At 37.6% G+C, this 72089-nt stretch overlaps 1 pseudogene; it reads right to left on the reverse strand.

Moving 5' to 3' along the window:
* Nucleotides 1-34018: 34018 nt before the first annotated feature.
* On the reverse strand, nucleotides 34019-57804 carry LOC149163351 (phenylcoumaran benzylic ether reductase IRL1-like; annotated as a pseudogene).
* Nucleotides 57805-72089: the final 14285 nt, after the last annotated feature.

Below are 72089 nucleotides of genomic sequence, written 5' to 3' on the forward strand. Positions count from 1 at the left end.
GGCTCTCTGTCTCCAAGTGTGGAAACTTCTCGCTGTCCACGAGGTCCCAATCTTCAAACTTCATTGTGGGTACCCGACCCAGGTGTGAGCCCTCAAACACAATTCCATCAGGGAGGAGAGGGGTCTGGAGTGCGCTTTTAGTGGCGTCCAAGTCCTTGGGTATCTTGGCTTTCGCTTTTCACGGAGGGACGTACTCGGGCAATTTTGTTGTAGGGCGCACAAGCTGGATGTCCTCTTCCATGTCTTCTGCTACCTCTATCTCATTGAAGAGAGCCTCTAGGTCCTCCTCCTCATCATTTGTCTCAATGGTGACAGCCTTGCCCTTTCCTTCGATTGAAAGTTTACCGAACCGTGGATTCCTCGGGGACATGTGAACTGGTCCTGCTACCTACTTATCCTTCTTGGGCCTCAGAGTCTGGGGAAATTTTAGGATTTTCAGCATGACCCTAGCATCTTTGGGAACATCATGTACCATGGGGTTCTGCACGGCCTCGTCGATGGTTCCTTCTGTCGAGCTCAAACCTCTCCTGTTAGATGTCATCCTGTTTGAGCTATCTGTGGTCATTCGCAAACTTCGGGGCTCAAATATTGTATGGCGCTCAACACTTTGTGCTCTAATCAACTGCTCAAATCTCAAATGAACAAGTGTTGTCTCGTGGTTAGCCCCTGGAGTTTTATAACACCTTTTGAATTTGAATTCGACCGATCCCCCCAATTCTGGGCCATCAATGATTTATTGGTGGCAGATTTCCCCAAATCTAGCCCTTAATTCGTGTCTTAAATGCTCGCCGCCCGCTCCCTTTTGCCTTTGTTGTCACGCAACGCAGTGATCTAGTCATCATTTTTCAATTCAGTGTTGTTACTTTGTGCAACTAATTCTTCCATCGCTCTATCAATTCATCTGAATCTAAAGTGCAAGAGCTTTCGTGCTCCCATGAAATCCTTCCATTTGCAGTCGGATTCACCCAATCTTCTTCTGGCACAATTATCTTTGTATATACAATCAAAATTGTCATCACTATCATCGTCACGCACTGGTTCAGTGTATCACACTCCTTTGGCTAGATCTAGCGGTACTATTACATGTAGTGACTTTTTCTCAAATATCATTTTGCACTTCTTCAGATTTATGACTCTGTTCATATCGGTAGCCTAGTGTATTCCCATTAGTGCAGGATAGGGATTGCTATCATCGACAATCTCTATCACTTCAAAATCCACCTACGCACTTGCACCTTCAATATTGACTGTCACCCCTTGCAATCTTCCCATGGGCAAAATCTTTTGTTGGTTCACCATTCGTAACTGAATAGGAGACCACTGTAGCATGGGTCTGCCCATGCATTCCCATGTTTTCCTTGGTTGTACATTCATGTTTAAACCCAGATCCAGGATTACCTGATCCATTTCATACTCACCTATTTGCTCAGTCAACCTCATTTCCCTTCCTGTGCGCAATGCATGCTTTCCAAGTTTCCGGACCGCGCACAGTTCTCCTGACCCCACGCACTTAGTAATCAGTTCCTATAGTCGTTTGACTGCCTTGCTATAGTGCAGCAGTTTCATGCATGTCTCCAGAAAGGTAGTGAACATTGAAGGATCCATCCCTAGTTCTAGTTGATCCTTACTACTTGAAATGGAGGCCTCCATGAAGCTCTTCTTAGCTTCCATGAATGTCTCCTTCACACGTTCTAAATCAAACTCGAGTTCCTTTGTAGGAGCCTTGTGAACCCATGCACTTTCTTTTGGTTTCTTCCCTTGATCATCTCCCATGGTTATACCACCCATGAGCATCATGTTTACATTCAGGTCTTCTTCGCGGGGTTCAGACCTCATCATCTGTAAATTCTGAGTTGGAGGGGGGGTGGAGTACCCCCTTTTCATGCATCCTCGCTATCAACGAAGGGCAGTCTTCTGCCTCACAACAAACTAAGTACAATACCGCCATGATATCCTTATCGGGTTTGTACAATCGCAGGCATAGTGCCCTGGCCTTATACAATTGTAACAAATTAGTTGTCTATGAACCCTTCCTGGTCCCATTTTGCCTGGCCCTCAACCACGCCCCTGAAACCGAGCATGCACCATCCCTGAATTTAGGTCGAGGGCTCACGTTTCGGTATGTACCCTGTAGGTAGGTGTCCGATCCATCATTAGTTCATAGCTTCGGCAGGTGCGTTCATCATAGCCTATCGACCTGCATAAATTACCAAACAATTGTTGGGATGTCTGCGTATACTTCTGCAACAGATGATAATTGTCCATGGTGTGTTTTCCTTCGATCTGGTAGATCACGCACCATAATGCAGATGCCGCACTCGGCCCTACCTGTGCCTCAGCTCTTAATGGCATCGGCCCTCCTGCTACCAAGTAGTTTGCGAACACTGGACAATGGTCCTTATTGTGCCCTTGGCCTTTGCATTTTATGCACCATACTTCCTCATGCACCCTTGGCTGAGGTGTCGTGTCCTGTTTGAATCTTTGCATTTCCAAACACATATTATGTAGTTGCACATGGATTTGTTGGACTCCCAACCTAGGGTCTTATATAGGGGTCTAATGTAATCTCATTGCCATTTCCAACGCTTTGGCCTAGGTGGAAAGTTTTTGTTGTGACAGCACTGTCCTTAAATGTGGCGTAAGTGATGCCACAAACCATGTGCGATGTTGTGCATCCGTTAACGTCATATTCGCTTCACAGATCGTACTCTTCAACCTTTGGTCTAGATCCTAAGGGGTCTCAACCGAGAGCATCGTGATCTCCTTAAACCCGATGATTGATTACGTTTTTGATTTTGGCCTGCTAAATTCCCTGTTCAGCGCGGCCTAGATATCTACTATTCCTACGTTTGTGTGGTCATTATAATACTTGATATACCATGTTAATGTGTGATCCTGCCACACACTCACTAGCGTAGCCTTTCTAGTATTGTCATCCACTATGCCCTGTGCTTCCATACTGCTCTTACCATGAACCAGAATTGGTCCGTATATTCATTCCCGACTCCTCTGAATACCGGCAGTTTGATCACACTCACCATACTGAACTGCAGTGCTGGCATAGGTGGGGTGAGTCGATATGGAGGTGAGGAGGGTGAGGCGGGTGGAAATGTGGGTGGAGGTGGTAAATGTGGAATACGCTGCCTTATCAGACTGACCGTGCTTCTTGGTGAAATTTTCGCGAGCTCTTCCTCGCTTTCCCATGAGGGTGAAATTTAGGGACTGCTCTCCAACTCTTCACTACTTCTGGTTATATACATCTTCCTACTTTGTGTAGTACCAAACATTAATTTATTCGCAGAACCCGCTTTTCACACAATAGCATCTTAATCCAAGTGTTCAAATATTTAATATACTTACCTAGCGGTCCCTTGAGAAAACGTAGCTCTGCCTCACTATAGTTGATAGTTGTGTCGACCGCGAACTCAGTGATAAATCCTCCTATTATTTGGTCAAGCCAATGGTCCACAGCTCGTGCGATCTTCTCTCCTGACACTTCTAGTCTGCGCAGTAATTCCGAAGTCCACACTATTGGTTTATCGAGCCGAAACCTTCCCTGGCTGTCTGCTAACTTCACAATCCACTCATACAGCTCAAAAGGAAATGATGCAAAGAAAATTTTGTGAATTTCTGTATACAAGTAGCACTCCAACCACTGTTCCTTAGATACTCGCAGATTTTTGTTTTCCTGCGTCGCGAACTCTTGAATCTTCTTGTCCAACCACTCTTCAATTTATTTCCTTGTTGGATTCTAATGGCATGACATCAAACATCCCTTATGCAGATCTCGGTCCTGGCAACAGAACCATTTTTTGGCTTGTATGGGCCTGATGCATGTTCAAAGGTGATTTAGCCAAGCAAATCTCAGTACTACTGGCCCTTTCGACAATAGTCCACGGAGCGGGGACTGAGGTCTCACCCAAAGTAGTATGGGAGGGTGCTAAAACTAGGTTTCTGCACCCTGGGGATGTCTAATGAGCTTCTAGAGGTCTGTGGTTTAACCCGTTGCTATGTGCACTTACTATCCGTTCGCAACCTGTGGTGCTGCTTCCATGCAGCCCTACTTGGGGTGCAACCCATATACTACCCAAGTTCCTTGCTATTTAATCTGTTATTATCCAATTACCTAACTTGTTTATGTAAGACTAATGATTATTACAACATTTTTAACAATCATATCAGTGTGCGTGATAAATAAAACAATATAAACGTAAAGAAGGCAATGCACAGTAGATACACAAAAATAGGAAGCAACTTCTCCTTATTAATCTTCAATCCAAGTTACAGACTCAACACTGCTCTGTGCACTTAGCTGCAGGGGTTTGCACACTCGGTTGCAGACTCTACTAGGCCTTTGTGCACTCAGCTGCAGAGCCTCTTCCTACTACGATGACCCAATACACTTAGACTTCTACTCTAAGCTTGAACCATTTGTATGCTTCTTTCTTATTCCTTCACTATCTTTACAACTTAGAGCCTCGCTTTATTTATATAATCCCATGGTCCACAGATCATGGGTAGGCTGACATGACTTTACATTACATTACATTACTTTAGGGCGGACAGCCCTATATCTTAACCTTTACATCGCGCTCCACTCCTGCAATTTGCGGAGTCTTACAAAACCTTTGACCAAAACCTGGTCTTTGACCCCCAAAACATGTTGTGGAGGGATTCCATGCCCAACACACCTTATGCTAGATTTTTTCAACAACAACATTATCAAGGTTACCATATGCAGATGCCCTATGTTGGTATGCAAGGACCTATTGCTCAGGCAATTCCATCATATCCTGGGTATGCTCAACCTGACCTGAATCGACAGTTGCCATTTGTAGCAACTTTAGAGTTACAAAATTTAAATCAACTCACTAATTATCCAATATTATATGCACCTTGGTGGCTGATGATTCCGCATAAGTTACCTTCTGACATCCCAAAATTCAATGGAAATCGCGTAGAAGAACCATCAAATCATGTCATGACCTTTCATTTGTGGTGTTCATCAAACTCCTTAAATGATGATTCGGTTAGACTCCGTCTTTTTCAAAGAACACTTATTGGTTCGGCTGCTAAATGGTACATTGAGTTACCAAGAGCTTCTTTTGACAACTTTATGACTTTATCCACCACATTTTTGACCCACTTCCAATTACCTATCAGATACGAGACTGGAATGGAACTCCTAACCAACTTTAAGTAGACTACTGCTACCCATATATCAAATCATATTCATGAGTGGTGGTGTCGTCGTCGAATGGTTAAGACATATGTTCTTGATCAAATTTCAGTTGGGTGGTTCATAAAATCCTTGTTGCCATCAATCACCGAGGATGTGGAAAAAGGTGAAGTTGTCACAGAATAGCAAGTAATTTCTTGTGCCCAATACTCGGATTTTATTTACACACAATTCAGCACGCTCTAAGACAAAATTCCTAATGCACCCCGACTAGCTTTCACTGTTCCTCCTCCTCCACAATCAAGTAAGGACTCTCATGTCAGTGATAGTATGATCGGCTCTTCGAGCACGCAAACGATAGGAAGACCATCTGTTCAAACTGTTGCCATTACCAAGAAAACTACCAATGCATCAGAAAAGACTCTTGCTTCTGAAGTTAATGTCGTGTCATATGAAAAAGGAAAAAATTAAAAGCAACCAGGAGGCAAGAAAAAGGGAAAAAACACTTGAAGAAACAAGATAATTACCCTCAAGAGGAATCATGTGATTCCTCTACTTCGGTAAGGAAACCTCTTTATCCATGTCTAATATGTAATGACAAGCATTTTACAAGAGATTGTCCACACCACTCAGAGGTATCTAAACTTTTAAAGACTTCTAACACATCTGCAGTGTTGACTGATCCGTTTCCAAACTTGGAGACACATTTGGTTGCGATAGACCATGCTTCCACATCCCAAGTACTCATGTTATCCATCACAAAGCCACAAAATGAAGTTTTGGTGTCAACAAGAAACAAATATTATGGAAATCCACTATCATCGTTGAATAATCAGGCCACTGATCAACCTAATCCTTCAACTTCAACTTCATCTGAAAATATTCCACCTATTGTACCAGAATTGACAATAAAACCACCAAAGGGATTTGTACACAAATCGAAATTTAACCCCAAGGCTTGAGCATCTAAGAACTATAACATAGTGTAAGATCTTGCTCAAGCACCTTCTTCTATGTCGACACTCAAGGTGTTACAAAACTGTCCCTCCCAGAAGTAGGCTTTACTGTCAGCAATTGGTGGAATACACCCTACGGATTCCAATCTTGTGGTTTTTAACCATGCAGATATACACCACAGTTACTGACACAATTAGCTTTCCTAATCCAATTTAAATCTCTCAATAAGAATGTTCACCGAACTATTATTGATGAGGGGGCATCTACTTGCATTATGTCAATGAGCTGCTAGAAAACACTTGGTTCACCGTCATTGTCACGATCACCAACCACATTAAAAGATTTTGACGGAAGAAATATACTCCTTGTGGGATTTTGAGTAACCTGGAAATTGAACTAGGGGGAAAAACAATTATTGTTGAAGTTGAGGTAGTTGTTGGACCCCTCGATTACAACATTTTACTGGGAAGGCCATGGGTATATGCTATGGTTTCATGGTTTCCACGTACTTTTGTACTATTGGATTCCCTCATAAGGGTGGAATCACAGTCATCGATCAACTTGCCTTCTTTTCCAATAGTTCACAGGCTACGGGAATCATTCCGTTGGTACACGGAACCCCGTTGTCACTTCAAAGTGTTGGAGTAGGTCTCTTTAAAGATCCTTCCCTAATGGGTACTTTTACACTACCGTCACCATTTGATTTGGTGGAAGTGGCAAGAGTAGAGGCTTGCAACATGATTTGCTCCCCCTCATATGATTTAGGGAGGATTACCAACAAGTTTGAAGTTGATAGTAATATTGAGGTAATGTCGCTAAGCCCCATTGAACTAGCATAGCAATTAATTTTTCAGGCTTGTATGGAAAACCAAATCTGCATTCACCAATTGTATGGGCAAACCATTTGTTAGAATATGGTACTTCTTTGGATCCTTTCTCATGTATACATTCTACGGATGAAGGAATCATCCAATCAATGATGATAGGAGAAGAACCTTGGGAAGATTATCATCATTGTTCCCATCTTCCAAATGACATCGAAGATTATTCAAATGAACTAACCACCATTCAGTTGTTGATTTCCTTTCCAATTCTGTTTTTATAGACACAGTAGAATCTGAGTGAAACCTATCAAACATTGAAGAAATGATTTCTATTAATATTTCGACCAAGCCTAATATTGTTGAGAACATTCATGTTAGCAAATCTTGTTCTCCATCAGAACTTGATAGTTACTGTACTCTCTTTCATGAGTTTATAGATATATTTGCATGGTCTTACAAGGAGATGCTATGCATTGAATCTAGTATTGTTGAACACGAAATGGTATGGAGATATACTAATCTATCTCCAAAACCAAACTTTTCGGCCTGATACCTCTCACTCGCAACAGTGACATATTCGATACCAAGCCGAAGATTATCTGATCATTGGCGACACTCTTTACCATCATGGCATCGATACGATTTTATAAAAGTGCCTCACACATGAGAAAGCCGAGAAAGCATTGAATGATTACCATTCAGGTGCCTATGGTGGAGACTTATCTGGATATGTAACCGCATGGAGAATTCTTCGTACTAGTTACTTATGGCCAACTATATTCAAAGATTGTATTATTGTTGTCAAAAGTTGTCACGCATGCCAGATATATGACTGAAAAACCAGATTACCACCTGCACCATTGCATCTAGTCATTGTTGTTGGTCCATTCACCAAATGGGGCATTGACTTTATGACATGTAACCCCACCATGGCCGGGGGGCATGGGTATATTATAGTCGTCGTTGACTATTTTACCAAATGGGTCGAGGCGATGCCAACATTCAACAACAGTTGCGAAACGACTGTTCTTTCCTTTTTTAACCATGTGGTTGCCCAATTTGGTGTACCAAAAGCCATAGTTACATATCATGGGTCACATTTTCACAATCACATGATGGCTGAGTTGACTACCAAGTTATGACTATCACATGATAGTTCTACCCTTTATTACCCACAAGCAAATGGAAAAGTTGAGGCTATTAACAAAGTCATGAAGTGGATGTTCTAGAGAATGATATGGTTTCATAAGTGAAACTGGCACTTAATCCTGTACTCTACCTTGTGGGCATATCGAACCTCGGTGAGAAATGCCACTAGATTCACACCCTTTTAGTTGGTGTATGGTTTGGAAGCAATCTTACCGATACAATGTGAAATTTCATCGCTCAAACTCGCGACTGACCTGTTACTCAACACTTCTGAAGAAGAAGAAGCATGTTTCTTGGAATTAATCCATCTATATGAAACCCATCGTGATTCTGCATTAGCTAACGAATTGCATAAGAAACGAATTAAGGTGCAATATGATAGAAATGTCAAGCCTCGTATCTTTCCAAAAGGAGACTGGTCTTGCTTTACAATCAGGAAGCTGATAAACTTGGAGCAAGGAAATTTGAACCAATGTGGATGGGTCCTTATATTGTCAAGCATGTTTTGGCAAAGGGTGCCTATGATTTAATAGATTATGATGGGATTCCATTGTCATAGCCCCGAAACGGGTTGTACCTTAAACATTACTATGCTTGATTAAGTGTAGTAAAACTCACTGTATATATGATTTCATTGCATGTGTGTGTGTATATCTTTTAAAGATTTTATCTAGTTCGTAATCCACTTTTCCTTTGTTGTAGATTTCAGAGTCTTCGGAACCTTTTGTTGGTTACGCCGATGGTGCTTTTCGTAATACGCAGAACTTGTCTTCTGCAGCATGGGCTATTTTCGCTCCAAGTGGGGAGTTAGTGAGTTTTCAAGGGATTTGTATCGGTTGATCGATAAACAACATCATTGAGTACAGTGCATTTATTGAACTTCTCTCTGATGCCATTTCACTTGGCATTTGCCAAATCATCATTAGGTTGGACTCACAACTCATTGTACTACAACTAGCAAACATTTATACTATATAAAATCCAACAATGTTTCGTATGTTTCTTAGAGTTTGTATTTTGGAAAGACATTTTGAACACATTCAATATCAACATATTTCCATAAATCTTAACACATTAACTGATTCTCTAGCGAATTATGTGTTGAATAGACATTTGCGACACACGTAAAAGTAATATTTTCAATTCACATCATCAGTTGAATAGGATTGTACATAACCATAGAAAACTCTGAAATTAAAATAGATAGGTGTTTTAAAAGTTTTTACAAAATTTGTGTCCAAGACACGTTTGGTCATCTGACCCCAAAAAGCTCAAAATGCATGCAAAACATCCTAAGTTGATCTATAGGTGCTCATGGTAACAGGTCACAGTCTATGCTATCATGCGCAAAAGCTTCGCCCAGCAGCTAGGAACACCAATAGTGTGGTGTTGCAGCCTCATAGGTAACTCCTCGATCTAGGCATATGAAATACCAAGGATTAATCCCTCTATGTGATTCTGCAACTCTGCTAAGGTCTCGGCCAAATCCAAGTCCTGGAGAACTTCTCTCCCAATGTTTCTCCATGTTGGCCCACGTGCAACCTATTGGTGTCCCACGGGTCAAACAGTACCCACATTTGCATGCATAAGAGTAATTTTAGTTTAGTCTTGGAAACATTAAAAAACAAAAAAGCCATGTAGAAGCTTGAAAGATCCAAAAACATTTTGGTCAAACAACTTACCCATAGCACCCCATTGTGCTCCAATTGCTAGAATAAAATCTGGATCTCCAAGGAAATCCATCCCTGAGTATGGATGCTCCTCCCGCATGTCGAGCCATCAATTCAACCCACCTCTGCATACGTGGATCTCTAAGACCAGCTACACCCAGTGATACATGTTGTGGCTGCATCAATGGGATTCTCTCTAAGGTAAAGTGATTAAGATCGAACCATAGCAGAAATTCTTCATCTTACCACTTTTTACCTTGGTCAGTTGTTCTTTCAGTGAGGAAAGCACAAGCTCACACCAGTTGAAAACTTTTGGCTCTAGAAACTCTAGTGCATACTGCGTATAAGATCTGTTTGCCAGATGTACTGTCACACTACTAGCCAATTTTGCGATTGTGAAAGGGATCATTCTCAAACGAAAATTACCTACATCTCTAATGTTTATTTTCCCATCCTTGCTAAGCTGTGTACCTGGCTGACAAAACTATCTAATGTAATCTCTCACTGATTAACCTCCACAGGAAAATCCAGAAATTGAGATGGGGGCACCTCGCCTCGATAGTCCGGTAAGAAAGTAAATATCATCAATGTTAATAGCGAACATCTTGTCCCTAATGTGAAACTTCTGATTTGTTGGATCCCATGCATGAACAAGGAACTGCAGTAGTTCTATTTTTTGCCTCATTCCAGACAACTTGAAGTATTTGAGTAAACTGCAATTTTTGAGGGCCTCAATTGTACCCGGATTTTTTAGGAACCATGTCGTTTTCTTCATGCTCTATTTCTCACCATGTAATCGACATTCTGATCTGATGAAAGCCTGAAACATAATCATAAGCTTAATTAGGATCCTTTCCATGCAAAAAATAGGACAAATTTTGGAGCAAACAACTAAATCAAACTTGGGAAACTTGCCCAATGCACTGCAAGCATAGAGATATTACACTGCAGAGCATGCAAGCTTCTATTTTGGTGCTCTTCAATGTAGTTTTTTATGTGAGAGCCTAAGCTGATCCTAGAGTGAAATAATGAAACCCCAGGGGCCCCAAAAAACCCTAAAACTTGCATGAAATGAAAAAAGAATGACATGAAAAGAAAGAAGAGAGGTTTAGCTCCTACCTGGTCCAGACAGCTCGACAAATGGTCTACAGAATCTCTCACAATCAGCCGGGGAAGGTCAAGGTAAAAAACTAACTCAGAGCACAAAACTAAATGGTAAGTTCCAAATGGTAAAAGTGTCATGGTAAAAACTTGTTTTATGTTTATTTCATGTTCATTAATCAAGTAAACATTAGTATTTGCCTATTTTTGCTTATGAAACAAGTATTTTTTATCCATTTGGTGGTGTTTTGAGCAAGTTTTGTAACTGGCTTACATAATTCGACATGCTCAATTGTAAATTGTACCCTTGACCACAAAGCACACTTTTATCTCTTTTTCGAGCTCTGTTAAAAACAAAAAAAGAACCCCCTTGGAGTCCTCTTTAAGCTCTTTTCAGACTCTCTACACATGAAAATATTGCTGAGCACTTGTCCTTTCCAGCTTGTTAACAGATTGGAAACGATATCTCTCTTGTATTGTTTTACGCTTTTTTGGGGTTGAGAGATTAATTTATGAAAAGGAGCTTGTGGAGTTTTCTTTTTTTACCTTTTCAAACTCTCTAAACATGAAAAGGATCAAGTTATCTTTGTCGTTAAACTCGTTAAAACATCAAATAGCGACAAACTTGTCCATCTAGACAAGTCTGAGTTTCACCTTCGCTGGACTCGTTAAAACATCATATAGCGATGGATTCACTCGAAGGTTGAAATTATACAACAAGCATATGTTATCCTCCTCAAGCTTGATAAAAATAAAGAGGTACTGGTCAGCAATGACTGGGGAAAATGGGAAAAAGTGAAAGACCACTTTATGGTAGCAGGTCGCTCTTGAACATGACACTTTCACTCCATCACCGTGACTATTTGGGCTGCATTATTAGCTTGATGGTTATCATATCGTTGGCCTATCATACCATCCATCACTTTGTTTTGGGTCAATGCTACTAATTCATTCCAGTGTTGCTGACATGTTCAAGAGAAGTCATTCAGTCAAAATTCATCCTTTGAATACCATAAACCTTCATTTTCATGACCGCCATTCCTAAACCTTGTGTCGCCAGTCAAATTCCATCTTTAAAATCACTATGCTCATTTCGTGTCTTTAATGTGGGATACATCAAGGCCCTCCTGCGACGAGTCGCTTCTTGTCAATATCAGCACATTATCCAAGAAGTTGACTTAGAAACACCCTTCTAGTACCTTGAGGCTTGCATGCTTCAATGGCAAGTTTCTCACTTCCGGCAATAAGCATACGTCAATGGCCTTCGACTGAAAGACTTTTTATGGTGTTCAACGTCAAATCATCCATTCACACCATGCAGAATGTACTGCAGTACCTTGAAGATCATTATCATTATTGGTGATTTCTCTCACATCTGTTAACAACTTAAATCATTGGTTGGTAATCAGATGGTGTCTTCCCATGTTCAACTTCATATCATCTATTCACATGGTTAGACTTGTACTTGATCAAACGATTGAACGATATAGAAGACCCTAGATCTAGTTTCATCCATCTGGGCTGCGATTTCAGGAGTTCTAAATCATATGTACAATGGATTTACATTGATGGTCATTCCGATCATGGGTCTATATTTGTAGACGACTGTTTATGTACATGTAATGAAAGTTTAAAATATGAGCATGGGTATGATTTCCCTCAGTAATTCATGTAAAATCAAATATCATGATATATGTATTGTAATTGATGCAGGTCACCTTCCACTTCGATACCTCCTCATCACATCGTAAAGCATTTCATTCAACATTGCTATTTTTCCGACTTCATGCATTATGGGGCAGTTGTTACAGATCCATTTGGGAACATCATTCACATCATCTAGATCAATGTTTTAGGGCTCATCAAACCATATTTTTAGTTTCTTCATGCCCTAAACAAGTCATCCCTTTGAATTCCTCCTTCCCAGACAATTTCATGACTTGAAGACATCCAGAAATAGCCTCTAGAGGGACCAGTGCAAGTAAGCCCTTGTAAAGGTGCACTGCAGAGTAATTAAGTCCACTGCCAGGGTGCTCTGTAGAGAACTTAGGCTTCCTTTCACCTGCGCTGGGTGAGATTGAGTGAAATTCACATAGGGTTTGGGGAATATTCTTATCTTCTAGAGTCATCTAGAAGGTTCCCTCACTTATCAACTCCTAAGAGCTCGAAAATGGATGACGAATGAGTTAAGGCGCATCCTATCCTCTCATCCCTTCCTCCATGGAACTAATTCTAAGTATGAAAGGCCATTCAATGCCACCATTTATGACAAAACCTCCTTCATCTTCCTATAAATTGACCACTCATCTAAGTGATCATGGGTTGGATTATGTTGAATTGTCAAGAGATAATGTTGCTATGAGATTTGGCTTTGAAGCAAGTACTGTAATGCTACAAGTTTGTCATGCTTTTGATGTGATGTGGATGGGATCCAAGCTGGAGGAATGGCTTTGAATCAGACACCAATGGTTGTAATTCCTTCTTCTATTTAATAAAGTGTTTGAACCTTTCTCCCATATGTTTGTATTGTTTCATAATGCTTATATGTGTGAATTGTATATGATTCCTTTCACTTATATTCAATAGATCGTGTGATTTCATCGATTCTTTGTTTTCTGTTGTGTTTACAAGTACTTCTCAAGCATATTAATTATGGGAAGGAGCACATGATCGATACAAGGGAGACGAGAGGAAAGAAAAACTACAAGTGGGTCTTCTCATCTTATCTATTGCTTATAGGAAAAGACTAAAACACTTTAAACTATTGTTCCAAATACAACTAATTATCTAGGGAATTAGTATTTATCTGTAGATACCAAATTCTCTAAAACACCAATGCAGCTATGTTATGTAGCTCCATGAGGACCATGGCAGCCTATTCAGTCTGATATGTTGCAAGAGCCTAATTTACATTTTCAAGGTTATGCATATCCACCTCAAAGCAATTGGAAGACACATTTTCCTTGGCGACATTCGCCATATCAACCCCAAAACTAATCTTGGCAACAAGGTTGGAAAGGAACTTATGGGAGCCATCCACAATATCCTCAATATTTTCCTCAATATCCTCCATGCCCAACTCCATGTTATCCCTACCATTCACCTCCACCAGAACCACAACCCCAACCACATCCATCTCAAATATACACTCCCACTCAACTACCTGTACCACCATTTCCAAACCCACACATTGAAGTAGCTCAACCCATTTACAATACTAAGGTACAACAGTTCCAAACATCTCCTCTTGTGGTCAATGGTATTCAACATAGCTTAGGAATATTATTACAAAAAAGTGATTCTTTTGATGCCATTGAGGGACAACATGTATAGAGAGAAGATTTGAAAGATAAGATCAAAGAATCATGGGCTACACTAGACGAAGAGCAGACAATAAAATCAGAGATTGAGAAAGCTCCCTCATGGTTATTATCAAGTCCTCCATGTGTTCAAGAGAACAATCAACAAAAAGAGGAAGATTTGAAGGTCATGGAAGAAGAAGACATCCAAGATGATCCAAATCAGCAAGTGGACCAGGGGCATCACAACTATATTGAAATATGGTTCCAAACAGTCATTAAGTTGCAACAATACCGTCTTCTTCAAATGTGTTTGATATCATCAAAGTCAAATCATTTGATCTTTCAAATCCAGGTACATGTCAAAGCATACATTTTAAGCCACCACATCATTTTGTCTGTCATCTTGATGTGCACATGGCTCCATTGGAAGTATTCTTTTAGTTGAAAGTGACATTCTTTTCAAGTAGGGTATGGTAGAAGAAAAAAAAATGATGGAAAAAAAAGAGAAAAAAAAAAAAAATCTCAAGTGAAAACCTCTTGGAGGCGCCTGAGATTGGCTCATTGATTGAAAACCTCCATGAGGTGGTTAATGGGTTGGGAAAAAAGAAAAATATCCTAGGTGAAAACCTCCTTTGAGGTGTCGATGTAGACCTACTCGTTGAAAACCTCCTTGAGGCGGCTAGTAGGCCTAAAAAAAATTAAAAAATTGCTTCATGTATCTCTTTGATGAATGCATGTACTCTCCAACATTTGCAAGCAATAAAAACAAGTTGGTACCAAAAGAAAAATTGGTCAAGGCTAGTCAAAAGAAGTCAAATTTTGACTTTCTCTTCCTTGCTCAAATGCTCCAACAAGGCCACGGCCATGCCAATCCATAACCCTCATCTATTTTCACCATCGACCTATCATTCTCAAGCTTCTACCATTCAGCTTGCTTGTTGTCCTAAAAAACTACAGGATGCTTTGTTTTCCTACAAAATACAAAAATACATAGAGCACAAATTTGTTTTTTCCATAACTTGAAAACCATGCATCCATTTGGCGAGTTGTTTCTGGGGGATATGCATATGAGTGATGGTAACATTCTCAAGCAATTTCAGCAAATTCCAGTGCACAGGTTTCGAGAAATCACCCTCCATCAGCTACAACCATTTTTGTATTTTCTCAGTATCCATGCATCCATTTAAAAAGTTGTTTAATGGGGACTTGCATATGGGTTATGGTAACATGCCCAAGCAATTTCAGAAAATTCCAGTGGACAGTTTCCAAGAAATTGGCCTCCATCACCTTCAGCCATTTTTATCTTCTCTCGAGATCCGTGCATCCATTGACAAAACATTTTTTATGGGGAGGTGCCTAATGATGATGGCAACATGATCAGAAAGTTTCAGGTCAATCCATTCTATCATTTGGGAGATATGGACAAAACAAGTCGCTGCGTGTAAACCTACAGGATTCCATGTAAACCTACAGGAGATCCTACAAGATACAAAACAACACCTATAGGGTTGGCAGGTAGTTTTAAAAGGGAAAAATAGAAGTTGGCTTCATCAAGTAGTGATGAGGTAGGCTCTATACTTTCCCACATTTTCGAAGTGAAAAGAATATAGAAAAGCCTTCCAGATTATTGAAAAATATTGCAGTCTAGGGGAATTGTATACACATAATTTTTAAATTTGGTATCAGACATATACAAACCTCCATCCATCAGAGAAAAATGATAGGGGGAACCCATCAACACAGTGAGGATTCATCAACACCATCCTATACTAGAGATATTCACAAGGCACAATTGGATGAGTTTCTTTGAAAAATTGAGGGGATATGATGATGAAGTAGCCAGAGATTTGAAGTCAGCTTCAACATGGAGATCTAGAGGTCAAATAAACTCTTCCAGAGATTAGCAGTAGCATCAGGATCATCAACATCACCATCCAACACCTGCACATCAACATCAACTCAACAGCAGCATACAGGTCTCTCCAACAACCATTAGGTATGTACATGTATGCAATATTCTTGACCTCTTCTCTTGAGCATATTATAGTTAGAAATTTTTTGTCAATGCATGAGAGATGAGGTTTTATAAGCTAAGGATGGGTTAGCAGTCTCAGCCACCTTCAACTAGTTAATTGCAACTCACTCCTTCACTCATGCAATATTAGGTCAAATTATGAAGGGTGATGATTTCAAGGAATGAGGACAACAGTTAAAAGAATAAATTTTTGCAAACGCAAAATTCACCACAAGACTCAAAGCCCTCCATCCACTTCATATTCACTATCTATTCATCATCATCCAATCTCTCTTCATCATTTCTCATCACTCCCATACAGTTAGAAGACCTTGAAAGAGGAGGAATGGCTACTATAGCAAGGCAGAATATTGCTACAAGAAGGAAGAAATGAACAAATTATGCTAAACCCCAAGATGGCAAAGCTTAAGAGAAACCTAATGAAAATAGAGAACTCCAAGGCCATTAGGCAGTCATCTAGGATACAAGAGAGAAGAAGAATGTAACAAAAGGAAATGAGGCATTCACTATCAAAACAAAACTCAAACTGCAGTGATGAAAAGATGTTTTCTAAGAGGTCTCCAATCTGTTTCTAGCTTTTCTCCAAGGCCTAAAAATGGGAAAGAGGCATGGGATTCAAGTTTAGGGCTTGTCCTAGGCTCAAAATATCATTTATGCTCAAAAAGGGTTTCCTATAGTTTTAATAGGGTTTCATATAGTTCTAATAGGGTTTCCTGTGGTTTTAACAAGGTTTCCTATAAGTTTGACTGGAATTACTACACAATGTCTAGTTCTCATCTAAAGGTAGTTTGAATGTTTTAGAGGTTTCCAAATGATGGAACAAGGTAGCAGAAGGTTGATAAGGATGTGGAAAACCTTGCTAAACTAAAAAATATTCGAGAATCCATATTGAATAAGGGGAAGAAGGCAAGCTAATGGTCTCAAGAAACAATGATTTTTCTTTGCACAAATATGTTTTTGGGTTTTTCCTTGCAGAACTTGCAAACGATATTCGTAATGCACAAGAGAGAGGCCACCAGGGCCATGGATGAGGCACAATGAGGTCACTAAGTTGCTCAGAGAATGAGCAACACTTTCAGCAAGGGGTATGATGGGCCTCTAAATTAGACATAAATTCAGGCTCATACCTCTAAATTAAACAATAATTTAATGCCTATGACAATCCTTCAGCACATTAAACCTATCTTTCTACATTAAATAAATTATTTTAAACTTTAATATATTCATTAGGAAGGTTTATGAATAATTGGATATTTGTGCCTAATATTATTTATTTTTGTGGAATATTATGACAATATTGGGCAAATTATGAAGATTTGGAGGAGGAGATAATTTAAGGACTTGTTCCCTACTATATGAGGATCAATAATAAATCAACAAGACATTATGGAATTATGGCACGGATTGTGGAACTCCAATGATTGAGAAAATCTAGGAATGTGTTCCACTAATCAAGGGACCAGATCCACTAACCAAGGGATTTTGGTGTGGAAAGCTTCCTCCATTCATGGGGAATGATGCCTAATCATTTTTTATAAGTACCAAGTTGAATTTGCCTCTAGGGAGAGATTTTCATTATTGTTCTTGTGGAGAGAACTCGTATTTTTCAGCTTCATTGTATTTTCTTGCAGGGATGTCATTGTATTGATGAAAATAATGAAGATTGGTTTCATATTCAGCTTCTAAATATTTTTCTCCTCCATAGGTCTTTGAGTTTTCTTCGGCTTGGCAATTTTAAGAACCTCAGAGCTCTTTTGTATCATTTTCTTTCCTTATTTTCACTGCTTATTCACATGCATTTGTAGTTTTTATTTCTTTCTACTTCTGCATTTAGTATTAATGATTTCTTGCTGTAGGATTGAGTTGAATGGTTGATGTAAGTTCTTTTGCAGGATCAAAAGCATTATTTCATCCTTGGAAAATCTTTGGAAGTTCATAGTAATCATTGAGATTCTTGGATTAGTCTTCTTATTCCCAAATCTAGATTGCTCGACCTCCTTTTTAGCAAAGAACAGTAAATTTATGATATTTTTTAGAGCATGCTAAGGAGCTTAAATCAAGTTGATTCCACTTGCATTAGATCACAAAAAAATTCTAGTTCATAACAAAAATTACCCCACTTCATTTGCACTTGATTTGGTTAGGCATTTTTTAGATTTACTAGCTGACTAGTTCTCAAATTTCTAGATTTTCAACTAGTAATGTTTTTCTATTTTTTTAGCATGGGTTAACAAAGGTATTTTTGAGTGATTCCACATGGAATGGGGACCTAAGACATCCTAGTTAATAACAAAATTTGTCCCATCCAATTTGGATTTGATTTGCTTGGTGATTCGATGAATTATAGTAAATCTGTACATCCTACAGGAAATCACTGTAGCATCCTATAGGAAATCCTGTTTTGAGCCCGAATTGAGAAAAATAATCATTGAAGCTAGAATTAGGCATCTACTTGACCTCCACACCATAAAAACCATTTTAACCCTCTTGTTCCATACTTAGGTCAACATTTTTCTAGTTTTCAAGGGTAGGATTTGATTTCTATTTCTTCTATCTTCAGTCTGACATTAGATCTCATCAATTTTTTATATCATTCTACAAAGTTTTCCTCATGCATGAAGTAGACATATAGCTCATGAAGTTTTGTTTCCTTTAGATAACTGAAATTCCTTTTGTTTGCATTATTGTTGGGTAAATGTCAATGTTTGATGCAGTGCAGGTGTTTCAGGAGTACAGAGAGATTTCATAGTCAAAAAATTCATCCCAACTTCATCCATCCATGGTCCTCACTTTCTTTCACTAAAGCCTCACGAATTTCTTCATTTCACAAGGAAACTTCTCCAAATTTTTTAAGAAAATCCATTCATCTCCCAACATTGGTTTTCAATTCTGAAGTGGTCCTAGCCACTCCCTTGCCTCATTTCATCCACCAACCACCTTCCCTAAGCTTTCCATCACCCTCAACATCCATCCTTTTGCTCTTGGCTATATCTTGTAGGTTTTCAGGAAATCTTGTAGGAAATCCTGTAGCATCCTGTACGAAACCCTGTTTTGAGGCCGAATTGAGGAAAATTCCTCTATGAAGCTAGCAAAGGGTCCATACTAGTCTCCCAAGCCTTTTGACCATTCACCATCATCTCCAAGCCACCTGCCACATCACCAAAAGAGATTAGCTTTCACACTCTGACATGAAGAAAGACAAAAAGAAAAGAAAATTTATTTTATTCATTTACATGCATAGTAGTAGAAGGTTTGATGGTTTAATCTGCATGCTTAGGATAGTAGGATTGCTTACATGCATTCTTTTGAAGCAAAGCCTCTTAGCAGTTAGTTAGAAAATGGTGTGTTTTAGCATTTGATTTTAGTCTCTTTCCTTGTACTTTATTTTTTGCAATAGGTTAAGGTTCCATTTCAAACATTTCACTTTCTATAATTATTTTAGGATTTGACTTCAGTGCATGCACTTCACTACATCATGATAGCAAAGGAAAGGCACATTGTATGTTGCACATATAGTGCCGCTACCTCTTAAGTTTGTACAAACCCCGGGTTGATAATTAAAGTCAGTAGCCTTGGGAGTTGCAGCATTCTTGTTGCAATACCGAGGCTCATCACCTCTATCATATTTCTGTAGAAGGTAAATTTCTTATCATTGTTTTATATGTTGATGATTTAATATTAACATTGCAAGGGAATTTGAAATGAATGACATGGGTCTCATCCATTACTTCCTCGAGCTAGAATTATGGATAGGTGATGGGGAATTACTTGTGTCTCAAGGAAAGTATGCCAACACGATACTACATAGATTTCTCATGGAGACTTGTAAACCCATGGAGACACCTTTAGTGACCAACTGGAGGAAGGAGATTTCCACTTTAGGTGAAGAAGTGGATGTTACCACTTATCGGTAGTTAGTGGGTTCATTGATGTATCTTGTGAACACATGACTAGATATGTGTTATGCATTCAACCAACTGAGCCAATCTATCGTTAGGAAAACCAAATTATTGGAAGACAACTAAACATGTTTTACGCTACCTGAGAGGCACTACCCGATATGGATTATGGTACAGACAGACAAAGGGAGTGAAGTTGTGTGGATTCATAGATGTAGATTGTGTAGGGAGTCCTTCCACCCAAAAGAGTACATCAGGTGGAATTTTCAACGTTCGGTCAAAGGTTGTTTCTTAGTACAATAAGAATAAAATATTTGTGGCGCTTAGCTTGGCAGAAGAAGAATACATGGATGCAAGTCAAGCAACATGTGAGGCAATCTGGATGAGAAAGATAGGTGTGGGATTGTTTGGTCAGATGATGGATTGAATGGTGCTATGTTGTGATAATAAAAGTTGCATTAAGCTCTTTGAGAATCTAGTATTTCACGGTCGATCCAAGCATATAGATATCTGATATCATCATTTACGAGACTGTGTGCAAAGGAGGATGTTGTTGTTACACTACATTTCAATAAAGGAACAAGATGTTGACATCTTGACAAAGGCTTTGTCAAGAGGGCAGCTTGAATTCCATAGGTGCAAGATAATGGTGGTTGATAATCCCTTTCTTGCTGAGAGGGGGTGTTGAGAAGTGCAACAATAAAGTGTCAATTTGACTTTGCCCTCGTCAAATTGAGAAAATTTGAATTTCCACATTAGTAGACAACTTGGATGCAATTAACTTGTGTGACATGGCTCTTGTCACTCAGTTAGCTCAGTAAATTTGAGTTAGAGGGCTTGGAGTTCAGTTAAGCATGTGTGATTGCTAAATTTTAGTAATCAAGTTCAGTTATGTCCAGTTGTGTTTAGTTAAACTGGTTCTAACAGTTGGAGGAGCTAGTGAAAGAGTAGTTGTGCAATGGGACAACAATATAAGTCAATGATCATCTAGTTAACTGATCAATCATCCTAAAATAACTAATGCATGCAGAGAATTTGAGTTCCCAGCTATGGTGGAGATTCCAAGGCAGTGTAACAAGCAGTTGTAAACTAGTTTGAGTGTACAGGTGTTGAATGCAGTCATATGATCAAACATTGGGAATTGTACAATCAATTGTAAGAAAATTCCGAAAAAATAGGGGCTAATTCTCTAGGAATTACGCAAGGAATTAGGGGCTCAAGAAGAAGAAAAAATTGAATAAGTATGGGCCATAGCGTCTCATTAAGCAGAGAGATAGGTTATTCACTTACAGGTTGAGCTCAAACTGGCCTAGCAATTGTAATATATCTCTATTCATCTTATTAATGCAAATAGGTTTGAGGGGTTTTTCCTAGTTGGGTTCCCCTAGAAAAAAATATTGTGCATGTTTGTTATTTCTTATCGCATGTCTGAGATTGTTTTTCTAAATTTTGAATTGAATTCCACATTTCAGTAGAGTAGAAGTGTGTCTCTTGATTTAAATTAAAATTTCTTGAGCAGTTGCAATTCTATCACCAAATTTCTACACATAGGACTCCTCCATGGTACCTCAACGACTCAATAGGTATACCATACTCCTCAATGGTGGCTCAAGGCTTCTTTCTCACACGTTGGTTGCATGCTCTCGAATGGTGGCTCAATATTTCTTTCTCACACATTTGTTTCATGCTCTCGGATGTTTTCACAATGTTCCAAAATTTTTGAGAAGATGCTCCTAGCTTTCACGAGCTTCACAACATTCCAAAAATTTTAAACTCACAAGTTTATCAAACTCTTTGGGAAATTTCTTTGATACCAAATGAAGGATACACAATAAAAAATCAATTAGAGAGAAAAAATCATTCAACAATAACAAACTAGTGTTCAATATATTCCATTATTAAAACCATGTATTTATATACGAGGAGACACCTTAGGAATCTGCAATCTCCACAAATCTCTCAACCATTTCCTATAATTTTTCAACAATCATTCCACAAATCACTCAACATATATTTACAAAACCAACCCCAATTTGGAGTCCATCACTAAAAAATTGTATTTTTGTTGGATAAAAAAACTTAGAATTTTTTTGAAGATATTGTTATGTACTACTCTAGTATTTGTTGAGATCTAAGCCTAAACTTATCAATAAATACAAAATTCTCATTCTCTACCTACTACAAGCAGTTCACGTCAAGTTTATCCTTTGAACTAAGCATCTCACCCATTCTCGTGTGGTGAGATAACCATATTATCAACTAAGCATATGCGAATAATACATTTTGCCATTGCCAGCAAATCTTGTTCAAAGATGCAGACTCTTGGCAGAGTCTTTCCAATCTTGGTCTCCCATATGGCTGCAAGTTCGTTGAGCGTTAGAAAATTCTTGGGAGGTCTGAAGTGGACAACTTTGTTTAAAGTGCAGTTATCATCCATGGTCTTGATGGTGTATTTGCCAATGTCAGCCTTAGTAACGAAGTAAGCTGTGTGAACATATTTATTATTTATTATAAAAGGATTAGAATTTTGATTAGTATAATTTATTTTCGAATATTTAGGAATCTGATTCAACAAAGTGTTAATTAAATTCAAAAATATTTTAAAAATCTAGAATCAAATTAAAAATAATTTCGTTGTAGCACCTATTTTCTCAATATTTATAAAATTAAATTGAGTAAAGAGAGTAATGAATGCGTTTCCCCATAGATCTCGAACTATTCTGAGGGAGGAGGAATCTCAAAAGGACGAGTGTGATAAAAATAAGGCCAACTGGCTATGGAGTTGAAGCAGTCGATGTAAGTGAAAGGGATGTTGGCAGCCTCCACAACATGCTTAATTTTTCTCTTTTCCTTGTACAACATCAGTCCAGGATCCATTAGCTCAGCTTTGTTGGGAATTTCTGATAATTCCAAACAAAAATGAATAGAGAATAATGCTCTGTTCTTAACACAGGAAACAGAGTTTTCTTTTTCTTTCACACAAAAAAAAACTTGTGTATATTAAGAAGATTGTTGTTACACACGATTCTAGACCAAGTAAAACAAGGTTTACATTATTCCCAATATAAACCTAACTGCAAAATGGGAATGTTCTGGGGCTAACGGAAAAAACCGGCACTACAATCTGTTGCACACCTAATGAAAGTTTCCCTCCACTATGATACTGTGGCACACGCAGGCCTGGACATAGCAATCAATTTTAACTAGTGATAAACAGCAGAAATATATGAATCGATGGTGAGGTCTTCTCCCATGAAAAATGTTGCAGCCGGAGTCAGGGGAAGTACTGTGGCTAATGGAAACAGTTCTAACAGCAGAGAACTTCCATTCACATTTCTTTGCAAAACGTGATTGTCCCTTTACCAATACGCAAGCCTAAAGAGAGTTCTAAGAAAAAAATACTCTATCTCTGGTCAGCTAACTTGGCTCAGAGACAAACATTCCGGCGGCAAAGTATGGAGAGGGCCGTTGCATTAATTCAACGGGCCATGACGCCTTTACTGGACACTACTAGCAGTATCTGGTCTTGTACTGCAGAGTGTGACTCCATGTCTTCTCGCAGAAGCAATCCATGTTGTTGTACTCCTCAAACGCAAGACTGCACACAACCCATTTATCATTCAACAACCGTAATGAATTTTACATTAATTACTTCACCAATATCGCACGGTCAAACCATACGAACTTTACGCACGGGGGAAGTTGTTTTTGCAAAACCACTAAGGGCACGTGTCAACAGGTGAATGTGTTCGCTGCCCCCGGAGAATTACCATTGTTCAACAAAAGGCAGTGCGGGGAATGCTCAGACGGTTTTCCGGGAAAAAAGCTGTTTGTAGTCGCTGTTTGATGGCGGATTCCAGCAAGCGCTGCAGTTGAAAGTAATATTTCAACACTCCCCTTTAATTTCAACTGCTGGGTTATCAGTCATACCCAGACATTTCCTCAAAAACTCAAAACTTTTTTGCCCCAATGGTTTGGTCAGAATGTTTGCAACCTACTCCTGAGTTCTGCAGTGTTCTAAACAATTTCTCCATTGTTTACCAATTCCTTGATATAATGAAACTTTGTGTCAATGTGTTTCATTCTCTTATGAAACACAGAATTCTTGGATAATGCAATAGCTGAGCTATTGTCACAAAAAATCATAGTTCCTGTGGATTCTGTGGATCCTCCGATCAATTCAAAAGATAAAAACCACAGATCTCTCAAATCCAAAATCATAGTTCCTTTTGCTTGCTCTTGGCATAAACTCCTTAACATCCTTCTCATCCAAATTGCTTGACACGCTGCTGCTATGGTTGCCACATATTCTGTCTCTGTTGTAGACAATGCTACAATAGGCTGTTTTTTAGAAGCCCATGAAATGGCTCCTGAACCCATGTGAAAAACATATCCGAATGTTATTTTCCGATCATCTACACTTCCAGCCCAATCACTATCAGTGTATCCAATTAAATTTGAACATTCTGAAACAGTATATAAAATGTCAAACCTTTTAGTACCTTTAACATAGCTCAGAATCCTTTTTGCTGCCTGCCAATGTGCTTCTTTTGGCCTCTCCATGAATCTGGAAATCAAACTAACAGCATGCATTATATCTGGCCTAGTTGCAGTCAAATACATGAGGCTACCAACTATGCTCTTGTACAAACTAGGATCAAAATCCTTGATGTTGTCCTCTTTGCTGAGTTTTAATCCAATCACTGTGGGAGTGATTGCTGCTTTGCTCTCCTGCATATTAAATCTTTCCAACACTTCATTATCATATTTTGCTTGTGAGATAAAAATCCAATTTCCATTTTGTTCTACTTCTATTTCTAAGAAGTATCTCAGCAAACCCATGTCAGTCATTTCAAATTCTTCTTTCATGACTGTTTTGAAATTTTCAATAAGGTAATCATCATTACCTGTGAAAATAACATCATCAACATATAACACAACAATTAGTATTTTACCATCCTTTTCTTTGATGTAGAGGGTTGGTTCTCCCTCACACTTTTCAAATCCATTTTCCAGTATATAGGAATCTATCCTACTGTACCACACTCTTGGTGCTTGCTTCAGCCCATAAAGAGCTTTCTTCAATCTGCACACTTTGTGCTCTTGGCCTTTTTTTCATAGCCTAGAGGTTGTTCAATGTAAACCTCTTCCATTAACACTCCGTTTAGGAATTCTGACTTCACGTCCATTTGGTAAACATTCTACTTGTTTTGTGCTGCTATGGACAGCACTGCTCTCACGGTTTCCATTCTAGAAACCGGTGCAAAAGTTTCCTCATAGTCTCTCCCATGCTGCTGCTTATATCCTTTGACAACCAGTCTTGCCTTGTGTCTTTCTATTTTGCCTTCAGCATTACTCTTGGTATTGTAGACCCATTTAGCTCCAATGACTTCCTTTCCTTTTGGTAGTTCAACTAAATCCCATGTCTTGTTTCTTTCTATGGCATTGATCTCCTCATCCATAGCTTCTATCCATTTCCTATCCTTAATTGCTTCTTTGAAATGAACAGGGTCATCAGCATGACAATATAAAGCAAACAAAGAGTTCATACCTTCATTTGTTGCCTCTTGTTCATAAATGTCACTTAAATTTCTGAACTTCTTACCTCTTTCATTTGGTGTACAAGTGCTTGAAGAAGCACTTGAATTTTCTCTTTGTGGTGTGCTTGGAGAAGCACTTTCATTTCTCCTCAAGGATGTCTCTTGCTGCCCTTGTATTTGTGCTGCTGTTTGGGGATGTATTTCACCCATCTCCTCATCATCTTCATCATGTGACAAAGAGTTTTTAACATTCGTTGTTTTCTCTATGCTTCTATCCCAAGCTTCCTCCTTAATGAACTGAACATCTCTACTCACAATAAGCTTCTTGGTGGATGGGTTATACAACCTATAAGCTTTGGATTCCTCAATGTATCCAATGAAAATACATTTCTCCCCTTTGTTGTCCAACTTCTTCCTTAGTTGATCTGGAATGTGTGCATAAGCCACACATCCAAAAACTTTCATGTGGGTAACTCCTTGCTTTGTCCCACTCCATGCTTCTTCCAGCACTCTGTTCATGACTGCTTTTGTAGGGTATGTATTCAAAATGTACGCTGCACAGTGTACAACTTTAGCCTAATAATCATTTGGCAAATGCTTTGCCTTTAACATACTCCTCACCATATCCATGATTGTCCTATTCTTCCTTTCGGCAACTCCATTTTGCTGCGGAGTGTACCTAGTGGTAAATTGCTTATGAATTCCATTTTCTCTACAAAAATGTAGAAATTCTTTGGAGATATACTCACCTCCTCTATCAGTTATGAGAACTTTGATATGCAGCCCGCTTTGGTTTTCTACAAGTGCCTTGAAATTGCAAAATCTTTCAAACACTTCACTTTTGTTCTTCAGGAAATAAACCCAAATTTTTCTAGTAAAATCATCAATAAATGTTAGCATACAGTGGCTGCTTGCAAGTGATGGATTTTGCATCGGTCCACATAAATTTGAGTGGACAATCTCTAATAGTGCTTTTGCCCTTATGCTTTTCCCAGATGGAAAACTTTCTCTGTGTTGTTTCCCCATGATACAACCTTCACAAAGGCTGTCTGGTTTCTCTATCAATGGTAATCCTCTTACCATTCCTTTTCTATTCAAAAAGTTAAGACCTCCAAAGTTGAGATGTCCAAATCTCAAGTGCCACAACCAATTTTCATCCTGTGGTTTGCTTTGGAAAGCCTCTTGTGTCACTGCTGCTATTTCTTCTCCATTTTTAAAATTTGCTTTCATTCTGAGAGGGAACATACTGTTCCTTGTCATCTTCACTTCAACAATACATTGTTTGCTGGGTGTTTTATCCATGATGGTGCATACATCATTCACAAAGAAAACATTGTACCCCTTTTGAATAAGTTGTCCAATACTTATGAGGTTACATTTCATTCCAGGAACATAATAAGCATCTGATATGGTTTTCTTTTCACCTTTCTTTGTTAAGACATTTACTTCTCCTTTGAGTGCTATGCTACATGTGCATGTCCTACCACTGCATTTGTAGGTAGAGGCATGGAACACAATAATATACTTGCAGAATGAGGGTCCTCATTAGATCGTTGGTATGATTACAATGGAGGAGTCTTTCTCAAACAGAAAGTAATATGCGTCTCACTTCAGGATTTTTAGAGCCTCTGTTTACTGCCATGTCTCCAAAGATTTGAGAAAGAAGCTTGAGCCAACAATAGAGTTGGGAGCCTTTGTGGGTTACACTAATACTCCACACAATTATCGTGTGTACTTACCTTCCCTCAGAATGATAGTTGTGCAAAGGAATGTAAATTTTGATGAAGAGAAAGTGATGCAGTGCTCTCTTGATAGGAAGCTTCAGAGCCCAACTGAAGAGGAGCTTTTATCTCCAAAGGAAGAGACTTGGGAAGTTGTGAAGCAACCAAAAATAAAGGAGAAGAGATTAGAGACATCCACTCAAGAAGAACCATCCAAAGAAGGAAGAAAAAGAACCAAGGAAGTTGATAGATTCGTGTAGGATGTGAGGGAGAATGTGGGAGCTCCTTCAAATTTGTGTAGGCAAAGGAGGTCAACCAAGAGGTACACTAGCTACATGGATCTAATGAATGAGATTGTAGAGACTGAGCTATGTTATTTTGTGGAAGAAATAGAGAAATGAATTTGGGTTGATGCAATGGTGTAAGAATATGAATTTATCATAAAGAACAATTTTCGGGAAGTGGTCCCAAGACTGACAGATAAATTAGTTGTGGGTTCGAGATGGGTATTCAAGGTTAAGTATGTATTAGATGGAAGCATAGAGAAGTATAAGGCCAAATATTTGGCCAAAGGATTCGCTCAAGTTGAGGGAATTGACTATGAGGAAACCTTTGCTCCTACAGTAAGGTATTCATCCATTAGATCAATTATTGCAATAGTTGCATAGATAGGGTGGAAGATTCACTAGATGGATCTAAAAACAACATTTCTTAATGGTGTTATTGAGGAGGAGGTGTACATCGAGCAACCAGAAGGTTTTGAAACATTTGATCAGGAGTTTCATGTGTGCAGACTCAAGCGAGTGTTGTATGGTCTCAAATAGGAACCCCGTGGTTGGTACACCATGATCAACAATTGTCTAACAAGTTTTGGCTTCACCAAAAGTGAAGCAGATGTGAACCTCTATCATATTTTGATAGAAGGAAAATTTCTTATCAATTTTTTATATGTTGATGATATAATATTAATAGGTGATGAGAAACTGATCAACTCTTGCGAGGAGGACATTGCAAGGGAATTTGAAATGAAGGGCATGGGTCTTATCCATTACTTACTCAAGCTAGAATTATGGAAAGGCAATGGGGAATTTCTTGTGTCTCAAGGAAGGTATGCCAATGCGATACTACAGAGATTTCTCATGGAGAGTTGTAAACCCATGGAGACATCTTTAGTGACCAACTAGAGGAAGGAGATTTCTACTTTAGGTGAACAAGTGGATGTTACCATTTACCGACAGTTAGTGGGTTTACTGATGTATATTATGAACACACGACTAGATATGTGTTATGCATTCAACCAGCTGAGCCAAGCTATTGTTAGGAAAACCAAATTATTGGAAGGCAACTAAACATGTTTTATAGTACCTTAGAGGCACTACCCGATATGGATTATGGTACAGAAAAACAAAGGGAGTGAAGTTGTGTGGATTCAAAGATGTAGATTGGGTAGGGAGTCCATCCACCTGAAAGAGTACATTAGGTGGAATTTTAAATGTTGGGTCGAAGGTTGTTTCTTCGTACAATAGGAATAAAATATCTATGGCACTTAGCTTGGTGGAAGAAGAATACATGGCTGCAAGTCAAGCAACATGTGAGGCAACCTTGATGAGTATGATACTTGTGGGATTATTTGGTCAGATGATGGATCGATTGGTGATATGTTGTGATAAACAAATTTGCATTAAGCTCTCTGAGAATCCAGTATTTCACCATCGATCCAAGCATATAGATATCCGATATCATCATTTACGAGACTATGTGCAAAGGAGGATAATGTTTCTACACTACATTTCAATAAAGGAATAAGATGTTGACATCTTGACAAATGCTTTGTCAAGAGGGTACCTTGAATTCCATATGTTCAAGATAGGGGTGGTTGATAATCCCTTTCTTGTTGAGAGGGGGTGTTGAGAAGTGCAGCAAGAAAGTCTCAATTTTACTTTTCCTTGGTTAAAATGAGAAAATTCGAATTTCCACATCAATAGACAACTTGGATGCAATTAACTTCTATGACATGGCTCTTGTCACTTAGTTAGCTCAATAAATTTGTGTTATAGGGCTTCGAGTTCAGTTAAGCATGTGTGATTACTAAATTTTAGTAATCCAGTTCAGTTATATCTAATTGTGTTTAGTTAAACTAGTTCTACAATTGGAGGAGCTAGTGGAAGATCAGTTGTGCAATGGAACAACAATATAACTCAATGATCATCCAGTTAACTGATCAATCGTCCTAAAATAACTAGTGCATGCAGAGAATTTGAGTTTCTAGCTGTGGTGGAGATTCCAAGGCAGTGTAACAAGCAGTTGTAAACTAGTTTGAGTGTACAGGTGTTGCATGCAGTCATATGATCAAACCATGGGAATTGCATAATCAATTGGAGTAAAATTCCTAAAAAATTAGGGGCTAATTCTATAGCAATTGTGCAAGGAAATAGGGGCTCAAGCAGATGCAGAAATTGACTAAGTCTGGGCCATAAATTCTCACAGAGTAGAGAGATAGGTTATTCACTTGTAGGTTGAGCTCAAACTGAGCTAGCAATTGTAATATATCTTTATTCATATGATTAATGAAAATAGGCTTGAGGGGTTTTTCCGAGTTGGGTTCCCCTAGAAAAAAATATTGTGCATGTTTGTTATTTCAGATTGTTGTTATAAATTTTAGTTGAATTTCATATATTAGTAGAGTAGAATTGTGTCTCTTGATTTAGATTAAAATTTCCTGAGCAGTTGCAATTCTCTCACCAAATTTCTATACACAGGACTCCTCCATGGTACCTCAACGACTCAATAGGTATACCATACTCCTCAATGGTGGCTCAAGACTTCTTTCTCACACATTGGTTGCATGCTCTTGGATTTCTTTAAAATGTTCCACAAATTTTGAGAAGATGCTCCTAGCTTTCACGAGCTTCACAACATTCAACAAATTTTAAACTCACAAGTTTATTAAACTCTTTGGGAAATTGCTTTGATACCAAATGAAACAAACACAATAAAAAATAAATCAGATAGAAAAAATTCATTCAACAATAACAAACTCGTGTTCAATATATTCCATTATTAAAACCATGTATATATACATGAGGAGAGGCCTTCAGAATCCGTAATCTCCACAATTCTATGAATCATTTCCTATAATTTCTCAAAAATCATTCCACAAATCACTCCAATCTCTAGAGAAATCTCTCTATAAATCTCTCTCACACAAAAGAACAACTTTAACATCTAATATTTAACAAATGATTCATTATTCTATCAGCATATATTTACGAAATCGTTAACCCCAGTTTGAAGTCCATCACTAAAAAAATTGTATTTTTGTTAGATAAAAGGGCTTAGAATTTTTTTAAGATATCATTATGTACTACTCTAGTATTTGTTGAAATCTAGACCTAAACTTATCAATAAATACAAAATTCTCATTCTAATTAAATAAATAAATAAATAATTTAAATTCTAACTAACTAACTAACTAACTAACTAACTATATATATAAAAATAAAAGTGTAGACTAACTAACTATATATATAAAAATAAAAGTGTAGATTTTTTTTCTTTTGTTTAAAATTAAAATAAATTTAGAAATTATATTTATTTTTTTTAATTATTATTTTCAAATAAGTGTATTAAAATTTTAAATGTATTAAGGCTATAAAATTAATTGCAAAATAATAATAATAATAATAAATTATAAATAGTTCAAGTGTTTTTGATAAGATAAATCAAAATAAATTTTATTGTTAAGAGAGGTTGAAATAAAGATGCCCAATCTTGGATGGATCATAAGGGGATGAAGGAGGAGATCATCTTGGAGAATATGGCTATAAAATTAATTGCAAAAAAAAAAAAAAAGAATAAATTATAAATAATTTAAGTGTTTTTGAAAAGATAAATCAAAATAAATTTTATCTGTTAAGAGAGGTTGAAATAAAGATGCCCAATCTTGGATGGATCATAATGGGATGAAGGAGGAGATCATCTCGGAGAATAAGGATAACATTAACAATATTATTACTTAAAATTTTATGCCCAATCTTGGATGGATCATTGGGAGATGAAGGAGGAGATCATCTTGGAGAATAAGGATAATATTGACAATATTATTACTTCCAAATTTAATGTCCAATCTTGGATGGATCATTGGGGGATGAAGGAGGAGATCATTTTGGAGAGTAAGGATAATATTAATAATATTATTACTTCCAAATTTAAAGATAAATTGTGGGATGAGAAGGAGTTAGAAGGAAAAATGACGCTAAAGTGTCATAAGGAAGTGATCAATCCCAATCTTTCTAACCAAAAGTACTTAAAATGGACATTGCAAAGATAAGAATTAATTCTCATGAACTTCCAAGTGAAATATGGTGTTGGTCAATTCCAAAAACACTTTGGAACGAAAGAGTCTATCACCGTTGAGACACTAGAGGGTTGAAGATGGAAAAAAATTATTTTGGATTGTCTAGCTCTCACTCACATTTGTTCTCATTTACAAAACCATCGCCACACAAACAATCTTCTTCTCTTCGCTTTTTTTATTATAAAAATAAAATATTAAAGAGTCTCTGAGATTTGTCTTTCGAATTCTTAATAATGTAATGAATCCCAAAAACATTTATTAATTTATAAATAATTTAAAATTTTGCAATAAAATAAATTTAAAATCAAAATAAATCTTTATAATAATTTAAAATTTCACAATAAAATAAATTTAAAATCAAAATAAATCTTTTTAATGTATATAAAAAATATGTAGAAAATTAAAATTTTTAATTTTTATTAGTTAAATTTAAAATAAATTTAATATGTTTTTTTTAATTATAAAACGACAGCTATCCAAAGTCCTATCACAATCAATGACCCAGAAGCCATCTGGAACGAAAGTAATTCATACTCAAGACGTTTCAGAAAAATCTGTGAGTCTAAATTCCAGAATGTTTAATCATTATCTAAAACCTTTTTTCACACGGATAGGGTTTATCAAACATGAAAGGACAAGCAAAGTATAACATACAATTCTGGTACGTGTTATATTGCTGATTATATTGGTTTTTTATACAAACAATACGATAATATTAATGATTGTTTGAGTTAGTGGAGCAAACAAAAATTTATAGGGAGGAAAATGATGTTCAGGTGATGGATCGTATTATTAGATGGTATTTTGTTGGAAATGTACTAGATAATGGCCCTAAGAAAATTATTAAATGGTATTCTGTTGGAAATGTACAAGACAATGACTCTAAGAAAATTATTAGATGGTATTCGGTTGGAAATATGATGTTTAGGTGATGGATCGTATATAATTATTATATGGTATTATGTTGGAAATGTACAAGGCAATAGCCTTAAGAAAATTATTAAAATTATTAATTGGTATTCTGTTGGAAATGTACAAGACAATTGCCCTAAGAAAATTATTAGCAGGAGGACTGGCCGTGGGATTGTGTATCCAGCTAATTTTTTTATGGTGCGGTCCAAAGGGGCATTTGTGGGTGTGGTTTTTGCATCATAATAACAAAGAAACAAGAATTCTGGGTTTGTTGTGGCACTGGCAGGGGCACTAATATGAAAGCTGAAGCTATGGCATTATGGGGTCTGTTTTGTTTTTCATCTTTTCTAAACATTCCTACCATCCACATTTTTAGAGATTCATTTGTGGGTGTGGTTTTTGTATCATAATAACAGAGGAACAAGAATTCTGGGTCCATTAGGGCAGGGGACACTAATGTGAAGGCGGAAGCGATGGCCCTATGGGGCCTACTTTGGTTTTCATCTTTTCTGAACATTCCCAGCATCCACATTTTTGGAGATTCTCAGATCATCATAGGAACAGCACCAAAATATATCAACCAATGAGACATGGATGGCTCAGTGAGATTGAATATCTTTGGGCATCTTTCACAAACTCAAGGATGCAGCATATTGGACAAGAATATAATCAAAATGCGGACCACATGTCCAAAGTGAGACTATACGATGCTGTGGACGAGATGCATATTAAAATAACAGAAATATAATCAAAATGTGGACCACATGTAAAAGATGAGACTATATGTCCAAGATGAGACTATAAGATGCTGGATGCATATTAAAATAAAAATAGAAAGCAACAGAGGAGAAGCGGGGATATTTCCACTTCCTGGATAACAACGACATTTTTATGAGCTCTAACACTACAAATATTTCGTTGTTTTTTGTTTTTTGATACACCCATATGGTGAACAAAATGAACATATTTTGGTACAAAATTTTCCTGTTTCCTGTTTTATCTACCTCTGGACAGTAGGGAAATAACTTAGAATGGTCATAAGTAATGTTGAAACACTGCAAATATTTTGTTTTTTGATACACCCAGATGGTGAACAAATGAACATATTTTGGTACAAAATTTTTCTGTTTTATCTACCTCTGGGCATAGGCAAATAACTTAAAATGGTCATAAGTAACGTTGAAAATATGGTCCTATATCGGTGACATCACAAGGAAGAACTTGGACGTTATTAAATATATTCAATATCTGTTATATGTACTGTTTTTACTTGACATCTAAAAACAAATGTTTTTTTCTTACTTAAAAAAATACAACATACAATGGATAACCATATATTGGGGATTTAGGATCTGAAATATGTCTTGTGGATTCAAGAGCACATTCTATTACTGACTATATGCCACTTTCTTAAACCGTGATGAACCGAGGCAACATATAGTGTTGAGAGATAGCTGTTGAAGAACTCATCTACAGTGGTGTACTCAACATGTGGATAAAGTTCGCAGACCTCCACATCCTGTGGTCCGTCGATTTCGAAATTGTATTGGCAGCCATTGATGAAGATGTCATGCGTCAGAGAAGCCACGATGCTCTCTGGAAAGTAATTCACTGAACCAACCCACAATAATTAAAAAGTAATTCTTTTTATACACACAATAAAATAAAACAAACACGACGGACCACACTCTGACGTGTTACCAGAAACAATTATTCAGCGCTCCTGTACCTACGATAAGCACGCAAGGTAAATTTATGATTCTAGACCAAGGCTTGCCAAGTACAACAAAAAATTAAACTTATCCACTTGTAACCCTAGTCCTCACCCCTACTAATATTAGAAAACATTCAACAAACATTACTCCTTAACCCTACCAATATTAGAAAATATTCAACGAACATTCCTCGCCGTACCAACTACCAGCAGGTCCATCGCATTCAACGCGGTTACTCTACCTACTACAAGCAGTTCAAGTCAAATTTATTCTTTCAACTAAGCATCTGACCCATTCGAGTCAGAAAGATTCTCATTTTATGTAATGCTCGTGTGGTGACATAACCATATTATCAACGTTAAGTGAATGAAATATATGTATATATATATATATATATGAGCGCTTGTATATGCGAATAATACCTTTTGCCATTGCCAGCAAATCTTGTTCAGAGATGCAGACTCTTGGCAGAGTCTTTCCAATCTTCGTCTCCCATATGGCTGCAAGTTCGTTGAGCGTCAGAAAATTCTTGGGAGGTCTGAAGTGGACGGTTTTGTTTAAAGTGCGTTTATCATCCACGCTCTTGATTGTGTATTTGCCAATGTCAGCCCCAGTAACGAGGTAAGCTTTATGAACATATTTATTATTTATTATAGAAGGATTAGAATTGTGATTAGTATAATTGATTTTCGAATATTTAGGAATCTGATTCAACAAAGTCCTAATTAAATTCAAAAATATTTTAAAAATCTAAAATCAAATTAAAAATAATTTATATGTAGCACCTATTTTCTCAATATTTATAAAATTAAATTGAGTAAAGAGAGTGATGAATGCGTTTTACCTTTGATGTTTCCATCCCCATAGATTTCGAACTGTTCTGAGGGAGGAGGAATCTCAGAAGGATGAGTGTGATAAAAATAAGGCCAACCGGCTATGGAGTTGCAGCAGATGTAAGTGAAAGGGATGTTGGCAGCCTAATTTTTCTCTTTTCCTTGTAAAACGTCAGTCCAGGCTCCACTGGCTCAGCTTTGTCGAGGTCATGCCCAAATTCCGAGGGAAGAAACCTCTGCATGAACCAATGTACGGATGAGCAAGCTATCTTTTCGGCCATTTTAAGGAAAGAAAAAGTAAAATATTTGAGATTCTGCAGCTGGCTAGTAGAACAACATTCAATATTCTAATAATAAATTGTATCCATACTCCAATCAACAACGAGAATGGCTAATATTGGTCTGAATGGTTTTTAACAAAGAGCCTTCATATATACATTACACTGTTTTCTTTCGTTTGCTTTTTTTTTAAATGCAGTAATTAAATCAATATCACATATTTTAAATAAAATTAAATAAAAAAAATCCAAACACTTAAATCAAACTAAATATTAGACCATCATAACAACATTATCTACCAATTTCATAACATATGACAAGATAACAGTCAATGACAAGTTTAAACATAATTATGTAAACATTGTCATGCTTATGTATACATAATCATTTTAAACTGTATTTTTTAATATATTAAAAAATAATTATCTAAACATTATTTAGAAAAAAAAATCTAATTTATTTATTAAGTCTTTTTATTTAACTAAATTTAAAGACAATTTTTGAAATACTATGACTACCCATATTATTATTATTAAGATTTTTTTTTTTGATGTATTAGGTATATTATTATTATTAAGATTTTTTTAATGTATTAGGTATATTATTATTATTATTATACAATTTTTGAAATACTATGACTACCCATATTATTATTACTAAGATTTTTTTTTGATGTATTAGGTATATTATTATTATTAAGATTTTTTTAATGTATTAGGTATATTATTATTATTATTATTTTTTAATGTATTAGATATATTATGATTTTAAAGAAATTGCTTATAATTTTATTAATAAAAAAATTATAATATTATAAATTGGATTATTATTTTTATTTTTATTTTTGGAGTATAGAATTTAAGAAAAAATTATACTTCTTTGCATGTAATAAATCTTAGATCTATATATTATTATTTTATATACTCGTAATAAATCATATATATGATGATGATGGTGGTGGTGGTGGTTAATGTCCACTAATACTAAATTTTGGTCTATGGGACCTAAAGAAACGAATTATTTAGTTTGATTTAAGATTTTATTCCTATCCTAAAGAAATGAATTATTTAGTTTGATTTAAGATTTTATTCCTATGCTCAAAAGGCTTGGAGAGAAGCCTCCTGAGCTCACTATAATTTTGACATCGTAAAAGGCTATGCAGGTTAGTATTGCAACAAAGAAAGATTATGAAACTGAGATCTAATGTGGTTGTACGTGGGGCACTCTAAGAGGAAGTGATTTTCATCATCGATGTTCATATTCTCACAGAGATGGCAGATCCTTTCCATCCATGGTGTTTTAGGAACTGCCCAATGAGAGTTCGTTCTAATCTTGGCTATATTAATTTTCTTCTTTGAACTAGTTAAAACAGAGAGAAACTTTTGATCTTTTAGGGTGGGGCTGATGACCTCCTTATAATATCTTAATTTTCCTTTAGCTTCTAGATCTTTCTCACACCACATTTTTTCTTGAACTTAGAAGTCACAATATTTTTAATGTTATTAATGTTTTGCAATGCAACATTCTTGTCGATCTCCCAATGGTTTAACCAGGCCTTGGTGTCTTTATACCAACCTCATTTGAGCCTTAGGTGGTTTTGGCTAGAATTTAAAGCTAGCTTTGGAAGTCTACGGTCTCCTATGTTATTGAGTTTGTGCTTGTGTCACACGGAATCAGTCAAGAGTGCAGACACAACCGACCTTCCTAGAAGTCTAAGACATTCTAATGACAAACAAAACAAACTGGAGCTATCCTTCTCTAAACATGCATTATGATATGAGAAATCAAGTGTTTCGTTCTTACCTTTGTCCAAACGCTGTTGTAGAAGTCCAAGCTTTGTTGATCTGGATGAGCTCCTCCTTTTCTCCAAAACCTGCAATCACCAACAGTCAAACAATTAAATAGCACCTGATTATAACATAAAACAAAGCATATTCAACATATAGACCAAGGAGTACATGAAATAACCCATAAACAACAAGTTATTGAGAAGAATGGACCAATTTGCATTAAAGGTAATCAAAAGGAACCATTACAACCTGAGCCTTGGTGTTGTGCAAGCTCCTTCCAGGGTCCACAAGAGTCTTCCTTTACCTTGACAAAGCTCACCCACTTCCAAATAGAATAAGCAAAGATGGCAATCTCTCCTCACAAGCTTCTAAATGGGAGTCCTAATTCCTGCAGCATTCACCCTTAGAAATGTATAGCTTTCAACCTCCCCTCCTTCTGGCCCAATGCTTGTATTTATAGTGCTCAAGAGGAGGTTAATCAGGTCCACCATCAATGGGATAATCCCCTCTTTGGGTGGGATAGCTCCCTTATTGATGGGATAAGTTCCTCTTTGATAGGAGTGCATGAACCATCTGGAGGCGCCCAATACACGTCGAACAACCTTCTAGAATGCTCTAGAAATGACCACAAGTAACTTTTTAAAGATGAAACTTGCGCATTCTAACCTTTACAGGGGGACGCACCTGTCCCTTTACATACAGAGCGTCCTTGGACGCAGACCTCATGAACAATAGGTGCGTACCCGCAGGCAAGGTTTGAGAGAACCTGCGTACCCAGAGATAAACACATTTATAAAGACTTTCTCTCTTTCTTGGAGTTTGACATGGATAGCAGAGGCATAAGACTTGCTTAAGAGGGTAGTATGACTGTTGATAGAGCCATACCAACTGTAAATAGCCATGGTGACATTTTTTAGTGTAACAGATTGCCCCCTAAAGTGCGAAGCCTGGAATAGATTAGGGTTTTGTATTATCTAGGAAGGGTGAAGCGCTTTATCATTTCAAGGATTATCCCGTGGAGAGCCCGGTCAGAACCTGCAATTTTCAACACAAAATACATGTATAAGATTATATCATCACTGAGGTAGGCATTCCCATACTCAGATTAAAACTTTAACTAACAGACTAACTACTCTGATACAGGAATGATTTTGCAGTACATCATATTCATAGACTTTTGTAGACACAGTATGGGCGCAGCCATCTGTTTATGGTTAGTCTACTTAGATAATGAATACAAAACTCCTCGCAGCCTGGATGGTAAAGATTTGATCCAGGGTCTTCATTCCTACTTCTCGAATTGGTACGATTCTAGCCATGCGAATAAATGAGTCGATGTCGAACATGGTAGAAACCACTTGATTACCAGTCGATGATGTGAACTATTAACAAGCGTGAGAGAGACCACCAGTAATGTCAATGGTTCTCAAAGTACCCAGTACAATCCATGAGATGTGAATGAATGAGTTGATGTCGAACATTTCACGGAATCCTTCGATCGAAAGTCAATGATGTAAACTGACGTCAAAGGAAAGAAATCTGCCATTGATGCATGCAGACTTCAAGGCACTGACGATTTCTAAGTCATCTCTCTAGATAATGTGCTGATGTCGATAGAAAGTGACCCGTTGCAGGCAAGCCCACAACACGAAATCATTGTTCAAGTTGAAGAAATGTTGCTGTAAGGACTGACTCAGGGATGGTCAAATGGATGACAAGTATTTTGCAGATGAAAGTTTTGTTTGCAGACCTCTTGAACACATAACGACACGACAGATGGTTTGGTGCTAAATAACTCAAAGTTAATCCCCGGAACCCGGCTGAAGACTTTCAAAGTGGTTTGATCAACTGTGAGGTAAAGAATTTCCCAACCCAGGTGAATGAAAAGTGTCGTGTTCAAGAGTGGTAGTAAAGCTTCTTCTGAGACAAAAGGTAACAAATAGGCTCATTCTTCTCTCTTTTCCCCCACCATTTCTGGTAAGTACCTCTTTATTTTTAACAAGCTTGAGGAGGATAACATATGCTTGATTATAAGCTCATCCTTCGGATGAGTCCAACCTAGTTTTGATTCGAACCCTAGGAAGGAGTGGTTCGTTCCCGTTTGTAATTGAACAGGTCCTTTACTGTGAAATGTTTAACGAGCCCAGTATAAGAGAAACTCGGCGTTTTTCAATTTTAGAGAGTCTGAAAAACTTAAGAAGACTCCAAGTTGAACTTTTTCGTAGATTTGTGTCCCTCAAGCCCGAAAAAGTATAAAATAATACCTGGGGGAACCGCTTGATCTTGCGACCAAGGAGTACTTTCATAATTAGTGCCACTGACCTGAAAAGTAAAAAGCGATCAAGGACACGTCGTTTTATTTCCGTATCGAGTTTGAAACGACAAAAACCCGACAATCTTTTCCTGATTTTACGGTCAGAAAAGAGCTATAAGGGGACCGTCTTTTAATTCCGTTTTAACGAGTGTAAAAGAAACGCTCGGCAATCTTTTCATGTTTTAGGAGTCAGAAAAGGGCTTAAAAGATGACTCTAAGGTGTCACTTTTTCGTAAGTTTTAACGAGTTCGAAAAAATGATAAAAATGTACTCATGGTTTTCACTTTTTCGTATGTTTTAATGAGTTCGAAAAAATGATAAAAATGTACTCATATGGCCGACTTTCAATTTAATTTACGAGCAGGAAAAGACGGAAAGAACTCGGCATTTTCATTTGTTTTACGAGAATGAAAGATAGCAAAATAATCTCGGTATTTTCATGAGTTTAACGAGTCTTGAAAATAACTGAAATTGACTCGAGATAGGTTTCATTTTTACAAAAGCTTGAAACAGACAAAAACTATGCTTCAAAGTAGTTTCATTTTTACACAAGCTTGAAACAGAGAGAAAACTGTGCTTGATGCCCCCTAAGCATAATTGCTAGAGCGCATGCCCCCCAGCTTCATTTCATTCAACCAGTTGGATGAAATGAAGGTTGAGTTACGAGATCATTTGAAAGACTCGACCTAAAACTGTAAGAAAATTATACAAAACACTGAAATAACTAACCTAAACATACAACCTAACATCTATGAGGTCTAGTCAAACTCTCGACTTAATTAGAGGAGGATTTGTTTCATTTTTTAATGAGCTTGACACAGGAAAAGAACTATGCTCGGATCCGGTTTCATGTTTATGCAAGCTTGAAACGAAAAACTATGCTTGTTATAAGTTCACATGCCCCCAGCATAATGACGCAAAATGAGGTACATGCCCCCCAAGCTTCATTGCATTCAATGAGGTGGATGGAATGAAGCTTTACTTTCCAGATCTTGGAAAGACTTGTGGGAGTTGTTTCATTTTTTAGTGAGGTTGACACAGGAAAAGAACTATCCTCAAAACGCTTGTTTCATTTTTTAAACGAGCTTGACACAAGATAAGGAACTATGCTCATAACTACTTTCTACAATCTACCTAACAAAAAACGTTACTTTAAAAACCTTGATTCATTTTTTAACGAGCTTGACACAAGACAAGGAACTGTGCTCTAAAATCCTTGATTCATTTTTTAATGAGCTTGACACAAGACAAGGAACTATGCTCATGACTACTCTCTACAATCTACCGACTTAACCTACCCTCGTTTCATTTTTTAATGAGCTTGACACAAGACAAGGAACTATGCTCAAAAAGTTCGCATGCCCCCAGTATAATGATGCAAAGCGAGGTGCATGCCCCCCAGGCTTCATTGCATTCAACCAGATGGATGGAATGAAGGTTTACTTTCAATATTTAACTTGAAAAAGGGAGTTGTTTCATTTTTAAGGAGGTTGACACAAGAAAAGAACTATCCTCATACCTGATTCATTTTTTAACGAGGTTGACTCAGTAACAGGAACTATCCTCATAACCCTACTTTCTACAATCTAACTACATATCCTAAAATCTAGCTGATTCATTTTTTAATGAGGTTGACTCAGTAAAAGAACTATCCTCATGCTAGCCTGTTTCATTTTTTAACGAGGTTGATACAGGAAAAAACTATCCTCATACACACTGATTCATTTTTTAACGAGGTTGACACAGTAAAAGGAACTTTCCTCGTTACAGCCTATTTCATTTTTTAACGAGGTTGATATAGGAAAAAACTATCCTCGTTACATTGATCATGGCTTCCAACTGGAAGAAAGACATGTCAATGGACACACCTTGATCATGGCTTCCAAAAGGTCTTCATCAGAAGGAAGAACACTTCTCTGGAAGGAACACATGTCAAGGGACTCAAAAGGGATAAGAACATCGTGTTCAAGTAATCCCATAGAGTTTTCCATGTCAATTACCGGATGTAAATCAACAGAAGATGAGCAAACAGTGAGAGGCTCACTTACATCGGTAACTGAAAACATGGGACCAGTTGCCACATAATTAACCCGTGGCAGGGTAGATACCACTTGAGAATCAGGAACATTTAGGGCTGTCATATTATTGGTAGTTGAAACAAGACTAGGGAACGAGAGCTGGTCTACAGTCACAATACTGCCATTGTGAGGGAAAGACATCACGTGAAAGAGTGTCGATACGACAGCTTTCATTGCATAAACATAGTCTCGCCCAAGGAGTAAATTGAAATCCAAGGGACCTCGAACTACCATAAGATCAATACAGACAGTTTTACCTTCCAAGGTAATAGAAAACTTAGGAAGGATCCCTAAAGGTTCACTAATGGTTCTGTTAAAAGCTTTCAGATTCTGCGTAATAGGCGCAAGCTGAGGGGAACCCAAAGCTTTCCAAACAGTTGAGGATAATATACTAACAGAAGCACCTTCATCTACCTGAGTACGATGTATGTCCCTACCACCAGCCTTGACAATGATTTGGAAAGGGATGGAGGAAGGAAGACGAGGTTCTGTCAGTCTATTCCAATCAAAGGAAAAGACCTCAGTGCTTGGAGGGGGTTCTATAGAAACAGGTGAAATGCCCCCCGGCGTAGAAGAATCTGATGTAACAAGAAGAACCTGAGCGGTATGAAGTTCACTCTCTAAATGGAAAGTGGGATCGACCGAATCTGAAATTGAATCGACCACTTGATCAACTAATGGATCATCAACCTGAGTGACATGAGTTTCACTCTCCAATGGAAGAGTGTGATCGACTGTACTTGAAATTAGATCAATCACTCCGTCAGTTGATGGTAGGTTTGGAGAAAGTTTACGGTAACCAGTTGGAAATTCTTGCTGTGGAATAGTAAGTTTTTCCAACAATTTTGAGGCTTCATCCATGTGAGGGCAAATGTGAGTTTGATGACTCCCTTTGCATAACTTACAAGGAAACCTAACTTTACCCTTTTTCCCAGGAACCTGACTATCACTGGTTGATGTTTCAATGGAAAGTTGATGAGATTTTTTTGACCATACTTCCAAGACCTTTGGAATACCAGGACAATTGACAAGGAAGTGGTCACCCTTACAAAGCCTGCAAGGGTATTTGGGTTTACGGTGCATGTCGGAATTTTCCTCAACACAACTAACACTTATAGCCATGGTTGGTTGGTTGACTTATTTCTTATCTTGCTTCTTCTTCTTCTTCTTCTTCTTCCCTTTCTTCTTCTTCTTAGCCTCCTGGTTACTAGCATCAAGGCTTTTACCAGGCGAAGAGGAAGAAATGGAGGAAGAAAAATTAGGCGAAGAAGGTAAAGGGTCAACAGAAGGTTGGTGATGTTGAGATGGTGAACTCTGTTGAGGTGAAGCATCTGGTTGAGATGGAACAATTGGAGTATTTTGGGCCAACGAAGTTGAAAATAACCATATCGGTAAACCTATTGTAAATCCAGGTAATGACAAAGTAGCCATATAAGGAGGACCAACATTTCCAAAGTAAGGAAAAGTACTAGGATTCTCATTAGGAGGGGTTCCTAGGTTGATAAATTCCGGAACATTTGCCATTATATTCAACTTCAGTGAATTTTATTAACAATTTATAACTAAAATTAACAATTCACAGTTCACACCTAAAAATTAAAATTCACAATTCACACCTATGGTCTCTAAAAGTAAAAACAAACAAATTAACACGCGCTATCAAATCTAGGAGTCAAACCACACACAAACAGTAAGCTCTCCGGACCGAAAACACTAGTTGGTGATGAAGCCCAACCTCGCAGAATCCAGTACAGAAATAGTGGGTGGAACAGTTACCCCGGCAACCTACTTAATGAATAGACTGGACCAAGTTCCTCCACTTTAACCGTCTCGAGTGAAGTGAACCCCCCAGAAAATCCAAGTGAGTATAACCGACGTCTGCTCCAGGTACAGTGGGATCTTCCCTCCACCGTCACCTTGGGTAGAGTCCTAAGATAATGGTCACTAAGGTTACCAACAGCAACAAATGCACCTGGGGGAATAGTCTACACTCCGACAGCACGCAAGGGCAGAGTATCAAGCTCAATCCCCTTGCCGGCTCCCTGACAATAATCCAAGGTTTACCGACAAGTGACCCCTGGCTCCTCGACAATGGTTAATCCGAGGTTTACTGTTTGTAATACGTGCGTGTCTGGCGTCGTTCCCAACGAGGGAGGATTGATCCCCTCACTGGTTCGCACACGAGCTCGTGCTTCTCCTTTAAGAGGAGCTTTCCCAGAGTACAAATGAAACAGTTGGATTTATCCTACCACAAGATAAGCTACTTGTTTGGTTTTGCTGTCTTGGAGAGTTAATTACTCTCCTACTCCAAGACACTAGCCTAAGCTATGTTGGTGTATCAGAGCCCTAGAAATGTAAAAATTACTAGATGAATTTTAATTAAGCGCTGTGTTATTAAGGCTGTTTTTACTCAAATGGGTAAATGGATACGAAACCAATGGTGTTATGACTCGACTCAATTGAATGCAATCGAATATGATAATGCAATCCTTTCAATTCGATGAATCCTAACTAAAGTAAGAAGAGAGTTTCCATTCACTTCCAACAATGCAAAAATTGATCACTAAGAGAAAATATAACAGATTCTCTAATGCACTAATTTTATCAAGAAAAACTAATGCAAATCAATTCCAAACCAATTTTTTTATTTTTATTTTTGTGTAAATTCAAATCAAAGAAAGCTGATCTAAATCTACGATTGATTTTTCAGAATGTAAACTATGCAATGGTAATCGAAGCACAATTCACTTGAAAAGTATGCAAATGTAATCTATGCACATTTTTCATTCATATTCTGAAAGTGAGAATTCTAATTATGCAAATGTGATCTATGCAAGAGAATCCTCAAACACAAGATGATTCTAATGTGATCTAAGAACCAATCAAGTGCAAGTCGAGAAAATTGGGTGAGAGTTCCAAAGATCAAAAATAAAAATACTCAAAGGTGATTAACACTTATACACAATTTAGCCCCCCCCGGCGAATGAGGGGGAGTTTTTTTTGCAAAAACAAAGGCAAAAAGATGCAAAATTGTGAAAAGACTGAGAGAAACCTCCAAGTAATGACCAAAGGAAAATAAATCAAGAATTTCTCAAGAAAGAGACTCAAAACACCCAATTGATGAAAGCTTAGAGCAAGAATGCTAATGAAACAAGTTCAGGTGAAGATTTTTGACAGGAGACTAATGGATCTGGGCAGTAAAAACTAAGAAAAAGCAAAATCTAAGAGGAAAAATGTAAAAAATGAAATTTTCTCAAATTTTGGCAGGGGACGCAGGCAACCCGTTAGCACAGGTGCGGGCCCGCTCTGTGCACACAGAAAAAGTGCGTCCAGGGACGCACTGTGCAGCACTCAGAGGGTGCGTCCTACTGAAAAACTCAAGAAAAACCAAAATAAAACTAATCCTAAGCTAACCCACCCAGGGACAGAATCACAGAGCCAAAACCAGAAAAATAAACCAATTTTCTCAAAGCAAAGTTCACACAAAGGAAAAGATTTTTCTCATCAATGGAATCCCCAGTGGAGTCGCAAATTTGTCACACGGAATCAGTCAAGAGTGCAGACACAACCGACCTTCCTAGAAGTCTAAGACATTCTAATGACAAACAAAACAAACTGGAGCTATCCTTCTCTAAACATGCATTATGATATGAGAAATCAAGTGTTTTGTTCTTACCTTTGTCCAAACGCTGTTGTAGAAGTCCAAGCTTTGTTGATCTGGATGAGCTCCTCCTTTTCTCCAAAACCTGCAATCACCAACAGTCAAACAATTAAATAGCACCTGATTATAACATAAAACAAAGCATATTCAACATATAGACCAAGGAGTACATGAAATAACCCATAAACAACAAGTTATTGAGAAGAATGGACCAATTTGCATTAAAGGTAATCAAAAGGAACCATTACAACCTGAGCCTTGGTGTTGTGCAAGCTCCTTCCAGGGTCCACAAGAGTCTTCCTTTACTTTGACAAAGCTCACCCACTTCCAAATAGAACAAGCAAAGATGGCAATCTCTCCTCACAAGCTTCTAAATGGGAGTCCTAATTCCTGCAGCATTTACCCTTAGAAATATATAGCTTTCAACCTCCCCTCCTTCTGGCCCAATGCCTGTATTTATAGTGCTCAAGAGGAGGTTAATCAGGTCCACCATCAATGGGATAATCCCCTCTTTGGGTGGGATAGCTCCCTTATTGATGGGATAAGTTCCTCTTTGATAGGAGTGCATGAACCATCTGGAGGCGCCCAATACACGTCGAACAACCTTCTAGAATGCTCTAGAAATGACCACAAGTAACTTTTTAAAGATGAAACTTGCGCATTCTATCCTTTACAGGGGGACGCACCTGTCCCTTTACATACAGAGCGTCCTTGGACGCAGACCTCATGAACAATAGGTGTGTACCCGCAGGCAAGGTTTGAGAGAACCTGCATACCCAGAGATAAACACATTTATAAAGACTTTCTCTCTTTCTTGGAGTTTGACATGGATAGCAGAGGCATAAGACTTGCTTAAGAGGGTAGTATGACTGTTGATAGAGCCATACCAACTGTAAATAGCCAACAATAAGAGTTAAATGCCATAAATAAAATTTGAATGACACTTGCAAAAAATATTTTTTAATTAAATTAAAAATAAAAAGGGACATAAGTACCTTATATATATATATAGATAAAACCATAGTAAAGTAACAATAAACAATAAGAGTTAAATGCCAGAAATAAAAATTGAATGACACTTGTAAACAAGATTTTTTTAATTAAATTAAGAATAAAAAGGGACATAAGTACCTTTGAGATAAATCTCAACCTTCTATCTTAACTTAATATTATGAGAATATTCACCTAACATTAAATCCCTATCATTCACTTAATAATTATTAATAATTAATTAAAAATTTTAGAAACCCTATAATTTATATTTAACATTAAATCCTTATCATTCACTTAATAATTATTAATAATTAATTAAAAATTTTGGAAACCCTATAATTTCTATTTAACATTAAATCCCTATCATTCACTTAATAATTATTAATAATTAATTCAAATTTTTAGAAACCCTATAATTTATATTTAAATGTGAGAATGGTTATGTCACATCTCCATATACTTTTAACATAACCATAGTAATTATTACATATTCACCTCAATCCTTATAACGAGGGTGAAGGCATTCAAATATCAACTTGCATGTTTATTCAACCATTAATGTTTATGGTTGGTTTACTACTATATGATACAAACCATATATTCATATTTAGATCTGGTACTAAGTCTTTACTGAGCATATTTTTCAATGTAAATGCAAACGTATTCAGAGTATTTTCATTCATTGTGGATTTAATAAAACATTTAGTTTCTCTACTATGAGGTGTGGCGGGAGTAGATCTCATCGCGATGCACACTCTAGCTGTCCCTCCTGCCTTGTTCCCTTTGATGTCTGGATGGTGATATGGCCATTACTCCAATCCGATGATCGACGATCCATCTGAAATCTTTGTTGGGGTTTTGCGGAGGTCTCATCTCATTTCTATTGTCTCAGTCTTTTTCTATTGGTTTTTTGTCTTCTAAGAAATATGGTTTCATCTCTGAGCGATTAGGACTATGGAGATTCCTCCATGGCTTCAATGGGGTTACGAAATAGATGGAGCTTCTACCTATTTGTTGCCCCTACAGGTATTCATCATTTCATTCATCATAACACTTGAACTTACTTGTTTGTAGCTGCAATGCTATTTCCTAATGGGTTTCTCTTTTTGGTGGTGTGTGCAGGTCTTCAGGTGAGGTCTCGGCATTTTCAAAGGCTTTCTGAGATGGGTTCCACCGGTTCCTCTGAGTTCTGCACACTCAACTCCTTTATGAGTCCTCAAGTATGTTCACCATTTTGCTTGCGGCATCTATTGTCTGGTTAGAGGCATACAGGCTTGTCCTGATGGTCTCCTCGTTTGGGTTTTTCTACTTTTCAACTGAGAGTTGAAGTGCGGTCAATACCTGCATGAAAGGGCTCTACTCGTGAATACTGGTTGTGGAAATTATATGTTCATACTTATATGTGTATTTTGGGTTTTAAGGATATCCTCGTTGTTACTTCGGGAAATGATTATGGCCTTGGGGTTCATCCAACATCTTTTTGGGAGTTCATCCAAAAGTCTATAATGTTATTGACAACATTCTTATTTTATATGTATTAATAGCTCTGGAATTTTCATCCAGTATTTGTTTTAATGAGCTCATTGACTCTGGAAATCTTTTGTATAAAATGAATATTTCAGAAAGTCCTTTAGGGTTATCCCATCTTGATATATATATATATATATATATATATATATATATATATATATAGTTAATGCTTTGTTCTAGTTATTGTTTATGTTGAATAGGAAACGCCTGTATCTCTCGCTTTATTTTTTTGTTTTCGCTAAATAAGGCACTATTCAGCTCTATTCATACTTATCCCCTTTGGAAGTTTTCAACTGTTAATTCTCTATTTTAGAGATCTTCAATATGAAATCTAGGTTGTTATTTGCAGGCAGAAGGCTTAGAGTTGGGTCCCTTCCTAGCCTACAATTGTTTCAAGTCCTACAGGTCTGGTTATTATCCCATTTTTTTTTCTTTATTGGCCTTTTCTTATTTTACGAAACTCCTAAGTTTCGTTGTTATTAAGATGAGCCGCAATGTTATACATTAGCAGATTTTCTAACAGTGACTCAACATGCATGCATACATAAATTATGAGATGATAGTGAATTAGGCCTCAGCCAGACTTTCTCTGTAAACAAATATATGGTTTGGTTTATAGCAGTAACATATTACATTCCTTACTTTGTTAGTCAATTATATATGTATCTACAGATTGTCTTCGTAATCCTGGTTTATTTAGAAAATCTTTTTCGTTCTAAGTAGTTCGTTTCTTTTCTAAGGTTGTTCTACAGTTTGCATTTATGCCTGAACTAGCAGCTTTTTCTACCATAATTTATGAAAGAAACTACTCCCTGTTTTCAGGGTAAGATTAATCGACATGCTAAATTTCAAGCTTTTCCTATAACCACAGTAATTTTTCCAGAATTTAAACATTTACTCTATTAATTTATAATTAATAGAGGTTCCTCAAAATTGTTTTACTTACCTGAGATTAGTAAAGAAAGAAAAAGAGTCCAACTGTAGAAATCACCTCTGTATATAACAGATTTTAATCCTCCCAACCTTGAGACTTACTTTCAAGTACAAGTCTCCCCCCGAGCTTGCCTGCAAGATTAATATCTTCTTGCAAGCTTTCTCTATAGTGCATTCGCTATCTGGTCACTGCCAGACTTAGCTTCTTTTTCGCCTGAGTTTTCAACATGGATTCTCTCCCTTTTCTCATTCATTCTCTCAAGTATCCTCTCTCCCCTCATGAGTCATTTTCCTTGGAGAATTCATAATCAGGGAGGTAGTTAGGGTTAGGCAACTTCCTACCTTAACTTTCTTGATATGAAAAGTTACAAGATTTGTTAACACCAAAAAAAGAATAGTTTCCTTTATAATTTTCAAATTTAATACTAAATTCAAAACTGTATCCATAAAATTCAGTTTGTTTTTACTGCAGTAAATAAAAATAATTACAGTTTTTTGGGGACATCACATCTTCCCCCTAAAATCAAACATCGTCTCAATGTTTTTCTGCTGAAAACAGACCTGGAAAAGCTTCTTTCATGAGCTTCTCATCCTCCTAGGTGGCCACATCTAGCCCATAGTGTTGCCATTTCAATTTAACCTGGGTGACAACTCGTTTCTGCAACGTTACTTCTCTCTGATCGAGTATAACCAGAGGTTCGACTTGCATAGACAAAGAAATTTTGTTAGTTGTTATCTTTATAACTTTCTTATTTGGCTTGCTTAGAGAAAATTTTGTTACCTGAATATCCTGCCAACTGATTATATGTTTAGGATCGTAAACATATCTTTTTAGTATGGATACATGGAAAACATTGTGTATTAGAATATGGTTGGGCAAGGCTAGTTGGTAAGCCACTGGCCCCACCTGTGCCAAAATTTGGAATGGACCACAAAAGCGGGGTGCTAATTTAGCACAACCACTCCATTGTAAGGTACTCCTCTTGGCGCGTACCCTCACATACACATGATCCCCTACTTGGAATTCTCGAAAACTCCTTTTTCGATCGGCGAAGTTCTTTTGTCGATCTTGAGTGGCCCTTAAATTGGAACGAACCTTCTTAACCATTTCTTCCATTTCCTGCAACATTTCGGGTCCCAACATTAACTTGTCCTCGGGTCCTCCCCAACTGGATGGTGTGCGGCATTTATGCCCATACAAAACTTCAAATGGGCTCATTTGTAAGGAAGTATGATAGCGTAAGCAAATTTGACCAGATGTAAGTAATCTTCCCATTTTGAGGGTTGCTGCATCACATAAGTTCGTAGCATGTCCTCTACCACTTGATTCACCCGCTCTGTCTTCCCGTCCATCTGAGGGTGATAGGTGGTGCTGAAGTTTAACTGTGTACCTAAACCTTCAAACAAAGCTTTCTAGAAGGCTGATGTAAATTTCACATCCCGATCAGAAATTATAGTCTTTGGTAGCCCATGTAATCTGAAAATATTCTGCATGAATATGTTGGCAATCTGTACTGCCCTGTATGTGGACTACACTAGTATGAAATGAGTTGATTTGCTTAGTTTGTCCACTACTACCATTATGGAATCATTTTTCTTTTTAGATCTAGGTAACCCCATGATGAAGTCGAGGGAGATAGTCTCCCATTTCCATTCTGGAATTGGTAATGGATGCAGTAATCCAGCAAGATGTTGGTGTTCTATTTTTACTTGTTGACATTCCAAGCAGCGAGTTAAATATTCTGCTACATTCTTTTTCATACTTGGCCAGTAGTATTCCTTGCGGAGTGCAGTAATTAATTTTTGGTAACCCGGGTACCCTGCATAGGGGCTCTTATGATATTCATCTAAAATCAAATCCTTAATGTTGTTTTGGTTAGGCACATATAATCTCTTTTTATAAATCAACATACCTACAGGATTTATTTCATATCCTAGCTGATATTCATGGTTGTTCGTAATTTGAGCTTGCTGTCCTAAAAACTAGTATTCTGGATCTTGTTCGGTTGCTTCTTTGATTAGTTCATTGAACGTGGTTCACACCTCACTGTAAGAAATTTCATAAAGACAATGTACCTTTCGACTTAAGGCATCAACTACCCGATTCTCCTTTCCTTTCAAGTGTTTGATTTCGAAATCAAAACCACTTAGAAAGTCTACCCACCTAGCTTGCCTGGCATTCAGAGTGGGTTGCTTAAAATAATTAGTCAGGTTATGATGGTCATTCATTAGAAGGAATTTCTTACCCATCAAGTAATGCCGCCACATTTTTAGTGCATGAATAACAACTGTTAATTCTAAGTCATAAGCTGAGTATTTATGTTCATGCTCCTTCAATTTCCTAGATTCATAGGTAATTACCCTACCTTCTTGAATTAAAACACCACCTACCCCTTCCTTGCTAGTGTCTGTACACACCACATAGTCCTTTCCTGGATCTTCTATGCTTAGAATTGGTGCAGTGGTTAGTAAATTCTTGAGTTGTTCAAAGCTCTATTGGCATTTGGCTGTCCATTTAAAGATTTTTCCCTTCTTTTGTAGGGAGGTAATAGGATAGGCCACTCTGGAAAATCCTTCAACAAATCATCTGTAATACCCTGCCAATCCCATGAAATACCTTATATCCACCACGTCTCTTGGTACTAGCCATTCCATTATGGTCTTTATCTTTTCTGGGTCTACAACAATTCCATCTTTGGTAATGATGTGGCCTAAATATTGAATCTTCTCTTTAAAGAAATCACACTTGCTTGGTGTTCCCTGAGAGTCTGCAGCACTATCCTTAAGTTCTCTTTATGTTCCTCAATATTTCGGGAATAAATCAGTATGTCATCAATAAATATTAATACAAATTTATCCAAGTATTGATGAAATATATTGTTCATTAGACACATAAAAGTTGCAGGGGCATTGGTTAGCCCGAAGGGTAACACCATGAACTCGTAATGTCCATAGCGGGTCCTAAAGGCCATCTTAGCTATGTCTTCCTCCTTGATTCAGATCTGATGGTATCCTGACCGTAGATCAATCTTTGAAAACATTGTTGCTCCCTTCACTTGATCAAATAGTTCGTCGATGCGAGGTAAAGGGTACTTGTTCTTAATGGTCATCTTGTTTAGCTGACGATAATCCATACACATCCGTAGGGTCCCGTCCTTCTTTTTGACAAATAGTATGGGGGCTCCCCAAGGTGAGACACTTGGATGAATATAATTTTTATCCAATAACTCCTGTAATTGCATTTTCAATTCTGTCAGTTCTGGTATACTCATATGATAAGGAGCTCGAGACACCGGGGCTGCTCTTGGTATTAGTTCAATGGTGAAATCTATGTCTCTTTTTGGAGGTAACCCTGGAATTTCTTCAGGAAATACATCTGGAAAATTTTGTATTACAGGGATACTTTCCAAGGACACAGATTTATCCTTTGAGTTGGCGTACCCCACCTGAATCACGTAAATCTGGCACCCTTTTCTGATGCATTTTTCTAGTTGAGAGGCGGTTATTGGTTGTAATTTTAATGGTCTCAAAATGCTTTGAATCTCTTGTTTGTTTCCTTGCTCATCCATATAACAGATAGCTTTTTTTTTATAGTTTATAAGGGACCAGTACATTTCTAGCTAGTCCATGCCTATTAGAACATCATATAACCTTATAAGTAATATGTTTAGATTTGCCACCAAAGGTTGTCCTGCTATTTCTAAAGGACAGTTGTTGACTTTAGTGAAAACACGTCTCCTTGCCCTTATTGGTAGCTGTACTAACCAGGGGTTTTTAAACTTGACAGCTTGTAAACCACACTGCTCAACTATTTTAGGACTAACATAACTCAATGTAGCTCCAAGGTCAATTAAAACAGATATAACATGATCAAAGATTTTACCTTCGAATTCCACCATAGTTGGCTGGTATTCTGCCTGATGATCGTCAAGGGCAGCATTGATCTTTGGAATACTCCTGGCTACATCTCCTACTATGGATGCCTCCTGAATCTATGAAATCTATTCAGCACCCCTGCGGTTAGGACAGTTCTTAATGTAATGAGGCCCTCCACACCCCCAACATTGTACTGGGGGTCTTGTTGCTACTTCAACTTTAGTTCTTCCTGATTTCTCATTAGATTTGGGTTCACTGGGAGGTCAAAATCTAGACTAATTTTTCTGTGGATTCCTGTTTATCTGACCTCTAGGAGGTCCTCTGTTGTTACTGTTCTTGTTCCCTTTATTACCAACAGAAAACTTATTGCCCTTTTTATCAATCCATTTCTTTCCCAACACTTCTCCTTTCTGTTTACTTTGTTGATACCAAATTGAGGCCTTTTGGATGACCTCGTCCATTGTTTTCGAATTGTCGAACTCAATACATTCTTTCATGTATAGCAGTAAACTACTGATAAATCACTACACTTTTTCCTTTTCTTCCCATATATAAGGAACATATCGGAGTAAGGAGGTAAATTTGGTGATGAACTCATCCATTGTTAGCTGTCCTAAACGTAGCTCATGAAATTCTTTTTCTTTCTCGTCGTAGAAACGTTCAGTTAGATATCTCTCTTTAAAATATCTTTGAAACTTTTCCCATGTTATACTTTGTTCATCCACCCCTCGCACAATCTTTACCTCCTCCCACCATAGGGTGGCTTTCCCTTGCAGCTAGAAAATGGCCAGGCGAGCCTTTAGATTGTGATCATATTCATATAGCTGGAAGTATTTATTCATATTAATGAGCCAAGCCTCTGCTGCCTCTTCTTGTTCTCCGTCAAAGAGGGGTGGCTTTATCTTCCTGAATTCTCCTTGTAGCTTTGTCCTTTGTCTTTTTTCGTTTTATACTCTGAGGCATTATCTGACTTTTCCTCTTGATTTTCTTCCCCTCCTTTTGTTTCCTCATACTCTTCCTTATATTCTTGCTCTCCAATCATGTGCCCGTGTTCTGGGTTGGGCATCGGCTGGCGCTAGTTTTGCTTATCTGAAATTTTTTTCATAATCTTCTCCTATTCTAACATTAACCTTTCATTGTCAGCTCGTAATCGGGCCATCTCACTTTTTAATTCTTGCACAGTCTCCAATATTGTAGGATTGGCACTACGGGTTCTTCTCCCAACTGCACCCATACTTCTGGGTCAGTTTCTAGGAAAGTTGTAGGTCCTAAGCATGTCATGTTTCCGTGTGGAGTGTTATATGTCCCTCTCATGGTAGTTGCTCCTGCTTCTTTTACTGAGATACAAAAACACTATCAGTCATTAGTTTTTCTTATATATATATATATATTGAGAGGCCTCAGTTTGGTAACCTTGGCTCTGATACCACTTGTCACATCTCCATATACTTTTAACATAACCATAGTAAAAATAAATAAATTATTACATATTCACCTCAATCCTTATAATGAGGGTGAAGGCATTCAAATATTGACTTGCATGTTTATTCAATCGTTAATGTTTATGGCTAGTTTACTACTATGCAGTACAAAGCATATATTCGTATTTAGATCTCGTACTAAGTCTTTACTGAGCATATTTTTCAATGCAAATGCAAATGTATTTAGAGTATTTTCATTCATTGTGGATTTAATAAAACATTTAATTGCTCTGCTACGAGGTGTGGCAGGAGCAGGTCTCGTCGCCATGCATGCTCCAGCTGTCCCTCCTGCCTCGTTCCCTTCATTGTTTGGATGGTGATCCAGCCATTACTCCAATCCAATGATCGATGATCCATCTGAAATCTTTGTTGGGGTTTTACGGAGGTCTCGTCTCATTTCTACTGTCTCAGTCTTTTGCTCTTGGTTTTCTGGGTTCTAAGAAACAAGGTTTCGTCCCTGAGAGATTAGGACTATGGAGATTCCTCCATGGCTTCAGCAGGGTTACGAAATAGATGGAGCTTCCGCCTATTCGCTTCCCCTACAGGTATTCATCATTTCATTCATCATAATGCTTGAACTTACTTGTTTGTAGCTGAAATATTATTACTTGATGGATTTCTCTTTTTGGTGTTATGTATAGGTCTTCAAGTGAGGTCCCAGCATTCTCAGAGGCTTTCCGAGATGGGTTCCACTAGTTCCTCTGAGTTCTACACACTCAACTCCTTTATGAGTCCTTGGGTATGTTCACCATTTTGCTTACGACATCTATTTTCTGGTTAGAGGCATACAGGCTTGTCCTGATGGTCTCCTCGTTTGGGGTTTTCTGCTTTGCAACAGAGAGTTGGTCTGTTACTTTGGTGTGCGGTCAATACCTGCACGAAAGGGCTCTACTCCTGAATACTGGTTGTTGAAATTATATGTTCATACTGTATATGTGTATTTTGGGTTTTAAGGATAGCCTCATTGTTCCTTCGGGCAATGATTATGGCCTTGGGGTTTATCCAACATCTTTTTGGGAGTTCATCCGAAAGTCTATAATGTTATTGACATCATTCTTATTTTATATGTATTAATAGCTCTAGAATTTTCATCTAGTATTTGTTTTAATGAGCTCATTGACTCTGGAAATCTTTTGTATAACAATGAATATTTCAGAAAGTCCTTCAGGGTTATCCTATATATATATATATATATATATATATATATATATATAAGCTATGAGTTAATGATTTGTTCTGGTTATTGTTTATGTTGAATAGGCAATGCCTGTATCTCTTGCTTTATTTTTTGTTTTCGCTAAATAAGGCACTATTCGGCTCTGTTCATATTTATCCCCTTCGGAAGTTTTCAACTGTTTATTCTTTGTTTTAGAGATCTTCAATATGAAATCTAGGTTGTTATTTGCAGGCAGAAAGCTTAGAGCTAGGTCCCTTCCTAGCCTACATTCATTTCAAGTCCTACGGGTATCGTTATTATCCAGTTTTTTTTTCTTTGTTGGCCTTTACTTATTTTACGAGTTTCATTGTTATTAAGATGAGTCGCAATGTTATACATTTAGAGGTTTTCTAGCAGTGACTCAACATGCATGCATACATAAATTATGAGATGATAGTGAATTAGGCCTCGGCTTGACTTTCTCTATAAACAAATATATGGTTTGGTTTATAGCAGTAACATATTACATTCCTTACATTGTCAGTCAATTATATATGTATATTTTCTTTGTAATTGTGGTTTATTTAGAAAATCTTTTTCGTTCTAAGTTGTTCGTTTCTTTTTTAAGGTTGTTCTAAAGTTTTCATTTATGCCTAAACTAGCAGCTTTTTCTATCGTAATTTATGAAAGAAACTACTCCATGTTTTGAGGGTAAGATTAATCGACATGCTAAATTTCAAGCTTTTCCTATAACCACAGTAATTTTTCCAGAATTTAAACATTTACTCTATTAATTTGTAATTAACAGAGGTTCCTCAAAATTGTAACCACGGTAATTTTTCCAGAATTCAAACATTTACTCTATTAATTTGTAATTAACAGAGGTTCCTCAAAATTGTTCTACTTGCCTGAGATTAGTAAGGAAAGAAAAAGAGTCCAACTGTAGAAATCACCTCTGTATATAACAGATTTTAATCCTCCCAACCTTGAGACTTACTTTCAGGTACAAGTCTCCCCCGAGCTTGCCTGCAAGATTAATAACTTCTTGCAAGCTTTCTCAACAGTGCATCCACTATTTGGTCACCACCAGACTTAGCTGCTTTTCCGCCTAACTTCTCAACACAGATCCTCTCCCTTTTCTCCTATGTTCTCTCAAGTATCCTCTCTCCCCTCTTGAGTCCTTTTCCTTGGAGAATTCATAATCAGGGAGGTAGATAGGGTTAGGCAACTGCCTACCTTAACTTTCTTGATATGAAAGGTTACAAGATTTGTTAATCATGATGATGATGATGATGATGATGATTATGATGGTTAACGTCCATTGGGACCAAACTTCAAACTTTGGTCTATCAGAGACAAATTATTTAGTTTGATTTAAGATTTTATTCCTATGCTCAAAGAGCTTGGAGAGAAGCCTCCCGAGCTCACTATAATTTTGATACCCTAAAAGGCTATGAAAGTCAGTGTTGCGACAAATATTATCAAACTGAGATATTAAAATAATTATAACTTAAAAACTTTAAAAATTAAATTAATTTTACTATTATTAAATATAGTAAAATAAAAAAAATATATTTAAAATAACTAAATACCATGTTTAATATAATCGTTATATAATTTTATTTAAAATATCACTCAAAATAAAAATATAATTTATATTTATTTAATCTATTTTAAAATTATATATATATATATATACATGTCAACGCAAAAGACCACTCATTCCACATACTTCTTATATATATATATATATATATATATATATATATATATAAAAAAACGCAACCACTCATTCCAGATACTTACCTAATTGAAAGGAATGAATGTATATATATATATATATATATAAACAAAGAAATAATTCAATTTCACCCGATTCTTTCTTTTTTGTCATAAATTAGACGATCACTACACTGACCTTAACTGTTCCCACTTTCTTAATGGCCTCCACAAGCTTCAGCTGCTCTGTGATTTTTGAACCGCCCAGGGTGGATATCACGATGTGGACGTCCTTAATCGAATTTACTAAAAAGTCGTGGTCACTTAAAGATCCCTGCAGGCAGGCGCATGAATTAAACCATAACCCAGCTACATATTTTTTATATAGTACCCTATGATTGACGATACAAAAAAACTTAATAGGGTAACAATGTAAGAAAAAGAAAAAAAACACTGTAGCGAAATCGAGAAAACATCATATACATAAAGAATGTGGACGCCGGAGTCCTTTAATTCTCGGACGCGCTGCGCTTCGGCGGGGTCAGAAGCAGTGGATGGACGCATAAGGCAATAAGTTGGATGACCGTGGTCACAGCTGCTTGAGCAACGAAGGGGCCAATGTAACCTGTGGCTCCAATCACCAGTATTCTAGAGGAGGCAGTGGAAGAATTTAAAAGAGGCTTCGCCATCTTACAGTTGGTAGCCATGGAGGTAGTGACAATAGACGTGGAGTTTTCCACTGTGTCTGCAGCTTTGTTATAAAGCAGAGGATGAGCCAACCCATAACCACATGTCGCCATTGTCGTGTCTCAATTATTCCTGATCTTATACACCTCTATTCAACTTCCAAGTTTTTTTTTTCAGAGAGAAAATCATCATATATTATATTAAGAAAATATAATGAGCTGATACATAAAAAGCCAAAACATTTTGATCCTGAGAATGCTGAAGATAATAGCTGTAGACTTGCAGATGCTAGAAAATCTGGGCATATAACAAGATTGTGCTGTAACAAAATCCATATGTGAAGACCCTATATATCAAAACATATCCTTGATAATCATCCAAAAAGGAGAGAAGATTTCTGTGGAATAAGATCCGCATAGAGCACAAAATAAAAATTGTGTGAGAAGAAAAGAAAACCCTGTGAAAAAGAAATCATGAGAAGAAGAGCCAACATTGTCAAGCCGGACCGAGCATAGCAGATATATAAACCAGCGCAGAGGCAATAGGAGCCTTGGAATCCTGGAAGATGCAGGCATTCCTCCATTTCCAGAGACACCAACACATGATGATGAATAAAGATCTCCATTCTGGACGTTGGGCACTCCACCACTTGAATCCCTCCTGAACAGAAGAGAAAACCTGGTGAGGAAAACCAGGAGATAAGGAGAGATCATACCAGATTTGGGTCGATGCTGGACACTGAAAAAGCATGTGGACATTAGTTTCGGACGCCTGACGACACATGACACATCTACCTGGACCCGACCATCCCTTTCTTTGAAGGACCTCCCATGTGAGGTTCCGATTGGAAAAAATGAGCCATGAAAATAAAATTGCCTTGAGCGGGCAGGATGTTTTCCAGAATTTGGAAGGAAAGATGGGTGAGGGCCGCAGCTGAAGATTTGTCGAGGTAGCTTCATATAAATCGTTTACACGAACTAGCTAAGAGGAGTTCGGCATTGACCATACCAATTCATCTTTGTTACCTGTCTGTTTAATACCTTTATCAGCGAAATTCTTTACCGCCGACTCCCAAATCTGTCGCAGAGAGAGAGGCAGACCGAGATCCTCTGCATCCTTCCAGATTGGCGAGGATGAGGACCAAGACAGAATCAATTTATTCCAAGTGAAGAGACCCCTTGTGTGCAGAAATGAAATCAGATCGGGAGTGAGCATTGCTTCCAGACCAAATACAGTTGAATCCAAGCCGATAAGGATGCTCGAGCCGGAAGAGATGCGCCATCTTAGAAAGTCGAAGAAGAGGTCCTGAACCTTTCTGAAGCCGAGCCAGATAGCAGATCCCCTTTTCGAGCCTAGAGACTTCTTCCTGTACCAATATACCATGGACCTACCTTTCAAATATTTTTGATTGATAATGGAGCTCCATTTGCCTTCACCAAAGATGCCTCTATGAAGAGAATTGCAGAGGAGGGCCTTGCCGAAAGACCGCAAATGTAAGAGACCCCATCCGCCGGACCTCTTCGGTCTAGAGATGGATTCCATCTTTACTAAGTGGATCTTAGAAAGATGAGAACGTCCACCCCATAGAAAATTTGCAGATAAAGAGACCATTTTTCTAACAATAGAAGCAGGCAAAAAATAGAGGTGAGCCCAGTAAACCGCAAGTTGAGAAAGAATAGATTGAACCAGGATAAGTCTGCCTCCCAGGGATAGGAATCGAATCTCCCATCTTGAAACTTTTTTGTAGAAACAGTCAATCAGCCAAGACCAGTCCTGTTTGCGGTTCCCTTTTGGCTTGAGGAGAAAGCCCAAATATTTAAAGCCGTCTTTAATTGATGCCAAATTAATACCAAATAATGCTGCAATCCATTGCGCTAACTCCATATTTGAGTCGTTGTGATACAAGATAGATTTGGCCCTGTTGATGACCAAGCCCGATGCGGATTGGAACTTTTGAAAGATACCATAGAGGCATAACCAGCTTGATTTGCAGAGCATAGCAAAGATAAGAATGTCATCAACAAACAGGTTATGAGAAAGAAAAATATTCTTGCAAATCTTGATCGGAGCACATCGATGATCAGCAACTGCTTTGTTGATCTGAGTACTGAGAGAATTCATGACTAGGATAAAGAGAAGAGGGGAGAGAGGACAGCCTTGGCGCAGTCCTCTCTCCGCCTGAAAGAAAGATGAAGGGGATCCATTAATGATGACTGAGTATTGAACGTTCTCAACGCAGGCCATCACCCAGTTAATTCCTTGAGACCTCAGACCAATTTTTGCAAGGAGGATACGAAGGAACCCCCAATCCACACAGTCATATGCCTTTTCCAGATCAACCTTTAGAATAGCAGCATCAATGTTTTTTGTTAAGACAGAGAATAAACACTCCTGAGTCGAGGCGACTGCATCAAGAATATTCCTGTGTTTTAAAAACGCATGTTGATCCCTAGAAATGAAGGAGTTGAGGACCGGTTTCATTCTCTCTGCAATAATCTTTGAGATGATTTTGAAGAGGATATTACATAATGCAATTGGCCTGTAATCCGCAAACGATTTAGACTGCTCCTTTTTGGGGATAAGCGCTATAAATGTAGCAGTGAGAGCGTTGTTTATATTCCCCGACATACGGGTAGCATCCACCATCCCCAGCAGATCGTCTTTAAACAAATCATAGAAGTGTGAGAAGAATTCGATCGGCCAACCATCCGGCCCAGGACTTTTGTCCTTTTGAAACTTTTTTATGACTCCATGAAGTTCCTCTTCCGATATGGGCTTGAAAAATTCTGCATTGGCGGCTTCATCGAACATAACAGGTACCTGTTCAATCATCCAAAAGACATCATTTATCTCATTTGGCCGCCGCTTGTATTGTTTCAGGAAAAACCTTGTAGCCTCCATCGAAATATCCTGTTGTGAATATAAGAAGCCTCCATTTTCATCTTCGATCTTCCAGATCGAATTTATACGCCTCCTTGCATTTGCAAAATTATGGAAGAACTTTGTATTACGGTCGCCCTCCTTGAGCCAAATCGCTCTACTTTTAAGCCTCCAGGATGATTCTTCCTTTAGCAGCATCGCTTGTTTCATTTTCTCCAAGGTTCTGAAATGATTTTTTTGATCAAAAGACATAGAATCAAAGTTGACTGTAGCTGTTAAAACCCTTAACTCCTTTTTTATATCATCAAGCGCCTGTTTGTCCTTCTTCCTCTTTTTAATTAGCCAATCCTTTGCCGCCTCCCTCAACGATTGGATCTTTTCACGAAAGGTAGAGAAGGAGGTCCTCTCCGACTGCTTTAATTCCTCCCATTTTTTTGTTATGAGTTCATTGAAAGACTCATCAGTGAGATAGATTCTGTTAAATTTGAAGGAATAACCCAGCTTACATTCCAAGTCCCTCCAGTCAGATGTATAATCATTTCCTGTGCTAGCGACTGGCATTCCTCATTGCTCGATAATACTGGCATTGATGATGAAACGATCAAGTCTTTTAGCAATGAAAGCCAGGCCAGTTCTGCTGTTATCCCACGTTGGAGCCATCTTATGAGGAATTACATCAACCAGATTCCTATTTAGATATTCCAGACGAAGTCTATCAGCAAAAGGGTCAGACTTCCTGCAGTTGCCCCAACATTCATTAGAATTCAGAGTGACATTAAGGTCCCCTGCAATCAATAAAGATTCAATATCTAGGGTTTCCGATGCAAACAGCAAATCCCAAAAGGAGGATTTGTTCCTATAAGGCGCATAGATGTTCAGAATATTTAAGATCTTGGGCCGACCCCTGACCGAAGCTGAGATTAGGATGCTTGCACAACATTTATAGGCTTTAGCTTTGACCCATGTCGGGTCCCACAAGACTGCCAGTCCACCCGAAAAGCCGTCAGCATCTGAAGAAACCATATACCAGGTCAGAAACATTCTTCTGAAGAAGGCTATTGAAGCCTTACTTGAGTGCATTGTTTCCTGGACGAAGATGATATGAGAGTGGGCAGATACGAATATCTCTTCGAGCGCCAGAAATTTTGGGGCGGCACCCAAACCCCTGATATTCAGGGAAGTCAGGAAAGTCATTTAGATGGCTGTCCAGCCATACATGCTCTAAGAGGCTGGGGGGCAGTAGAATCAGTGATTGGAACTTCAACAAGGGAGAGGTTTGTGATGCCATAATCTGAAACAATTGTTCTACCTCTAAAATGGCGAGAATCCCCTCTCTTCTTTTTCCGGACGGTGATATTCTTTGCAGAATTGGGGCTGATGGAGGGAAAAGAGGGCTTATGGATGGTTAAAGGCTCGAGGATTGGTGGATTCCTATGGAGGAGAAAGTCAATGTCGCTATCAGATTTATTCACCGGAGATTCTGTCGGGGAATTAAAAGGCGTAGGAGAAGGCATAGGCTCCTTACCTTTAGAGAGACCAGCGGGGGGCGTAACCGATGAAGGAGTCGATGAGCTAAGTAGAATGGGGTGAGATCCCACCACAAAGTTGCCTTTTTTCATGGGGGATGGAGAGGGCACTTGATTATCTTCAATTGGGTCGGGGATAAGAGGGCATTCCAAAACCGGTGAGAGCGGATCATCAGATTGATCGTGGGAAAAGAACTGTGAATGGGAAGAGGCCTTTACCTGAGAAGGCGCATGATTGAGAGGGGCATCTGTGTCTTCGGACTGAGAATCCACAACAGAGATTCTTCCCCTATGGAGAGGGCGACGCTTTGTTTTCCGGTTAAAGTGGAGCCTGCAATTATTGATGAGATGACCTGTGCGATGACAGAGAGAGCACCGAAAAGGTATACCCCAAAAGTCTAGTCTTTGACATATCGTGGAACCTTCCCATGTAATCTCAATATGCTCCGGATAACCTCCTTTGTAGGGTTTTTCAATCAGAATCCATGCAATCCTTTTATCTTTCTCCCCTCTGACCCAAGGGTCAACATAAATAAATTTACCAACTGAATTACCAATCTCCATGAGAGTTTCAACAGACCATAATTCCAGCGGAAGATTGGGAAGCTTGACCCAAATCATGCAATTTGATGGTGTGTTTTTGAGAGGGTCGAAACCCATATACCATCGAGATAAAGACAAGAAGCTCCTGCCAAAAACCCAAGGTTTATTGAGAATCATTTCTAGATCGGATGTTTTCAAGAAGTGAAAGGAAAACCAGTCTTTCATCAATCGAGAAATGACTGGAGTATATCCAATCAGAGGAAGCCATTTAGATGATAGCCATGTTCTCATTTCATCCTCTGACATCTCCAGAAAATGCCATTTCCCAATGAGAGCGAGCTTTTGAAGGCTATCAATACGTTCAGATAAAGTCGCGCTGGAGACAGAAACCGCCTTTGGAGGAGGAATAGTTTTGACCGGGTTCCATGATTTCTTAGAGCGGTCCCCCTTTCCATGATCTATATTAACTTTAGGGGAGACAGGATCCTTTTTGTCTGATGCCATCACTGGACGAACAGGTGGAGAAATGGCCTGATAAGAAGAATGATTCATCTCATCCACCGTGGCATGCCAACTCGGATCAAGGACGGTAGATTCACGTGCTTTTTCAGCCTCGATGGCAACCCTGAAAAGAGCCCGCGTGGCCGGGGAGTCACTGTCAACCGACATTAATGAAACAGATAAAATGCTGAGTTGGAGCCGGACAAGAGGTACTAACGTTCTGCAAATGAGCCTGGATGACAAGATCCCTAGAAGGAAAATCTATAGGAGAAAGTACAGCGAGGAGGATTCCCGTATATTTTGTCAGGAGAGCTAGATATGGACTTAATGAAATTCCTGGGCAAAGGTACCCAAATCCCGAAAAAGAAACTACAAGGACAGGGAGAAATACGATTCTAGGATTAGCTAGAATTAAAAGGTTGACAGAAGATAGGCAATACCACCGTCAAAATGTCATTTTGCCTGGGATCGAGAACCTTCTGAGCAGAAAAAGATGGGAATTCTGCAATATGGCAACCAATGGAATTAATGAACTGCTCAGTCACCGGAGATCGCATTTGAAAAAAGAAACCCAGTGACTGACCGGCAAAAGGATCTGACGAGAAGGCCTTCCGAAAACCCTATGAGCCAATTGGATTCGAACAAGGGTACTGAGCTCTATTCTATGGCAGAACAAAGGGTCAGAACTCTATTCTATAGGCTCATTTTGACAGTCAATACAACAGCAGTAGACCTGTATGATACACCACCACCACCCTATGCGTTGATGTGTTGATGCCCCTGCTAAAGACCTAAAACTATAGACCAAAAGACCTATGCTACTGGCTGGCTGTTGCAGTCAAAACAACAGCAGTAAACATGAATAATGCACCACCACCTCCCAATGCGGAAACGAAGGTCTGAACAGGGGCTGTAGACGTAAAAAGAAGCTTTTAATCTATTCAATAGGGACTTCAGCATGGTTATCAGATAAACAAAAGATTAGTCGTCCACTACCTGAGAAAGAGCTAACTTCTATGTGAAAACCTCCATGAAGAAATTACGAGAAGCTAACCAAAAACCTTAAGAGCTTTACTTACAAAAACTGAGATAAGAAAACTATTCCTAAGTTATAGGATGATAACTGACCTGCATGGAGAGACCGCGAGCGCGTCATGAACCAGAGAGCCGAGTCGAGAAAATTAACCAGGAGTCCATGCAAGCCTCGGATGGCCAGAAAAGACTAAGGAAGAGTAACTGAGAAGGCGTTTTCCCCCAGCCCAAAAGGCTAGAGGAAGAAAAACGTAATAGACCGCAAGTGTGGGCATATAAAGCAGAGGTCCTCAAACCAGATGTTAAAAACCTGGCATGGATGAAGTGAGGAGCTTAAAACACGTACCACGACGTTCCCATAGCTTCATGCATGGAGACAGCATGCGTCGGAGCGTCCCATGGCAATAGAGGATTGGATATTACAGTGATTGGTGGAAAGAAATGGCATCCGACACCTGTTCGACTGTAATCGGCTCCCCCGTCAAACGCGCTCTCGGCTCCCGCTCTCTGCCTCCTCTTTTCCCTATTCAACTTCCAAGCTTTACATAACACCAGAAAGCAAACGTGTAAGATTGCCTTGTAATTATCGAATCGAATGCCCCTACACAGCACGATATTATATTATTTATAGGGGCGGATTACAGCTTTGGAGTTGTTTTTTAGCGTGATTTTTTTGGAAGTTTTTAAATTGGGTTTTTCTGGTGTAATTTCTCTAAAATTTTGTATAAATTTATTGAAATGATGGGTAATCTTGTGCAATCAAAATGTCATAAAAGTTTTCTAGGGTGCTGAATCTATATATACAGTCAAAAAACTAATTTAAATAACACAAATAAAAATTTCACTTAAAAATTTTCCACCGGATTCAAACAAGAAAACGTCCAAAATATAACACTAAAAACAAATCCTTACAACCTTTCGCATTTAAATTTGTATTTTTGAAGAACCTACCATTCTTCACTTACACATCAGCTGTACCAATTTGTCAAAATTCATCCAAACATGCAAATTAAATAACACTTAGTTAGAATAGTTAGAATTCAAGCATGTAAGACCAACGTTACCTCTCCGGTATTCTTGGAAGTCAAAGTAGCGGCCCCGTGCAGCGAGATTGAAGAAGCCCAGTGTTACACATGAGGCGCGCACGCTCTCGAGTCGTCTTGTAGTGAAAATTCCAGAGCATCCATAACTAGCAATTGCAACAGATGTTGCAAAGGAAACGCTGTAAGGCATAAATTTGAGAAGAATCTTAACAATTAAAATTTTCCTTTATTCTGCATGATATTTTGAGAGATTGACTATGTATTTGACAGAGCACAGACTTATAAATAAATTAAAAAAGGCTTTTAATGCTTAAAAAAAGACATTATTTAGAAAAAAATGGAAAAATGTTGCTAAGTAGATTTGGATTGGCTATGTATTTAACTAGGCATCAATAAATAAATGCAAAAGACTTTTAATGCCTCACAAAGAAAACTTTATTCAAGAAATGTGAAAAAAGTTGCTAAGTGAAAACTCTAAATAAAGACACAAAAGAAACTAACTTGCTTGGAAATTTGAAGGTCACACAATTCATTTTATGTAGTTAGAAAATATGTGGTGATCGTTCCAACCACGAGAATAAAGAATTATAGCTTGAATTTTAACTTGGATTACAGTTAATTCTTCCTGCAAGATAGAGAAATAAGTTTCTTATAATTTTTATTAAATTATTAAATGTGAAAAAAAATTAGCCAAACTGCAAGATAATTTTTTCTTGCGATTGAATCTCATTCATAATTATAGATGGAATGGCATTCATTGTTAGAGCTGGAATTTCTATGAGAGTTCATATTTCTTCAAATATAGCAGTTTCTATTGATTGAATCTCATTCATAATTATAGATGGAATGGTATTCATTGTTAGAGCTGGAATTTCTATGATAATTAATATTTCTTCAAAGATAGCAGCAAATCTTTTCTAATCTTTTAGTGGCAAAAGAAATAAGTTTCTTATCATTTTTATTAAATTATTCAACGTGAAAATAAATTTGTTATGAAACCAACTCACAAAAAGATAGAAAAGATAGGTCAACGCCTTACAAATAAGCCTCTTCGAGGGGGCAACCTCCTTTACATTACACAACTGAACAATTCTTAGATGACACAAATGACAAGACCTCCTCTCTATATATAGGAGTCTAAGGGGTCATAATATAATCAGAGCCGACATAACAATAATAATGTAAGGGCATAATAATAACAATAGTGGGCTTCTATGGGGACTACATGGGTACAACAATATAATAAGGGGGTTGTACTAATAACAATAAGGGGTTACACTAGTAGTATAGGCGCCTAACATGCCCCTTTCCTTCAAAAAGTGTTGTCCTCAACACTTGAGTAGTTCTTGATGCTTCTGTATAAAATTCTTGTCCTTCCATGTGAAATCTTCAATAGGTAAGTTCTTCCACTTGATGAGATGCTTTGAAATTGATCGATTTCGTAGTTGTCGACTTCTCGGTTCTATAAATGCTTCAGGTTCCAATATGCTTTTTCCTTCCTTGTCAAGTTCTGGAAATATTGTTGGAACTAAGATATTCGACAAATTTTGAATGATTTCCCACTCTACTTCGCCATTCTTCCATTCATACCTTCCTTTGTTTATCAAATTGGGTTGGATAATTGTACCAAACTCTACCATTTCTGCAACCATATGTTCAATTTCACTCCTTTGGGCATATGGATATCTATAAGGCTTGACGTTTGGAGGAACACATCCTAGAATAAAATGAATAGCATGATCATGATAACAAATACATGGGAGACCTTTGGAAGTCTCAAATACTTTGGAATGATTGTCCAAGACTTTTTGGAGATCTAGAGAAATACATGATTTTGATGTGCGAACAATTAGCGAACATAATTGTGCAATTATGCCTCATTTTTCTTTCTTTAGAAGTTTTGTCATTCCGTCAGAGTTGATTATTTTCCTTGGTTTCCCTGTGATACCCCTTAATTCAACTTCCTTTCCTTCCGAAGAAAATTTCATAAATAGTTCTTGGAAATTAAAAGCTGTTGTACCCAAGGATTGTAGCCATTGGACTCCTAGTACAACATCAACACCACCCATTGGAACAGAAAACATTAGGCTATTCAATACATATTCTCCCATGGATAGCTTGATATTATGGCACTTTCTAGAGCAATTTATGATTCCTCCACTTACAACCGTCGCTTGACACTCTGGTGCTGGATCTAGGAAGCAATTCAAGTCCTTGGCTATCTTACAATTAATAAAATTATGGGTACTACCTGAATCAATCAACACTATTTCCTTTTTCTTCTTGATATGTCCTTCTATATTTATAGTTTGAGGAGTGATAATTCCGATGAATGCATTACAAGATATGGTCGGATTCATTTCTTCTTTCCCTGGGGTTGGTTCCTGGTGAGTATCCTTTTCTTTTGATGTTTCTTGATACTTTTCTTCCTAATATTTCATTGTTTGAACCTTCTTCTTCTTGGTATATCCTTCTATCTTGAGAGTTTGGGGAGTGGTAATTTCTTCCAATGCTTTACAAGATATGGTTGGATTCATTTCTTGATGCTCGATGTGATCTTTCACTTCTTGAACATTTTTCTTCTTGCTCTTCATACTCTATGTAAAATAATTTCTTCTCAGCACACTTATGACCTTTAGTGCATTTTCTATCACAATTGTAACAAAGCACTTTTTTTCTTTTTTTCTTCCAATCGTTGTGGTGTAACCCTTGTAGGTTGTGGAAGGGTAGGAGAAACAACACTTCCATTATTATATTTGTGAGGGTAGACTTCCTTGTTGCCATAATTTTACTTTCCACTTTGTAACAAAGCCCTTTTTCTCTTTCCAATTGTTGTGGTGTTGCTCTAAAGAAGGTGTTGCTCTTTGTATCCTCATAATGTGCTATCATTTCCTCTGTGAAAATTAACCACGTAACAAGTTTTTTACGAGAACAAAGCCCTTTATACCATAAAAATTGATCCGGTTCTAAACATGAAGATGCAATACATACCTTTTGTAATAGTGGTACACCATGTAGATCAAAATATTGCTCCATCTGAAGTATCCAATTTACCAGATCCTTGCCATTAAACTTCCTCATATCGCCTTTTCCTGATTTTAGGAGCTCGATCTTGAAACCACTATAACTCTGTAATTTCAGTTTTTCCAGTTCTGAAATTGCAACTTGTAGTAGCCCTCTGTGTCCTCTTTCCAATGCCACCAGTCTGATCGAATTTAGATTCTCCAAGAAAGAGTTATGCACAATCTCCCAAGATGACCTGATTATATACCTTTTCAGAAGAGCGAACTTGTATGAAGTTCCACTTGTCACTGTGTTAACCTTAGGATTTGAAAATATATATACAGGAAACTACAGTCAGCCCTATTTCTGTAACTTCTTACGAAATTTGAATCTGATGCTCAAAACAAAAGTTATGACGATTTTCCCCAGGTCACCTATTTGGAATGTAATTCAGGACTCTACAAAAAAGGCCAACTTCCTCAGATCATATCTTCACAAATATAGTACGAAAAGATTTGAAATTTAGACCCGAGCTTCAAAACGATTTCAAACCAAATGGGTTTTGTTTTTAGCATCTGAAACGTCACAGAAAAAAGCTATAGTGCAAATGCCATGATGACCTGTTTGGAACAGCAAAACCCTAGAATCCAAAGCTCTGATACCAAATGTTATGAAACCAACTCACAAAAAGATAGAAAAGATAGATCAATGCCTTAGAAATAAGCCTCTTCGAGGGGGAAACCTCCTTTACATTACACAAATGAACAATTCTTGGATGATACAAATGACAAGACCTCCTCTCTATATGTAAAAGTCTAAGGGGTCATAATATAATTGGATCTGACATAACAATAATAATGTAAGGGCTCAATAATAACAATAGTGGGCTTCTATGGGGCACAATAATAACAATAGTAGGCTTCTATGGGGACTACATGGGTACAACAATATAATAAGGGGGTTGTACTAAAAGGGGTTACACTAGTAGTATAGGGGCCTAACAAAATTACCCAACTACACGATAATTTTTTCTATCTGTTAAATCTAATTCATAATTATAATATAATTCATAACTATAGATGGAATGGCATTCATTTTTAGAGCTGGAATCATAATTATAGATGGAATGGCATTCATTGTTAAAGCTCAAATCATAATTATAGATGAAATGGCATTCATTGCTAGAACTAGAATTTCTATGACAGTTAATATTTCTTCAAAGATAGTAGTAAATCTCTTCTAATATTTCGGCAAAATTCAATTTGTTCCCCCGCAAATTGCTCCTATATTTCTTTAATATAGATCTGTAGCAATTTGCTCCTATATTTCTTTAAGATAGAGTTGCTCCTATATTTCTTTAATATAGATCCGTAGCAAATTGCTCCTATATTTCTTTAAGATAGAGCCGTAACTCTTTTGATCTTTCAATGGAAAAATTATTTATAATTATTGAATGCCATTTAGAGTTATATATGGAATTTGGGTTACAATTAATATTTCTTTAAGGATGAAGGTAGATTTCGTTGTAGTCTTTATTTTTTTGTTTTTTGTTTTAGTTAGTTAGATTGAGTTTTATGTGTGATTTAGAAAGTACAAAGGAACAAAAGGTAAAGGATAGGAAAGGATTGGCTCAATAAAAAAGATTTTATGTGTGATTTAGAAAATACAAAGGAATGAAGGTAGATCTCATTGTAGTCTTTATTTTTTCGGTTTTGTGTTAGTCAGTTAGATTGAGTTTTAAGTGTGATTTAGAAAGTACAAAGGAACAAAAGGTAAAGGATAGGAAAGGATTGGGTCAATAAAAAAGATTTTATGTGTGATTTAGAAAGTACAAAGGAACAAAAGGTGAAGGATAGGAAAGGATTGGGTCAACAAAAATATTTATGTGTGATTTAGAAAGTACAAAGGAACAAAAGGTAAAGGATATGAATGACATTCATTGTTAGTGCTGAAATTTCTATGAGAGTCAATATTTCTTCAAAGATAGCAGTTTCTATTGATTGAATCTCATTCATAATTATACATGGAATGGCATTCATTGTTAGAGCTGGAATTTCTCTTCAAAGATAGCAGTAAATCTCTTCTAATCTTTCAGTGGCAAAAGAAATAAGTTTCTTACCATTTTTATTAAATTATTCAATGTGAAAAGAAATTACCCAATTGCAATATAATTTTTTCTATCTGTTGAATAATTATCATACACAAACATATGGGTCTATGTTAGTCATGTCGTCAAGAACCAACTAGATGTAAAGTTGACCAATATATTAGAACTCATAAATAAATGGTTTAAATAAATGGTTTCAAGTTTACACATATGCAATTTATGTAATAATCATGGATACAAAATACCGTTTGAATCTGGAAAATCAAATGGAACAAAGAACTTACTATTTATATTTATGAGAAATAGATAAGAGTTTCTTTGACATCCGTTCCCGCATTTGACTAGAATGATTTATACATTTTAGATTATCAACCTTGACTAGAATGATTTATACATTTTAGATTATCAACCTGTAAATTTAAAAAGCCATCTTTGAAGAGTTCTCTTTTCCACCTAAATATCATATAGCAAAATAGTAATTAGCATAGCAAAAAAATAATGATTTTTCATTTAGAAATATAAAAAGCTTTAAATTAAGTTTTGATCAAAAATATTATGGCATTGGAACAGCTTGAGGCAATCATTCACTCCAGATCTCATTGGAATATTTAGAGCTCTCAAGTATGAAGCAACACTCGATTTCCATTTAACAAATGTTGTGTTATCGCCATTTAACAAATTCTCCATTTCTAGACACAACTGCTATGTTTCTAGACAAATGATCAATTTATTATTATGATTCTAGATGGATTCAGAATGGATCTGATTATTCAAACTAGGATACTGACAATTTTATTTAAATAAAACAAAAATCCTGAGTATAAGATTGTGAGAGCAGCCTTTACCACTCAAATTAGGATCCTCTTTCTCTACTCAGCCAAGGGCAGGTAGAGGTCTCCAGTTGGACTGCCGACTGCTACTGAGGTTCTGCTGCTGGATTCATTCATAGTTTCTCTACCCCAGGGATATCGGCCCCAATTTATGTAATAATCATGGATACAAAATATTGTTTGAATCTGGAAAACCAAATGGAAAAAAGAACTTATTTTTTATATTTATGAGAAATAGATAGGAGTTTCTTTGACATCTGTTCCAGCATCTGACTAGAATGATTTATACATTTTAGATTACCAACATTTTATCTGAAGGTTTGATCGTTTTTCTGCATGAAAAATATCCATCATTTTCTAGAAAAGTCATCAAAAAATATAACATAATACCTATGTTTGGCCGTGGATGTTGTCGAGAATGGTCCACACACATTTGAATGGAATCACTCTAGAATAGCCTACACTGAACTATCTCTGTCGTGAAAGGAACACTTGGTGTATTTTCCCAAAGAACACCCCTTCCATGCATTAACCTTCTCAAGTGTACGATTCGGAAGATCGGTAGAGATCTACTACAATATCTTCAAAGCCGCATGATGCAAGTGGCCTAAACGCCCGTGCCAAAACTTGCCAATATCTTGGCTCTGCACCCTTTCTGCTTTTGTGCTCAAAGTAGCACACTCCTATACCTCCATCTTATAGAGATTCTTCACCCAAATCCATATCTTCTTTACTTGACTCGTGGCCATGTGTCGAAGGAATGCCTTTCCTTTCGAGAATATCACATCATAGCCTCTATCCTTAGGCTTGGAAAATGATACCAAGTTCTTCTTCAGCCTGGGCACATACTTAACATTCTTCAAGGTGAGTGGAGCCCCATGCTCCCTCTGAAAAGTAATTGTGCCCAATCCAGTAACACTATGCTTCCCGTCT

Source organism: Pinus tabuliformis, chromosome 5_1, assembly GCF_031772625.1.
Source record: "Pinus tabuliformis cultivar Carrire ecotype Pingquan chromosome 5_1, CPIR1, whole genome shotgun sequence".
Classification (NCBI taxonomy): Eukaryota; Viridiplantae; Streptophyta; class Pinopsida; order Pinales; family Pinaceae; genus Pinus; species Pinus tabuliformis.